Source organism: Anolis carolinensis, chromosome 2, assembly GCF_035594765.1.
Source record: "Anolis carolinensis isolate JA03-04 chromosome 2, rAnoCar3.1.pri, whole genome shotgun sequence".
Lineage (NCBI taxonomy): Eukaryota > Metazoa > Chordata > Lepidosauria > Squamata > Dactyloidae > Anolis > Anolis carolinensis.
In genome coordinates, this window is record NC_085842.1 from 262,154,983 (window position 1) to 262,224,154 (window position 69,172).

Here is a 69,172-nt window from a genome sequence, read left to right on the forward strand (position 1 = left end):
ATCAAAGGTATGGAGACCATGCCCTATGAGGAGTGTCTTAAAGAACTGGGTATGTTTAGCCTACAGATGAGAAGGTTGAGAGGAGATATGATAGCCATGTATAAATATGTGAAAGGGTGTCATCGGGAGTCATAAGGAAGAGGGAGGAGGCTTGTTTTCTTCTGAACTGGAAACTAGAACTTGGAGCAATAGGTTCAAATTACAGGAAAGAAGATTCCACTTGAACATTAGGAAGACCTTCCCAACTGTAAGAGCTGTTTAACAGTGGATCTCAGTGCTTCAGACTGTGGTGGAGGCTCCTTCTTTGGAGGCTTTTAAACAGAGGCTGGATGGGCATCTGTCAGGGGTACTTTGATTGTGCTTTCCCTGCATGGCATTGAATTGGACTGGATGGCCCATGTTGTCTCTTCCAACTGCATGATTCTATGATTCTCACCCCACCTCTGAAGAGTTTTGCCCCCCCCCCCAAATTTTACCCATTTTTGAGTTCTTCTTAGGTGGTGGGGCAGTACACTTTCACTTCTTGTTCAATTTCTGTTTTGGTCCAATTACAGGTTCACTTTTGGTTTTTTGTTGGGTTTTCATCTTTCTAACGTTTTTCTGAGGACCTTAAAACATGACAAAATTGCCTTCCATACCTTGGAGACCTTTCACATAAAAATATGAGTGTGCAAGATCACCCCCTCCTCCCCAAAAAAAGCATGATATTCCAACATTTCACAGATGAAACTAGGACAAAGTGTAGTCAAGATGACAAAAGTTATGAATGAAAATGAACACGCAAACTAGGAGAGGTTCACTAGGAAGGGGCAAGACTCTGTTTCCTCTTCTTCTCTCTGCTCTACTGAGTTAACTGAGTGCAATTTAATTTTGCACTTTGAACTCAGCTTCCAGCAAATGAAGAAAGCTAAAGCGGAACGTGATAGCAGGAGAAAGAAATTGACATTTTAAAATTAGACAAAAAAGAGGGACGGCAGAGGATTAATCAGGATTGTCCTTGTGAAATTGGGACAGTTGGAAGATAAGTATAAACAGTCCCCAAGTTACTCACAAGACATGTTCTGTAGGTTTGTTTTTAAGTTGAATTTGTATATAAGTCAGACCAGGTACATTTTTTAAAGTATAACTCCAGCCACACATACATACACGCTTTGGATAGCATATGGAGGTGTTTGTTTTGCTGTCTGTGCCCTTATTCAGAAGATTCTCCCTCACTTTCTGTTCCTTGACAATTGGGTTTTGAAAATTTAGCTTGCTGTGGAAACAAGGATTGGTGAGAAAGTTTCACTTTTCCCACATGATAACTCTTTCAAGAGTGAATTTCCCTTCCGAGGGTAAATTTATCTCACTTCCTGTTGTCTCACCCCCATTCTTAACTACTGTATTTGCAAGTTTATAACTCTGAGACTTCCTGTATATGCGGTCTTCCCCCTCCGCTGCAGAATATAGGTATGGTTGGCTTTCATCAGAAATGTTCCACTTTCCATGAGACACTTGCATTAAGAAAAAGGATTTTATGTACCACAACTGGCTGAAACGCTCCACTGCAACCTCCCCTATTAGTTGTTGTTTGTGGTTTTTTTTTTTGAAGGAATGCACACAATGCCTTCTGCTACTATAGCAGAAATGTATATTGCTCTGTTTACCTGTCACAAAATGACTGTGCTACAAGCTAGGCAGCCAGCAGCCAAAGGCCATGTATACAATTGCAGAAGTTCTAACCAAAGCAATGGCAAGGAAAAATGATGTGGGGAAAATAACTCCCAGGATGTGGATATCTCATGGAATACTGAGGTCACAAAGTTTCAGTCCACTACTAAGAGGAAATCAAGCTGGCCCTCATGTGAGGTGCATAGGGAGCTTTTAGCAATTGCTAGTTCTTATATACGCTGAAATGGGTGTCCATGAAAAGAGAGAGATCATGAAGGTGAAGAAATTAGCAAATTATTGTGTTGTCAAAGGCTTTCATGGGAGGAATCACAGGGTTGTTGTGTGTTTTCCGGGCTGTATGGGCCATGTTCCAGAAGCATTCTCTCCTGACGTTTCATCCACATCTATGGCAGGCATCCTCAGAGGATGTCTGCCATAGATGTGGGTGAAACATCAGGAGAGAATGCTTCTGGAACATGGCCTATACAGCCCAGAGAACACACAACAACCCTAGCAAATTATTGATTGCAACATTTATTGGATCCATTCTTAAGGAAAACAATGCCATAAGTCAAAATGCTAAAATATAATATTTTGACATTCTACATACAGATACTATTTATAAAGATAGTAATTAATTATGTGGGATCAGTTTGGGGAAGATCAAAGTTGCAATCCTTAACACTCTGTTAAGTTAACACTCTGTTAAAAATTATTTTAACTGACAACAGAAATAATACAATAAAATGTAGGCCCATGACTCTAACATTGTCACTATTCTTCTGTATGATACCTCACAACCTCTGAGGATGCCTGCCATAGATGTGGGCGAAACGTCGGGGAAAAATACTTCTGGAACATGGCTATTTGGCCCAGAAAACATACAGCAACCCTTCTGTATGATTTTTAACAACTTTGCATGATGAAGAAAGCTTCAAAAGCTCACATGGTGTATTGTGTGCTATTTAATTAACCCAAAAAGGTTTCACAGTTTTGTGGGTTTTGGATTTTGTTTTAATTTGTTGCATGGCCAACCCACATATCTCTGAATAGGTTTCCTAGGGTGCACCCACACTGTAAACCTAATGCCGTTTGGCACCCCTGTAACTGCCATGGCTCAATGTCATGGATGGAGCCCCTAGTGGTGCAGTGGGTTAAGCCCTTGTGCTGGCAGGACAGATAATTTGAAGATTGGGTTGCTGAAGGTTGCCGGTTCGAATCCAACAGAGGGGGAGTGCGGATGAGCTCCCTCTATCAGCTCCGAGGACATGAGTGAAGACTCCTACAAGGATGGTAAGAACATCAAAATATCTGGGTGTCTTCTGGGCAACGTGCTTGCAGGCAGCCAATTCTCTCACACCAGATGTTTCTCAAGTCGCTCCTGACGCAGAAAAAATGTTATGGAATTATGGGAGTTGTTGTTTTACAATGCCTTTGCCTTTCTCTGCCAAAGAGTGCTAGTGCCCCACCAAACTACAAATCCAAGGTTTCCATAGCATTGAACCATGGCAGTTAAAGGGGTGTCAAAATGGATTAATTCTACAGTGTAGGTGCACCTTCAGTGCTAACGTTTGACTGTTGCAGAGAGTAATGGCAGTACATAACTCACTGTATTAATCCTTGTCTTATCCCAACTCTTTTGCATCAATTATCATTAAAAAAGCCTACCCTATGATAAAGTTTTCATTGTCCACAAAATCAAATGACAACATTTCCTTGAACCAAGTAAGTAATTAGTCAATCACTTTATTATACCTTTCCTTTTTCCCTCCAAGAAGAAGACTTCAGGCAACTCACAGATTAAAGGAAACACAAGGAAACAGATGTAATTAAAATATACACACAATTAAGGTTAAATTGTATTAAACTGTATTAATCAAGAGCTTGATATTTAGGTGCATACAAGATTTCTGTGGATGATAACATGGGGAAATGGGCACGGCAAGCAGGTTACTGAAGGATTCCTAATTACTGTACTGCAGTTAGCCGCAAGAGCCTTACCATGGGAAAAATATATAGAGTGAATTAAAGTCTTTAATAACATGTCAGCTGTAGTTGCATATTTATGGCACAATTAATTCCACAAAGGAATGCATGATGTGTGCTAGGCAAACGATAGGCTTTGAATATTTCATTGAACATTTACTATTAAATCTACTCCTCATGTGACTGATAATTTGTATATATGAAAATTTTAAAAGCCTTCCTTCTCTTTTAGGTTTCTGTGATGAGTTAAAGGGAAATGAGGCTTAGAGCAATGGATGAGTGATATTATATGCTACCAGCAAATTTGATTTTTACATGATAGAGGCATAAAGGGACTGCTGTAATTCCAATTCTACCGCTAAATGGATAACCTAGTGTTATTAATTTGTTCAGAGTGTGCACTAAAAAAAGAATTAAGTCAATTAAGTAGAAAGATTTTAATGCTGTGTTGCAGACATAATGGTGCTGTGGAAGAAAAGAGACACAACTGAAATTGGATGGGGATTGATTCATTGTTCCCCAAAAAGAAGAAACAAGCAAAATCTTTAGAGATGTGAGTGCTGGAGTCTGTTTCCAACTGTTCCGTCCCCCAGGACGATGGTTTGCCTTACCTATTGGTCGTTTGTTTGTTTTCCCTCCTTTACATTTTGTTTGAGCCTCTGGCTGCAAAAGCCTAGGAAAAGTGGCTTGGAATCTGCAAGAGCTGGCTGCAGTTTTCTTTGCAGTGATTGGTCAAAGAATGCAACATCTTAGGACCGCCCTTTTTACCAGGGTCTAGTCTCCATTTTGGAGCTTCATTCTGGCTATAGTCTTCCAACGTGCTGGAGCTGTGCAAGGCTAACTGGGACAAATCATCCTCAAAACCAGGCCAATCTAAGCCTATCCAAATTAGATAAGTATTGAATTATATTGATCTGGAATAGGAAATCTAGTTGGAGGAGCAGGGTTATTCTGTCGCTTCTAGAACTAATCTTTGCTGTAAAGATAGGGAAGGAAAGAGTTTCTCCTTCTAATATAGGCAGCGTGATTAGGGTATAGTGGTTTTATAATCACCTTTGCTTTCTGGAACCAGGGATAATTCTGTACCTAAAACCTATAGAAATTTGTTTCATTTTCTGCAACTTTAAGATCTGTGCCAGGTTTACAACCTTGTATGAATAAACATCCTTTTTTGAAGTTATCCAGACTCAGTCGTTCAATATCTATAGGACAGCTTATAGGGATTTGCAGTTCGCCCGGATAAAGGACAGCACGTTTCAGTTTTATAGTTTTTTATTGTCCGGCGGACGGCACAGTTTTGAGGTAGATCAGCGGTTTTTCCGCTTGAGCTAGCTTGCACGGCTTATAGTTTTTTATAGTTTAGGAAGTTTAGTATAGGCCGCGGCTTTTCCGCCTGAGCTCAGTCTGCATACCTAAAGACTCTACCAGCGTCTGAGGCAGTGGAGCCCGCTCTCAGACCTGAAGGAGTCAAATAGTGGGGCTCTATTTCCTTGCTATTTGGCTCGCGTGTGCGCACGTGGCCCAGTGGCTTTCTGGGTTTGCACAGGCTGTGCAGTTCCCAGCAACGTCCAGGGCTCCCTCGGCGGTAGACGTCGAGCCGCGGAGCACCAGCGACAGTTCTTTGGCTGGCTCTGAGGCGTGAAGCCCACCAGAACCAGGCTAGAACCTGGACAGGCCTGGCAACGCTGCTGCGAGTTCGGCCGGAGCACTCGGCCGGCTTCGACCTGCCTCATCGTCCTGCGGTGGTGACCTGCCTCATGGTCCGGCGGTGGTGACCTGCCTCATCGTCCTGCGGTGGTGACCTGCCTCATCGCCTGGCGGTGGTGACCTGCCTCATCGTCCTGCGGTGGTGACCTGCCTCATCGTCCTGCGGTGGTGACCTGCCTCATCGTCCTGCGGTGGTGACCTGCCTCATCGTCCTGCGGTGGTGACCTGCCTCATCGTCCTGCGGTGGTGACCTGCTTCATCGTCCTGCGGTGGTGACCTGTTTCATCGTCCTGCGGTGGTGACCTCCCTTCACAGCGGGGAGGAGGCGTCTCTTCTCTCCTCCTTTCCAAAGCCAGCCTCGGTGCTCCTTCGGCGGCAGGCCTCGAGCTGCAGAGCACGAGGTGCTTGAAAATTTGGCGAAGTCGCCATTTTGGCAGTTTACGTCACTCGGGCAAGGGAGGTATCAAGTGGCAAGTTGCTGTCAGTTGGCATTTTGCAGCTTGCCCACTAAAATCTGGCGCCAAAGGTCACAATCTTTGTAAAGTATAGTTACTTAGTGATATATATTGCTATGGTTAAGTGTTGTGCATTGTATTATATATTGCATTTGCTTTTATTGTAAATTTACTTGCTGGTATGTTGTATTTGCTTTTGTTGTAAATTTACTTGCTATTAAGAATACATAATGTCTATGCAATTTCAAGATGATACAGATGGTATACCTCCTTCTGAGGCTGAAAGTAGGAATGAAAGGCCCCAAAGGATAAAGCACCCTTCAGCCAAGATGCTAGCCCATCTAATAGATGAAAAGGAGCTCCTCCATGTGAGGTTAGGTTCGGCATGGGAGCGAATTGTAACATTAATGGACAGAATTGAGAGCTTGGGTATTACAAGGGTGCCATCCATATTACAGACAGACCTTGAAGAGACCTTCGGTATTTGGAGGGGTTTGGTGTCTAAGATAGTCCAGGTCCTCGAGCGCATTAACGCCAAGGATTCAGAGTTAGAAATAGTGAGTGTCTTAGCTGACACTAATGAGAAAGAAAATAAGGTGAGGGCAATTCTAGATGCCTTGGAATTTAGTTCTCCATCTGTTAATCTAAGGTCTGAGCCAAAAGGAAATCAGTCTTCCTTATGCAGCCATGAGACCAATCTTTTAAAATCACCTGCTGTGGCACTTAGTCTTAAGTCCAACCGCTCTAGCCAGGTATCTAAACTAAGGGAGTGTGCATCATCTAAACATAGCCACTCTAGCAAGTCTTCTGCTGCTGGGAGTGCCATCTCTTCCCTAGCTGCCTTGCACATTAAGGAGGCTGCACGTCTGGAGCTAAAGAGCAAGGTAGCAGGGGCGGAAGCTGATGCTAAGGCAGCTGATCTCACCCTTCCCTTTAAAGAAAAAGAGCAACGACTGCAAATAGAACAGGCCCGTAGACAAAGCGAAATGCAAATGGAACAGGCCCAAAGGCAAGGTGAAATAGAAATGCTTAGAATAAGGATGGATGCTACTGCCAAAAAGGTAAGGGCTGAGACTTTGGCCAAGGCCCTAATTGAGCCACTCACAGAAGAAAATGTAAGTCAGTTGCCGAAGCAGGACCCTTCTTCCAAGGTGCTTGTGCATCTTAATAGCTTAAACAGCCAGTTTTCGGATGAGGAACAGGAAGACTTCTCTCCTTACCCAGAGCAGGGCCCCAAAGTCACTTTTGAGTTTCCTGCAGAGCAGAGCGTCATAGCGGGGAGCTCACCCTTGCCCGAGCTACCTGTGCCTCCTGCTAAATCCCTAGGTCAGTCAATCAGGGCCTCAAGGCCAAGTGCTAGTTGGCCCTTACAGACAGCTGCACAGGGAGCCACCGATTCGTCAGTGGTCGATGTCATCCCTCCAAGAGGCCAAAGGTTGACGCAAGGTGCACTGTGGGAGTCCACTCCACAACAGCAAACTCCTCAATTGTTCCCTTCGACGCCAGAGTCCCAGCTTGTCTCCATCATCAGAAGCCCCAGAAGAGATCTTAAGGACAAGGGTGTCGAAAAGTTTTCGGACAAGCCTGAGGAATTTCTTCTCTGGAAGGCCACCTTCCAGAGAGCAATCAGAGACTTAAAGTTATTGCCTGAGGAAGAACTGACTCTTCTGGCTGCATGGTTGGGCCCAGCCTCATCCTCACAAGTTAAGAAGATCTACGCAGCCCACGTAGCCGATCCCGACAAAGCCCTGGAAAAGGCCTGGGCCAGGTTGCAGCAGAGGTATGGGGCCAGCACAGAGATTGAAGCATCTCTTATGGACAAGCTCCAAAGGTTCCCAGCTTTAAAACTCAAAGACTTCAAACTCTTGTGGGACCTCAGCGATCTCCTTGCGGAATTAGAGTCGGCCAAGGAGAATCCAGAACTGCCCGGTTTGAAGTGCCTCGATCAGCACCTGTCCCAGAGGCAGATCTTGACCAAGCTGCCCTTCACTTTGCAAGAACGCTGGGGACAGGAGGTCTTCAACTACAAGGAGGCCCACTCCCAGGCATACCCTCCATTTTCTCATTTGGTCCAGTTCATCACCAGGGCAGCCAGAGAAAGGAATGATCCGCAGACGGGCCTCCCCACCTTATACCAAGGGACCCATCCAGGGAAGGCATCTGAAGTGGACAAGAAACCACCTAGAGAGGCCAATAGACCTGTCAGCGTAAAGGCAGTCGAAACTCAACACAAGACTGATGAACCCAGGTCGGAGGTAAAAGAGTTGCTTTGCCCTATCCACCAAAAGCCTCACAGCTTGGCCAACTGCAGGGAGTTTAGTAGAAAGTCATACAAAGAGAGGCAACAGCTAGTTCAAAAGCAGGGAATCTGCTTTAGATGCTGTGGAGCAACTCCACACTTTGCGTCCAACTGCAAAGAAAACGTCAAGTGTGAGAAATGCAACAGCCTCAAGCATTGCACCGCAATGCACAACTCCAGTGTCATCTCCCACCCCAAAGGGAACGTTTCACCAAAAGAAAAGTCAGCAGTCGAAGACACCGACAAGCCAGTCGTACCAGAGATGCAGGTGGAGGTTTCAGCAGTCGCCTGTACAGAGCTGTGTTCTGACTCGCACCAGTACAGAGTTTGTCATCCTATCTGCCTAGCGGATGTATATCCAGCCAAGAGCCCTTGGCTTAGAAAGAGACTCTATGTGGCCCTGGATTCACAGAGCGACGCCTCCCTGGCTACTCCAGAGTTCTTCCGCATGTTTGACCTTAAAACCAAGATGGTTGACTACACTATGACTACGTGTGCAGGAAAAAAGAAGTTGCAGGGTCGCATAGCATCTGGCTTTGTTGTCTCCTCTTGCGACCAGAAGAGGCAGTTCAAGTTGCCAGACCTGATTGAGTGTTCCTCCATCCCTCGGAACAAAAAACAAATTGTAACTAGAGAAGTTGTGGAGGCTCATCCACATTTGCGACGATTAAAGAATGCCATACCTGCTTTCCGTCCAGATGTGGACATTGCCCTTCTGCTTGGTGCGGACTGTCCGAACTTGTTCTATGTGAACGACCAAGTTAAGGGACCTCCAGGGGCGCCCATTGCTCAGCTGCTACCACTAGGCTGGACAGTTACAGGCCCAGTGTGCATAAACAAGATGCACCCACCATCGTCGTTGGACTCCAATCAAGCACAGGTGCTTAAAGGTGGACGTCCTACACTTGTGCGCAGTTGCCTAAGTCACATCTCAGTCTACTGCCAAGCAATAACTCCAGAGTATTCCTCCATCTTCAAAGTCTCTGAGAGAGACGAAGCCACAGCGCTCTCGAAAGATGAGCAAAGGTTTTCGGACATTATGAATGCTCAAGTCTCACGAAGTGCAGAGGTGAAAGCCTGCAAATCAACCACAGAAATCAAGATGGGCCAAAGATCTTGCCTGGAACCACACCGTTTTGAACGTTTTTCGGAGTGGCACAGTCTTCTTAGAGCAGTTGCTAGGCTTATACATCGTTTAGCTTGCAAAGATAGTGAGCCTTTACACGTCCAGGATATGATAAAGGCTAAGAGCGTCATATTCAAGTCAGTACAGAGATCTGCTTTCAAGCAGGAAATAGCTAGGCTAGAGCAAGGGCTCAACATCCCTAATCAAAGTCTTCTAAATGAGTTAAACCCATTTCTAGACAAGGAGGGTATTTTGAGAGTTGGAGGAAGGTTAGCCAAAGCTAAACTCAAGGCGTGCATAAAAAACCCCATCATCATACCCCCTAATAGTCACACTGCATTGCTGCTCGTTCGGCATCACCATGAAAGGATCCATCATCAGGGTAGAACTCTAACTGAGGCAGCCCTTAGAAATGAAGGTCTGTGGGTAGTTAATGCCAAAAGGTTGGTCAACAGTTGTATTTTCAAATGTGTCAAATGTCGGCGACTCAGACGAAACTGTCAAAGTCAGTTGATGGCAGAACTACCTCAGGATAGGACTTTGACAGACCGACCCTTTTCCCATGTGGGAATCGATGTGTTTGGTCCTTGGGAGGTTGTCACTAGGAAAACCAGGGGTGGTGTTGTAAATAACAAGAGGTGGGCAGTTTTGTTTACTTGTTTAGTAATACGAGCTGTCCATATAGAAGTCATAGAAGGGATGGACACTTCATCATTTTTAAACGCATTGAAAAGGTTCATAGCCCTCAGAGGGCCAATTAAGTCAATTCGGTCGGACTGTGGCACCAATTTTGTAGGTGCGACCAAAGAACTCAATTGTGTGTCTAGGTTTGGGAGAGACCCAAAGGTTCAGAACTTTACGAATACTGAACAAATTATGTGGACTTTCAATGTTCCTCACGCCTCCCATATGGGTGGTGTTTGGGAGAGGATGATTGGTATTAGTCGCAAAATCCTTAATGCCATGTTTTTGAGTCATAGGTCATTGACGCATGATGTTTTGGTGACACTTATGGCGGAAGTTACCGCAATTATCAACAACCGGCCGCTGGTTCCCCTTACCAGTGACCCTGAGAACTTACAACCACTGACTCCTGCACTTATTTTGACACAAAAGGTGCCAGGATGGAAGGACGTCATGTTGCCAGTTCCGGACGGAACTCACCGTGCCCTGTGGAAACAGGTGCAGTCCTTGGCCAACCACTTTTGGAAAAGGTGGAAAGCTGAGTACTTAAGCCAGCTTCAAGCTAGAAGAATCTGGCAAAGCCCACAGGACAACATTGAGGTTAACAACGTTGTGTTGTTAAAGGACAAAGACTTGCCCCGCCATGCGTGGCCCATGGGCATTGTATTAAAGACCTTTCCTTGCCCGGACGGTAAGGTCAGGAAAGTTCAATTAAAGACTTGCAACAGAGGCAAAGTGTCCATTTTGGACAGACCAATTAGTGACCTCGTGTTGCTTATTGGAGATGTTTAAAGTTCTAGTGTTTGTATTGTTGTGTATACAAAGGTGTTTGTATGTTTTTGATTGGTAAATTCCCACATCCTGGGAATTTAGCGGGGAGTGTTCCGTCCCCCAGGACGATGGTTTGCCTTACCTATTGGTCGTTTGTTTGTTTTCCCTCCTTTACATTTTGTTTGAGCCTCTGGCTGCAAAAGCCTAGGAAAAGTGGCTTGGAATCTGCAAGAGCTGGCTGCAGTTTTCTTTGCAGTGATTGGTCAAAGAATGCAACATCTTAGGACCGCCCTTTTTACCAGGGTCTAGTCTCCATTTTGGAGCTTCATTCTGGCTATAGTCTTCCAACGTGCTGGAGCTGTGCAAGGCTAACTGGGACAAATCATCCTCAAAACCAGGCCAATCTAAGCCTATCCAAATTAGATAAGTATTGAATTATATTGATCTGGAATAGGAAATCTAGTTGGAGGAGCAGGGTTATTCTGTCGCTTCTAGAACTAATCTTTGCTGTAAAGATAGGGAAGGAAAGAGTTTCTCCTTCTAATATAGGCAGCGTGATTAGGGTATAGTGGTTTTATAATCACCTTTGCTTTCTGGAACCAGGGATAATTCTGTACCTAAAACCTATAGAAATTTGTTTCATTTTCTGCAACTTTAAGATCTGTGCCAGGTTTACAACCTTGTATGAATAAACATCCTTTTTTGAAGTTATCCAGACTCAGTCGTTCAATATCTATAGGACAGCTTATAGGGATTTGCAGTTCGCCCGGATAAAGGACAGCACGTTTCAGTTTTATAGTTTTTTATTGTCCGGCGGACGGCACACCAACCCTCTATTAAATGTTTCTTACTGTTCATAATACTGTTTTGCTGTATGGAAGTGATGCGGTTTGGATCATGATGGTCACTGAATTCAAAAACTCCTGTCTTTGCAGTGTAAAAAATTTGACCGTTTTCATTTAAAAATGGGTTTAAAATGTAATGGTACAATGCTTTAATTGGCAAGATTTCTTCAGAAAGAGTTTGCCATATTCATATTGTTGCTTGTTTATTTGTTCAGTCGCTTCTGACTCTTTGTGACCTCATGATCCAGCCCACGCCAGACCTCCCTCTCGGCCTTTGCCACCCCCAGCTCCTTCAAGGTCAAGCCAGTCACTTCAAGGATACCAACCATCCATCTTGCCCTTAGTCAGCCCCTCTTGCTTTTTCCTTCCATTTTCCCCAACATTATTATCTTTTTCAAGCTTTCATGTCTTCTCATTATGTGGCCAAAGTACTTCATCTTTGCCTCTAATATCCTTCCTTCCAGTGAGCAGCCGGTCTCTATTTCCTGGAGTATGGACCAGTTTGATCTTGTGGTCCAAGGCACTCGCAGAATTTTCCTCCAACACCACAGTTGGAGGGGGGGAAAGCGTCTATCTTCACTCAGCCTTCCTTATAGTCCAGCTCTTGCATCCACAGGTTACTACGAGGAATGCCATTGCTTTAACTATGTGGACCTTCGTTGCCAGTGCAATGTCTCTACTCTTCACTATTTTATCGAGATTGGTTATTGCTCTCCTCCCAAGAAGTAAACGTCTTCTGAAGAAAGGAGATGATTGAACTGTTCCGTCCCCCAGGACGATGGTTTGCCTTACCTATTGGTCGTTTGTTTATTTTCCCTCCTTTACATTTTGTTTGAGCCTCTGGCTGCAAAAGCCTAGGAAAAGTGGCTTGGAATCTGCAAGAGCTGGCTGCAGTTTTCTTTGCAGTGATTGGTCAAAGAGTGCAACATCTTAGGACCGCCCTTTTTACCAGGGTCTAGTCTCCATTTTGGAGCTTCATTCTGGCTATAGTCTTCCAACGTGCTGGAGCTGTGCAAGGCTAACTGGGACAAATCATCCTCAAAACCAGGCCAATCTAAGCCTATCCAAATTAGATAAGTATTGAATTATATTGATCTGAAATAGGAAATCTAGTTAGAGGAGCAGAGTTATTCCATCGCTTCTAGAACTAATCTTTGCTGTAAAGATAGGGAAGGAAAGAGTTTCTCCTTCTAATATAGGCAGCGTGATTAGGGTATAGTGGTTTTATAATCACTTTTGCCTTCTGGAACCAGGGATAATTCTGTGACTAAAACCTATAGAAATTTGTTTCATTTTCTGCAACTTTAAGATCTGTGCCAGGTTTACAACCTTGTATGAATAAACATCCTTTTTTTGAAGTTATCCAGACTCAGTCGTTCAATATCTATAGGACAGCTTATAGGGATTTGCAGTTCGCCCGGATAAAGGACAGCACGTTTCAGTTTTATAGTTTTTTATTGTCCGGCGGACGGCACAGAACTCTCTCTTTTGATTTTTCCTTACTGCAAACACCATCACCAAGAAGAAAGGAAGTACACCGTATTTTTTGTTTTTTAGGGTTTTTTTGTTTTTTGTTTTTTCTTCTCTTTTTTTCCTCCCCCCTTTTCCCTTCCCCCACCCTAAATACCCCTTAACACACTCCCCCACCCCATTACCCCCTCTCCCCTATAATTCCCCCCCCCCTTTTTTAAATCAATCTATAAGTGAAATACATTAATAAAAAATATTTTTTTAAAAAGAAGTAAACGTCTTCTGATTTCCTGGCTGCAATCTGCATCTGCAGTAATCTTCGTGCCTAGAAATATAAAGTCTGTCACTGCCTGTACATTTTCTCCCTCTATTTGTCAGTTATCAATTAGTCTGGTTGCCTTAACCTTGGTTTTTTTTTATGTTTAACTGCAACCCAGCTTTTGCACTTTCTTCTTTCACCTTGGTTATAACACTCCTCAGATACTCCTCACTTTCATATAATTGGGGTAAGTTGAATGTACAGGATAACTAGATTGCCAATTTTAAAATACAGTTTATCAACTTGTTTTAACAGATTGTCTTTTATTATAAACATTCAAGGCAGTGTATAATCAATGTAATAACAAGTAGTTCAACAAGCTTTGCTTAGCAAGAGCTTGGATTCTGAGATGTCTTTCCATCAAAAATGGAACTAAACCCCACAGATCAATAGTTAACCCTTTCCCTTTCTTATTTACAGTTTTGTATCTACAAGTACGCTGCGCTGACACATCAGAACAGAGGGCATAACGAACAGTATGGAGGAATAAATAGGTGTAACCTTTGCCTCTCTCCTTTCCTTTCATCCATGGAAATATGATCTGAAACTGTCTTAGCTGTAGAATTAATGCAATTTACACCACTTGAACTGCCATGACTCAATGCTTTGGAATCATGGGAGTTGTAGTTTTGCAAGGTCTTCTCTGCCAAGGGGGAGCTGGTGCCTTATTAAAGCATAGAGACATGGCACTTTAATTGTTGTCAAATTGCATTGATTATACAATATAGGGGCATGCAAGTTTTCAAGGCAACAAATTTCCTTTTCATATTTTCATTATTTTAGGTTTCTGGCCCTGGCCATTCAAACTGGAATACTATAGTAATTGTAGTCCAGTTTTAGTCATTAAAACAGGCTACAATTCTGAGCCACTTAACTCCAAATACTGAATAAAAAAGTCAATACTAATCTACATTAAGTGTTTCCCTGCTGGTAACCTATCGCAATTAACATCCGGAAATAAGCCCATTAAAATCTTAGGCATTTGTTTTCTTTATATTGTCCTTTTAGAAACATTTCAAATATGGGGCTTGTTCTAAGCAAGGCATTTGTTGTGGAATTTCTATAGCTCTTTCCACCCACATTTTGTGTGTGTGTTCCAAATAATATGGTCACCAATCTGAAATCTTTCTGCATTTTCAAATGCTGCTTATACTCTTTCCTACTATATAAGATTTGGCTTTCTTGAGACATTTAACACAGTTCTTTCATCCTCTCTACAAAGTGCACTTTTGTCAGGGACAGTAACCTACTAGGCAGGTGAACTTATCACAGCTCAGCACATGCCCAATATAACCCAATATAACACACAGTTTGGAAAGCTTTGATCTACAGATGCCATGTGGCCATCATGACTGAATTGGGCCTGTTGACCAGGTTTTCAGATGTATCATTTATTATCTGGTGCCAGCACACCTGAACCCATAGGCCATTTTTCATGAGCTCTGATGATGCTAGTTGTGACTAGTGGAAGTTGATGTCTAAAACATCTAGAGGACTATGTTGGGAAGCACTGTGCTAAATGAAAGGATTTAATCCTTAGAAATATTACACAAAACATAGGTATTATCAACCCTGCTTCTCCTTAATTTTTGAATATACCATTTAGACCACCAATGGAAAATGCATACTCAGGTGATCAATACAATTCTCCCTTTTTATCTTTGCAGCCCTTGACTATAGCCACAGCGAAAGAAAGAGCAGGCTGATTAGTAGCCAGCTGCAACAAATCACTATGACCAAGAGGCCATGAGTTCGAGGCCAGCCCGTGTAGGAGTGAGCACCCGACCATTAAAATAAAAAATAGCCCTGCTCGTTGTTGACTTAAGCAACCTGAAAGATAGTTGCATCTATCAAGTAGGAAATTTAGGCACCACTTATGTGAGGAGGCTAATTTAACTAATTTATGACACCATAAAAATCATCCAGCAGTGTTTGGAATGAGGAAGTCGGCGTCACAGTGGATGATGAAGCAGCTGCTCCCCTTGTGGCCAGAATCGAGCAAACTGGCTGGAAGCTGGAGAAGGTTAAACTGCCTCTGTGTCTGTGTCTCTATGTTCATATGACATTGAATGTTTGCCTTGTATGTGTACATTGTGACCCGCCCTGAGTCCCCTTTGGAGTGAGAAGGGTGGAATATGAATACTGTAAAAAAAAAAAACAAACATCAAGAACACCACTTTTGCCAGAAAATGTCCTCCAGATAGTCAGGTTTACATGAATCTCAGTTCTCATAGAATCATAGAATAATACAGTTGGAAAAGACCACATGGGCCATCTAGTCCAACCCCCTGCCATGCAGGAAGAGCACAATCAAAATATCCCTGACACATAGGGCTTGGACTCCTGCCACATAGCCCAAGGGGAAATGTCTGCATTAGGAAAAAGAGCCATGCTGCTATTTTCTTCTTCTCCTTCTCCTTCTCCTTCTTCTTTGTTTATACTCTCTCCCCATGGGACTCAAGGCAGCTAACAATCCTACACTAGACAAGTTTTAAAAGTACAATACAAAAGTTGCTAGTTCATATTCTTGTGGTTCCAATGTTCTTCCTCCTAATTGTTTTATTTATCCTCTGGCTTCATATAAAAGATATCATGAACTCCCAACCAAACACTGGGGAAAACTATGTAAAAAGGAGCAATGCAATCCAAGGTAAAGTCTTTGAATAGGGGGAGAGTGGAGTAATGGCTTTACTAGATTAGATTCCAGAAGCGCTTGGGCTAGCCACTTTATAATCTCCTTTTAATAATATAATGCAAAGTTTGTAAGAAGTAAGTTTTTGAATTGCACAAACCTCCCCCCCCCCCCCCCCCCGCGCGCGCTTTCCACATTCTCTTTTACAATCATACATTTTCTTTCCGGCTGTGCATTTTTATAAAATTCTGCGATCTTCTTTCCCCTCACTCCATTTACATGGAGCTGCAATTAGGAATACCCCTGAGGGGATAATTTAAGTTCTCCCCCTTCCCATACAGTAATGTATGTTACAAGGGATGGGGGAGAAGCAAGCAAAATTAATTGCCACCAATGGAAGCAACATGTCTGCTGTGAATTAACTGAGAGCCTTATCACCCAATCTGTACTAATTACACAGTGGAACAGAAAAATTAAAATAATCTTGTCATTCTACTTCTCTGCAAAGATGTCTTTTTTTGGTGGGCAATGAAATAGCACCATTCTTGGCTAAGTAGCACTAGCGATATTATCTATTATTTATATATTTAAAATATTCATTATCTTAAACCATTAGGCAGTTGTCCCAATATCACTTAAGTGCACACGGCCAATATTTTTCAAGGGCTTGGATAACAAACCAACAGTGAGGGACAATGCATGGGGATATATGTTAATCCTGGTTCTACAAAGTAACGAATAATTATATTGATTTCAATGAAACACTGTGACAGGGAGGGACTTCAGAACTGTGGTCCTAAATTTCATGGGGAAAGTAGAGTTTGAGGTAAGTTTGAGGGTTTTTTTTTAATGGATTACAAATTGAACCCACCATGATGCCTTGATAGTGATGCTGTTTGCTTCCTGTTGTTGTTATTATATTTATATCCCACTTTCCTCCCTTAAAAAAGACTCAAAGTGGCTAACAACGAATGTACAATTAAAACCTGTAACATATAAACACTAAAACAGAATAAACATGGAACTATTGAACATAAATTATTAAAACCATCAACAATCTATTACAATACACAAACACTACACAGCCTCCTCTTCTTCTGCACTGATTGTGTTTTCTACATAGCGGAGGATTGGACTGGATGGCCGTTGTGGTGTCTTCCAACTCTACGAGACTATGACTATGGCTTGATCTACACTGCTATATACTATTTACTTGAATATCACACTCACTTTTTTTGGCTAAATCACCTTCCCAAAATTAGGTTGCACAGCTGAGTCATGTAATATGGTAATTTTAGTGCTGAACCAAAGCAATAGGCAAAGCTGCTTCAGGAACACCTGGAGCTCCTATTTGAGGGACCTCATCTGTCATTTAATTGTCATAGCTTTTGCTGATGTGTGTTACATTAATCAGGAAATACTTTTTTTGGTTTTGGGGTTTGAAATTTGATTCGCTGGTGCATTAGATTCGAGTAAATATTGATAATCCAGTTTCTGAATCCTGATTATCTTCTTTGAACTGGATTATATGAGTCTACACTGCCACATAATCCTGTTGTGACTGCGCCTTCGGGGATTATGGTTGATGGTGATGGGATTCGAAGAGGAAGAAAAAATCCTCGTGATGAGGGTTCACTGGAGGAGTTGCGCAGGAAGCGACTTAGAGAGCTATATGGGGGATCTTCTGAGGAAGATTCAGATGGGGAGTTTGGGGAAATGGATGCTGAGGAACAGGTGGTGGCTGGGGGAAGCAGGCACTGAATGGGCACAGCCACCGGAGATGTCTGGGGATTTGGGGCCTATGGATACTACTGAACCTGGGGTTTCTGCAGGAGCTGATCCCACTTGGGATGCTTGGAGAAGGGAGGATGGTTCTTTAAGTGTTCATGGGGCTAAGTGTGGGCAGGATGATTGGGACTCTGATGAATTGCTAGGTACTCCGGATCCACAAGCTCTAGCTGTGTGGAGTTCGGACTCTGAGTAGATTTGGGACACCTGGTGTTTGGGTGTGAGTGTTTGGTCACCCAGGAGGAAGGGGAATAAAATGGGAATGTTTGGCCACTGCACTTTGCGTGTGGCAAGGTGTTGCTGAGGCGCCATTGGGATCTCTGTGTTTCCGTGAAGACTGGACTTGGACTGTGATTCGGATGTAAGTTATCTGGGACTGCTCTGCAGCAGAGGGATGGAACTGTGTTGGTTTCCCTGGACTGCATTCTGATTACTATTTCTAGCTGCTGATACCATCTGGCTTGGCTCTCGCTGTGTCTTATCGCGGACCTGGTTTGGATGACTGCACCCTCTTCGGACTTTGGATTGAATTTGACCTGGCTTCTGTCTACGCCCTCTGACTGACGACTACTCCCGGCTTCTGACTACTGGTTTGCCTTTCAGAATTTGCTGCTGCCTCTTGACCTGACCTTGGATTCTCCTGACAACGGCTATTCATCATCCCTTTGAAGCTTTCGGCTTTATCTGCACCGTGGAAGCAGTTTACTGCTCTTCTAGTTTGTTTGTTTTCAAGCCAGTTTGCTGTTTTTCTTTTGGGAACTGTCCCTTTAAATCCACAGAGCCGGCTGTCTGTTTTCAGAAACGGTTTGAAGCCAAAAGAGGCTTTTGCACTTTCAGTTATACTCTGCAGCTTCTGGAAGGTTTCAAGCCTTTGTTTATTTTGCATATTTTCTTGAGGTCAACTCTATTTGTTCTCCAAAGCTGAATTGAAGCGTCTTTTAGTTTTTATTGAATGCCAGCATGGGAAAATAGCGTGGCTTGTTTTTGAGTTATTTTTGTCCAAACTACTCTTGAAACACTGATAAGTGAAGTGTTTCAAGGATACTTTCTGTGTTTATGTTATTTTTGGTTTATCTTCGGAATAAACTCTGTTTTGTTTGTTAACTGGCATCTGACTCTTGACAACCCAGTTCAAAGCAGATAATCTTGATTCAGAAACTGAATCATATGGCAGTGTAGATGGGGCCTATGATTCTGTTAGTGTTGTGAAAGCATTTAAATGAGGTGATGAAAATGATGGTGTGGCTAAATTCAGAAAAATGGGGGGGGGGGCTTAGAAATCAAGAAGGAACAATTTATTCGTATTTACCCGAGTCTAATGCACCATATAATCTAATGCTCACCTCAATTTTTAAAACCCTGAAACCAAACAAGTGTTTGCTGGCGAATTTAATGCACAGCAGCACTTTTTGAAATATTCCCATTACAGTTGCTGCCTGCTTAGAATTCCTTCTTTAAAAACAATTGTTTTAGAACACCAAAGCTTCCATCAATGGAAAATAAACCTTGGGGTGCATCTATGCTGAAAAATAAATCCAATTTAACTGCCTCGGTTCAATGCTATGGGGTCATTTGGGCTCTAGTTTGACAAGGCTTTGAGTCTTCTCTGCAAAAAAAGTGCCGATGCCTCATCAAACTACTAATCCCAGGATTACATAGCATTGAGCTATGACAATGAAATTACAGATGACATCCCTCAAATAGAAGCTCCAGCTGCTCCTGAAGCAGCTTCCCCTATTGCTTTGGTTCAGTCCTAAGATGATCTTATTACTCACATCTAATGCTCACCCTGATTTTGCCAAGGTAATTTAGCCAAAAAAGGTGAGTGTTAGATTCAAGTAAATACAGTAGTATACATCTATGCTAGGGTTAGTCTAGTTGAGCAATATAACATTATCTGGCCAACTCTGAACATGATGCATGAGTAGAAACATGGATGGTTAAGAGATTGTACCAGTGAACCATTAGGGGCAATAGACAAAATAGAGACAAGAGGGAATTATTGAGACAATAGGCAAAACCAATTTGCCTGCTGGAGACAAAAGGCAAAACAGATTCTCTGAAGAGAGAAGCCGACGTGAGCTATTAGAAAATGTACAGAGAGATTGTTGCTCTCGTTCAGTTCAGCCGTTGCCTGCCAGTGTTGCCAACGGTGATATGACAAAAGAGTGGAGTTGTTGGGGAGAAACAAGCAATTTTTCATTTGCCAAGCTTTAACACACGCTCTTCCCCTCCCTCCGATCTTCCTAGTAATAGCAGCAGTTTATCGGCAATCAGCTGCTACAAGGACAAGCACCCTGGATGTCTTTGTCCCATGCCATCACAACACACACGAATCAACAAGTTCAATTATTCCAACATGAAAAGCTTCAGCTCTTCCACGTTTGCCTTGAAGCCATAGGAGCTTTCAGAGAAAGACGGAGGCAACCCGTTTCAATGAGAGATACAGAAGTGAAAAAAGTGGTGTTGGTGAATGATATTTTACAGCTTGCATTTATTGTGTTGGTTGAGTTACACATTTTGCTATTCATAGAATCTTAAACATTTATAATGTTCATATGCACATGCTGAGAAAGATTAATCAGATCTCACCTGGAAGACTGTGTCCAATTCTGGGCACCACAATTTCAGAGATATTGACAAGCTGGAAGGTGTCCAGAGGACGGTAACTAAAATGATCAGAGGTCTGGAGACCAGGCCCTATGAGCTGGGTATGTTTAGCCTGGAGAAGAGGAGGCCAGGAGGAGACATGATAGTTATTTATAAATATGTGAAAGCATGTCACAAGGAAGAGAGAGCAGGCTTGTTTTCTGCTGTCCTAGAAACTAGGACTTAGAGCAATGGGTCCGAATTACAGGAAATTTGGAAAAACCTACAGTATGAGCTGTTCAGCAGTGGAACTCTCTGCCTCTGAGTGTGGTAGAGGGTCCTTCCTTGGAGGATTTTTTTAAAAAAAGGCTGGATGACCATCTGTAAGGGATGTTTTGATTGTGCTTTTCCTGCAAGGGAGGGGGTTTGACTAGATGGCCCATGTGGTCTCTTCTAACTCTATGATTCTATGAATAGAGATTGCACATCAAATGATAATCTGCAGTTTTGATGATTCGAATCAGCATCATAACAGTATTTAAGCTGTTTTGTGCAATATACTGAATGTCAGTTTTGGCCCACACTGATTGCACAGCCCCCCCAAAAAAGGTTCTTGGGTATCTTGGTTTTTAGGCCTGATCCTGGGATTATTTGGGGGGGGGGGGGGTGCTGATTCAGAAAATTGCATCAGCTCTAGTTTCTCTGATATGGTTATCATGATTTAATATCTGCCCCATCCCTGTTGATGGGAGAAAGAACTCTTGTCTGTTTGAGGCAAGTGTGAATGTTGCAATTAATCACCTTGATTAGCACTGAATAGCCTTGCAGCTCTAATGCGTGGCAATCAGGAGAGAATGCTTCTGGAACATGGCCATACAGCCGAGAAAACTCACAGCAACCCAGTGATTCTGGCCATGAAAACATTCAACAACACAGTGTCTCTCTTGTTTCTCTGCCTCTATTCTTAACTAGCTTCGTGTATGTAACTATATGCACAGCGGGTTGCTATGAGTTTTCCAGCCTGTGTGGCCATGTTCCAGAAGCATTCTCTCCTGACGTTTCACCCACATCTATGGCAGGCATCTTCAGAGGTTGTGAGGTCTGTTGGAAACTATATCTGTGGAAGGTCCAGAGTGGAAGAAAAAACTCTTTTCTGTTGGAGGCAGGTGTGAATGTTGCAATTGGCCACCTTGGTTAGCACTGAATGGCCTTTCAGCTTCAAAGCCTGGCTACTTCCTGCCTGGGGGATCCTTTGTTAGGAGGTGTTAGCTGGTCCTGATTGCTTCATGTCTGGGATTCCCGTTTTCAGAGTGTTGTTCTTTATTTACTGTCCTGAAACTCTAAAATCTCTAAAATCTAAAAACTCTAAAATCAGGACAACAAATAAAGAACATCACTCTGAAAACAGGGGAGCTTTTTCTCCCACCCTGGACATTCCACAGATATATAAACCACACTTGATTAGTTTCCTCACAACCTCTGAGGATGCTTGCCATAGATGTGGGCGAAACGTCAGGAGACAATGCTTCTGAAACATAGCCATACAGCCTGGAAAACTCACAGCAACCCAGTGATTCCGGCCATAAAAGCCTTCGACAACACAATGCTAAAGACATTGTAAAACTGCAGATCCCAGGATTCCATACTATTCCATACTTCAAGGCCTGGCTGTTTCCTGCCTGGGGGAAATCCTTTGTTGGGAGGTGTAAACTGGCCCTGATTGTTTCTTGACAACAAGAAACAAGACAGGGGAATTCCAGAGAGGGAACAATCAGGCCTTGAAGCTGCCAGGCTTTCCAATGCTAATCAAGGTGATTAATTGCAACATTCACACTTGCCTCGAACAGACAAGAGTTCTTTCTCCCACCCTGGACATTTGTTGTTGTTGTTGTTTATTCGTTCAGTCGCTTCCGACCCTTCGTGACCCCTTGCCTAGGCCATGAAAGCCTTCGACAACAGTGTGTCTCTTGCGTCTCTTCTTGTATGCATGTAACTATGGAATCATTTCCTCCTTCTATCCGACAGGTGGCGCTGCCACATGCCCAGTCCATACCTCCAGCCGCAACGTGGGAACGAAGAAAGGATTGAATAACCGGAAGTGACGGCACCACTTAAATGCGCCGCTCTTTCCCCACCGGTGTCGGTCTTTGTGCTCTGCTATCTTCCGGGGAGTCTGACGCCGATGGGTTGCTAGGCGGCGGCTGGAGTTGAATGTGAGGCGCGAAAGGAGCCCGGAGCAGCGGGAAGGTGGAGCAGGGCCTCCTCCTCGGGCGGGGAGAGAGACTGGGCAGGCGGCCTCCCTTCGGCCACCGGAGAGTCCAGCGGCCTTCTGTGCGAGCAGGCCCTGCGGGGAAGATGGGCGCCAAGGCCGACCCGCTGCTGGTTGTGGTTTCTGTCCTGGAAGGTAAAGCGGAGAGAATGTCCAGCTCTCTTCTCCACCCCCACCCCCTTTCTCTCCGTTGATGAAGAATCCTTTTAATCCATGGTAGTTGAAGTGGTGTCAAACGACACTAATGTTGCAGTGTAGACCAGGCATGGGCAAACTTGGCCCCTCCGGGTGTTTTGGACTTCAACTCCCACCATTCCTTTCCCCCCGCAGCCGCTTAAGCGGAAAAGGAACAGCCTGAGGCTGTTAGGAATGCTGAGAGTTGAAGTCCAAACACCCGGAGGGCACCAAGTTTGCCCATGCCTGTTGTAAATGTTTTCCTAGAAACTGGAATCCTGGGAATCTGTTCGCCAATGTTTTTAATTTTTGCAGTCTAGGATTTTCCCAGTTCTCTAGGCTATTCTGCTGACCTTATCAGATCTAAGCAATGTTTTTCATCTGGAAAGGGATGTTATCATTGCCCCCTCAAATGAAACTCCAGTTGATTTCAGTGGGGCATGCTTCTGTACGAGCAGACCTACAGGTGCATCTAAAAACGAATGAATGAAAACATAATAATAATAAACATTATTTATATCCCACCCCCTCTCCCTGAAGGGATTCGGGGTGGCCTCCAACAAAACAAATGAATACAATAAATGATACAACACAGACAATAATCACGTACCTGTTAATTAAAAAAACCAAAATAGCACAATATGTTGTCGAAGGCTTTCATGGCCAGTTATCACTGCATTGCTATGAGTTTTTCGGGCTGTATGGCCATGTTCCAGAAGCATTCTCTCCTGACGTTTTGCCCACAACCTCTGAGGCTGCCTGCCATAGTTGTGGGCAAAACGTCAGGAGAGAATGCTTCTGGAACATGGTCATACAGCCCGGAAAATGCAAAACAACCCAGTGATTCTGGCCATTAATGCCTTTGGAAACACACTGTGCAAGTGGGGTTTATATATTTGTGGAATGTTCAGGGTGGGAGAAAGAACTCTTGTCTGTTGGAGGCTGGTGTGAATGTTTCAATTGGTCACCTTGATTAGCATTGAATAGAATAGCCTTTCAGTTTCAAGGTCTGGCTGTTTACTGCCTGGGGGAATCCTTTGTTGGGAGGTTTTAGCTGGCCCTGATTGATTCATGTCTGGAATTCAGAACAGAGAAATGCTAATCACTGAAAGGCTGTTCAGTGCTAATCAAGGTGGCCAATTGAAACATTCACACCTGCCTCAAACCAACAAGAGTTGTTTCTCCCACCCTGAACATTCCAAAGATATATAAACCCCACTTCCATAGTTTCCAACGGACCTCACAACCTCTGAGGTTGCCTGCCACAGATACAGGTAAAACGTCCAGAGAAACTGCTTCTGGAACAGGACCATACAGGCCAGAAAACTCATAGTGACCCAGTGATTCCGGCCATGAAAGCCTTCAACAACACATTGTTATTGCTATTTCCGTATTCCACTTCATCTTATCCATTTGTGGAAAGTATATCAGATATCCTCCTATCCATATGCCTGTGCGCATAGGAAGGTCTTCAGTCATTTTTTTTGACAGTATTGAGGGAACCATTTTAATCTTCTGTCCCTAGGGAGGAAGTTCCAGAGACCGGGAAGGGGTGGGGGGGAGGGGAGCCGTGCTTGAGATGAGGATGGGACCGAGAGCAGGGCCCCATCTGCCGACCACAGCGTCTCTGTAAACGGAGATGCGATTGACCAGATAATCTGGACCCGAATCTACACTGTAGAATTAACACAGTTTGACACCCCTTTAACTGCCAAGGCTCAATGCTATGGGATCACGGGACTGTAGTTTTACAATGTCTTTAGCCTTCGTTGCCAAAGAGTGGCAGTGTTTCACCAAACTACAGCTCCCATGAACCCATAGCACTGGTCCATGTCATTTAAATTGTTATCTAACTAGTTCTACATTATAGATGTACTGTCTCTGCATATTGCCTACAATTCAGTGATTCCTGAACTTTAGTCTTCTGGTTCTTTGGACTCCCAAAAGCCTCAGCTGCCATGGCCAATTACAAGGATTATTGGAGCTGGAGTCCAAAATGCATGGAAAACTAGAGTTAGGAAGACGCCAGTTACTTTTTTCACAGGCCTGAAAAACAGAGTTATAAAACCTTTTTTAAAATGCTGATCTTTTAGGGCTTTGGCATTTAAAATCCAAAATAACTCCAGATTTGCTTCATTAGGAACAGGCCATCCCTGTTTTCTATTTATAATATATGGCATTTCTCTAGGGAATAAGGAGTAAACAGTACAAAAAGACTGCATTTTTCTAATAGATTTCAAAAGACTTATTTACTGATAAGAAACACAAAAACCTGTTTGAAAGCACTAAATAAAATTGTGCTAAAATATCAGCACTGGCACTTAAAATAGCTGAATTGATTATGGATGTCGGCTTTGTGAAAGAACTACATGTGTTTTTATTGTGTTTGTAGAATCCAGCACCTCAAAATACATTATAAATAGCTACATTATTTAAAAGGTTGTTTTCATTGCAAGCCTGTGAATCCTTTGCCATGGTAACAGCTTGCTGGGAATAATAGAAATAAGCAATGTGATTTTTTTTTTCATTGAGGTATCTTTGGGAGTGTTGACATGCTTTTCAGTGAGAATTATTGCTCTCTCGAGCAGCCGAAGGGAGAGAGAGAGCCCAAGAGAAGAGGGGGGGGAGGAGGACTCTTCTCTCCCTTGGCAGGAAGGGAGCTCTAGAGAAGAGCTTTTCTCTCCCTCAGCAGGGAGTTTGAGAGAAGAGGGCGAGGGAAGAGAGATTTTCTCTCCCTCTTCCTCCGGCTGCCCCAGGAAGATGCGAAGGAGGAGCAGGCGGAGGGGGAGACAGACGCCGTGTCAGAGGCAGCCATGCGCATGGCGGCTCCAGGCCCTTTTCCACACTGAGCCTGCCTCGCTGCCCACCCCTAGGAATAGCTGGTGGGAGCCTTTGAGCTCCTCAAAGGTAAACAAGGAAGGGGGGGGGGGGGGAGAAATTTTCCATTAAAGCTTCCTTCTGAGCCTGCCGCCCTCCAGGCACCTTCCTGCGGCCTCAGTTTCAAAGTTTCTCAAATGGCGCCTCTCAAGTTTGGCCTTCCCCTCTCCACCCTCCTCCGTGCATGGGGTGCAAAAGTCCCTTCCCTCCTTGCCACGCCCCCCTGGAGTGCGTCAGATAATACGGTGTGTCAGATAAACTGAAGTCGGATAACCAGAACTCTACTGTACTTAAGATGTACAATTCAGCATAAGAGAGTAAGTGAAAGATGTAACTATGTATGGAAAACTGTATGTTCTATTCGTTTCAGGTCATTGGAGCATTTGAGGAGTAGGGTTACTAACCCACAAAGAAATGGCATTACAGCTGTTAACACTGTAATTGAGATGTTTTGGTAATCTAATACTGAATTGGTATAGCAGAAGTTTCTTTTCCCAGCACAGAACAGCACAAGAGAAAGTGATTTTAGCATTTTTACTGGTGGATACAGTAATCCATACAGATAGTTCTTAGTTTAGGAGACTTGAAATTTGATACACTCAAAAATAGAATCCAGAGATAGAACTAAGCATCAGGAATCCATGTTTTCATTGTCTAGGACATCTTGGACTTGCTGAAAGGCTCCAAGCTTCATGCGTAGTCCTTATACGCATGTAAGTGTGATTTATTGTTATAATTGTATTATTTTACTTTGTTTAATAATGTGTATTATGTTGTTATGTAATGTTTGTGTTTGCTTTTATGACTGTAAACCGCCCTGCGTCCCATCCGGGAGATAGGGCGGTATATAAATAAAGTATTATTATTATTATTACTATTATTATTATTATTATATCAGTGGGTGGTTTTCACAGATCTTTCCCCTAGAATGTTATGATATTCATTAAAAGGTAGCTTTAGAGAATTTTGCTTGCTTGGCAGTCTAGTTCTGAACTTAATGGGGAAATGTAGTTATGGTTGAAGCCTTAAAGTACACAGCATTTGCCTATGCTAATGTATCCAGCAGAAAAGATCTGTATTGTATTCACATTCCTGGTTGCATTTTGATCTTTTCTTTCTAGTTGATATTTCCACAAACATCAAAATAAACATCTTTTGTTTTCTCATAAATAATTTTTGAATAAGGTGAAGGTAAGTCCAGTCGTGTATGACTCTGGGGGTTGGTGCTCATCTCCATTTCTAAGCCGAAGAGCCGGCGTTGTCCGTATACGCCTCCAAGGTCATGTGGCCAGCATGACTGCACGGAGCGCCGTTACCTTCCTGCAGAAGCAGTACCTATTGATCTACTCACATTTGCATGTTTTCAAACTGCTAGGTTGGCAGAAGCTGGGGCTAACAGCAGGCACTCATTCTGCTCCCCGGGTTCGAACCTGTGACCTTTTGGTCTGTAAGTTCAGCAGCTCAGCGCTTTAACACGTTTTAACTTGATGCTGTCTAGGTATTTGCAAAAACTTGCAAGCTTTCTTGTTATGCTTTATTACTAAATTGTTATTTCATATGAGAACTTCTGAGTGCATGTATTTTTCTTCTTTTCTAGGACGTTATTTTCCCAAACGTCCCAAACATATGGTGGTGGTGGAGGCAAAATTTGATGGTGAACTTTTAGCTACGGATCCCGTAGAACATACTGATCAACCTGAATTTGCAACAGAATTAGCTTGGGAACTTGACAGGAAAGCACTTCACCAACACAGGTTAGTTTCTCATTGGTTTTGTTGCACCCCAAGGCAGCGCGAGCACTTGAAAACCAGGCAGGAGCCAATATAACACACAAGCTGTTTATTGAAGCAGAGTAAATATATAGGTCTATGCACATTTAAGGTGGAAAATCAAAGTAAGAAATAGTCCATAATATATAGTCTATTGCAATTCAGAAAGAGTTCATCAATGCCCAATTTGCAATCCACAAGTGAAGCTCGATAGCTTCCCGTAGATATCAAAATTTGTCCATGAAACAATAGTGGAAAACAAGCACTGCAAATCCGCTTGAAAAGTCCTGTAGCAAAGTCAAGGTAAATAACGTGAAGTCAATCTCGATTCAGGAACAAGGAAGTCACGGTAAGAAGGCAAGGTCTACTCGGGAGTCGCGGCTCTCCTGGAACTGGAAACTTGGCACGGATTCAGAAGACAAGGCAAGGAGCTGGAAACTGGAACCTCTTCCGAGGAAAGGCAAAGTTGACACTGCAATGAAAATACAGTGCAGAGTACTTTTAACAGAATCCCAAGTCTGTAAGAATTAGGGAGTACACTCCTCTTGATGTTCCTCCAGCAACAGCAAGGGTGTCCCTCTGGGCAGCTAAACCTGGCAATTCTAACTGGATGGCCCCCCATGAGGGTCTTCCTCCAGGGGCAAACCAAGAATGGGCAATTTGGAAGTCCCTAAACAGACTGAGAAGTGGAGTGGGCAGATCAAAAGACAATCTGGCAAGATGGCACTACCTGGAGGAATCCTCCACCTTGTGTGACTGTGGAGCAGAACAAACAACTCCGCATATGTATGCTTGCCCACAATGCCCTGCCTCATGTACAGAGGAGGAGTTGTTTAAAGCTACGGACAATGCGGTTGCTGTTGCCAGCTTTTGGTCCAAAACTATTTAGTTGCTTGTGATTTCCTTTTTCCCCCCCCCCATCATTTTGAAATGTATTTGTCGTACAATGCTTTTGACACGAAAAAAAAAAAGGAGTACAGGGCCCACAAAAGTTCTCATGGGAAAACTAATCATTATCTAGTTTGAGAGCGAGTCTTTGACTTCTTCTCAGTCCTTGTTTTTTACTTCTATCATGGGTAACAAACTCTCAGATTAAAACTTCCATTCTCCCCCCAAGTCTGTACCATCTGGTGTGGTTAACGCTGGAGAGAATTCGGAATGTTTGCCAATTAGCGTATCCGGCACCTGCAAGACCATGGGGCCTGAATTCTGAGCAGGAATGTCTTCGAATTCTGTCTCCTCATCTGTTTTTGACTCCCAACTCTTGATGAAACCTGGGCCATGATGGCTGAGCCACAACAGTTTTCTAAATTATGTGATTTTATTTGCTTCCTTTGTGTTTGTTGGGTTTTGCTTATATAATTTCCCCAAGGTTCTGCTAAAAAATTTTAAATCACCTTTTATGCTTCCATTTGATACAGCTTTGGAAACAAAGGTACAGATTGCTTTCTTAAGTAGAAATTTATGTTGCCCCATATTTTGACATGCCCAAAAATGAATTCTTCGCCAGCTTTCTCTGTATAGCAGTGGTTCTCAACCTGTGGGTCCCCAGATGTTTTGGCTTTCAACTCCCAAAAATCCTAACAGCTGGTAAACTGGCAGTAATTTCTAGGAGTTGTAGGCCAAAACACCTGGGGATCCACAGGTTGAGAACCACTGCTGTATAGGGTTTATAAAAGACACATGAAAGCACAACAACATGGTAGCATCAGACATTCTGCCAAGAACATATATTTTAAGATGGCATACTAGCCCTTCATGGAACTAGTAACTTTCAGAAGAAGCTTTCTACACATAGAAAAAGCTATCTTTTCCAGAGAACTCTTCACATGAGGGCACAATTGAAATGCTCCTTCACATGAGGGGAACAGTGAGAAGCAGGGCAGGGTAAATGTTCTTTCTCCTACTCATGTGTTAATCTCATCATGCCTGGATTGAGGTGATATTCCATTGTCATCAAGCACCTTGAGCCCATTTACTAGATTAGAAACTTTCATGCATATGTTTATTGTTAATTGATAAAGTTTCATAATTCATGCAAGGGAATTGGTGCTACTTGTTTGTTTTGTTTTGGGTGCTACTCGTTTTAATAATATAAAACTGTCGTATTTAAAATCCACTCCATGTCCAAAGCTTACTTTGCTTTTTAAAATTTTTATATACAAGGTGGTATGCACAGTATTAATCCTTGTTCTTCCTGGATTGTACTTTTATTTTCTTGCAGATTACAACGAACGCCTATTAAACTGCAGTGTTTTGCTGTGGATTCTTCAACTGCAGCCAAAGACAGTATAGGTTATGTTATACTTGATTTAAGAACTGCTCAAGAGAAGAAGCAGGTATTGTTAAAGGTATCATATTGAAAATATGATATCATATTAAACATATGATTGAAAATATGATCCCTATTAAATGTCCCACATTAAATTTCTTTGATTCAGATAATATATTGAATATATATTTCTAGACTTAATTTTTCACTGTAGTGATCAACTGCTATTTGGGTGATACTGTTTGACTAATAAAATTCGGACTGGCAACTTGTGGCTCTGTAGATCAGGACTTCTTAAATTTTTTCCACTCATGACCCCTTTTCACCTAAGAAATTTTTACACGACCCCAAGTACGTAAGTAGATAAAATAGGTATAAAATTAAACATTTACTGATAATAAATCAGCATTTGCAAGGCTTGCTAAACTGTCTGAGATTTTTTTTTTATATATATATATATATATATATATATATATATATATATATATATTATATATATATATATATATATATATATATTAGTGGAGTGCACCTGAAGCATTTTCTACAGAGTCCATTGTGAACACTGCATGTTGATGCTTAACAGTCTTGTGTGAATGGGTGACATTCAGAAACCTTTTACTGTTGCCACATTTGTTGTGACTCCAATACTGAGCTAGGGGGACATCATTTGGGGTTGGCACCCACAGCTTTAAGAAGCAGTGCTCTAGATAATGTTGGTCTGTAATTCCCAACATTTATCACGTTGGGCTGTTTTGATAGGAGTTAGAGTCTAGCAATATTTGGATATTCATGTAGTCCCAGTGCTTTACTAAATATTGAGCCCCTTTTGTATCAACATGGCATATCAGAGAGAAGGCCAGGCCAAAACATTATTAGCCTGTTTTCTGTGTGGACTGTTTTTTGCTACTGTTAAAGGAATTGATGATTTTCTTATTGTTTTCTTAATAGGGTAAATGTAATATAGCAATTATTAAGAATACATACAATATGTGTTTTATTTTATGGACCCAAAGGAAAACCTTAAAGTCTACTATTATAAGTCATTAATAGCCAATGAGAAGCAAGTTGCACTAAGAAATTATTTTTAATTGTTTATTTTAGTGATGATGTAATATGACCAATAAGAATTATTTATCTTAATTTAAATCCAAGATCTATGAAAATGTTTGATAACTATTGGATGTTAACCATTTAATGTGTATATTTCCCCAACTTTTTGTTTGAAATGGAATCCTGCAGCCGCCAAAATGGTACCCTCTACTCAGCAATAAATATACAAAATTTAAATCTGAACTACAATTAAGTCTAATGTTAGAAACTGATACCAAAGCACCTGTGGATGGTTTTAAAGCTAAGGAAGCACCCCCTAGAGATGTAACAGGTTAGTAAAATAATTAAATGTTTAACAAATACTATTGTGTTCTTGACAGTTTCAGAGATAGTTGTTTATATAAAATCTGAAGAGCCTATAGCACTGATGCTGAACCTTTAGAGACTGAGTGCCCAAGCTAGGGAGTGGGAAAAGCTCAGGGTTTGCCACCACTGGCCTAATGTATTCTGAAAATTATTGGTGAACTATGGCAGAATTATTTTTATTATTGGCAGGTTTTCAAATTTTTTTGTCTGCTAAAAAAAATCCAAACTTATCAGTTCAGAAATTGAATGCGGAGGTTAAGCATCTGTCTAGAAACACACTTCCTAATTATAGGAAGGACTACAATACAGACATGGTAGAGCACACTTCCTAATTTAGCCAGGCCCTATTGTGGTCCTGACTAAAGTTGCAAGCACTTGCCAGTTAATCCTAGGTCCTATAAGTCTGAGATCTGTTCTCTCTGGCCCTGAAATAATTGATTTCTCACTTTCATAATAAATTTGGTCATTTTAGGATGTCATGTTTTCTCATTTTTAAGTCAAATAGGTTTTTTTTATAAAGGTGTTAATTCTATACAGGGTGGTAAACTGCTTTGTTTATGTAGTTATTACAATGCTTCCTGAAGATCAATAAAGTTTCATATAGTGACATTAGGTACTTAAATTGAGAGCATGCCAGGATTTTCATTCCCTGCTTCCCACATCTTGTAATGCTAAATATTGGAATGATTTACAAGGACTGGATACATTGGAGTCTGTTCATTATGTGTGAAAATGTTTTGAACTTCAAGTGCAGTTGTTTTTAAAAACAGATATTGCTTATAAGATTTGGAACATCTAGATTTTGTATTCATGCCTATTCAGCCTTTCTATTCTGTCCCTTTCCTTTCCCTTTTCTTATTTCCCCTGTTTATGTGTAATAATATTCCTTGCTTTAAAAATAAAATAATGTTCAGTCCTTGCTACTGAAATAAAGCCTAGGAAAAATTATCACATACAAGTAGTGTGATAGTTAAGCTTATGTTTTCATCTTTCACCTTTATTTTCCAATTGATTTTCTATCTTGAAGTTTATTTACATTCTTTGGTCAAGATTAGTAAAGTTCAGCCTCAGTGGAGTGTTGCAAATGGTGAGTTTTACCTTCAACTCTATGTTTCATTCTCCTACCATTCCTTACTAGTTATGTTTGGCTAATAGGTCAAAATAACAGAATAATGTTTAGCTATACAATTTCTTCAGATAATTTTTAATATATAATATAATAGCTCCATTGTTAAAAGAGCTATTGGATCATTTACATACTTGGTGTTAGCACATACTACATTTTTAATTATTTTATATTTTTAAAGTACCTCTGAAACTTCCGGGATTGGATCCCAAAAATCTTATAGCAGTGCTGAATGAGGAAGAAGGATATCATCAAATTGGACCAGCAGAATATTGCAGAGACTGCTTCATTTTGTCTGTTACTATTGCATTTGCCACACGGTTAGAACAGGTAACAATACTGATTGACCTTCTCAATATAGCTGCTTGTTTTCACCTCTAGATCTGAATTCTGGTAGTGCTAGACATGGGAATTCCTGAAAATGACGAATATGTTAATGTTAGTCATTATGTTTGTCTGTGTGTAGGTATAGGTGTAGGGTCTTTTATATAGTAGCCTTCCAATTTGGAATTCCCTCTCTCTAGAAGCCCAGCTAGTAATAACATCAAAATTACTGAGTTTTAGTAAAGCCTCTTGACCAAACTGATATCCTGGCTGTATGTGTTTTATGATACAAGATTGTTTTAAATTGTCTGTTTTTAAACTGAGAAACAGTTGAGAAACAGTTGTAATTATTTATTTTATAAAGTTGATTTTATTGTAAGCTTCCCTGAGATCTTTGAATAAAGACAGCATATAAATATTTTAATAAATAGTTACATATGTACATCATGATACTGTTACCCATTATATTGAAGTTCTGTTTTTCTAATGTCTGGCTGTTGTTGGTCTTAAAAATAGAACATGTTGAATGCGATTTCCTGCTTCTTGGCAGGGGGTTGGACTGGATGGCCCATGAGGTCTCTTCCAACTCTACTATTCTATGATTCTATGTCAAAAATTCTCTTCAAACGGCTTTTAAAATGAGCCTTTTTGAAATGTCAAGTGCATGTCACTTTATGCACAAAACACCACAAAGTGTTATTGTTAAAAAGAAAACAAAAACATCTATCTGTACCCTTATTACTACAAAAATATAAGCAGATAAGATTATTGTTTTACTTTCAAGCTTTGGATAGATATTGCAGATTTTAGATACGTAGAAAATGTGATACAGTTGGTTGTGCTTAACCTTTCTGGTTCTGTGTTATTTATTTAATGGCTCCTATTAAAACTGTAAATAGGTCTCAAAAATTATAGTTGTGCTCTCTTAATTGGAGTAACCTTGTTAGATGAGCAAGGTATCTGTGTTCTGATTATGTTGACATTCCCAGACCCCATTGTTATCTATATCATGTGCAAAATATCTAAACAATATTCCATATTACATGTTTCTTTGTGTGAGAAATGCTGCTGAATATATTTGAGGAGCTTTAGTTTGTTCTCTCTCTCTCTCTCTCTGTTTATAATAGCTAATTCCAACTACAATGAAACTTCCAGAACGGCAACCTGAATTTTTCTTCTACTACTCACTATTGGGCAATGATGTTACCAATGAACCGTTTACTGACTTGATAAATCCAAACTTTGAGCCAGAGAGAGCATCTGTTAAAATACGCAGCAGCATCGAGGTTTTAAGAGCGTATTTTTTGTCTCATTCAAAGTTGCAGGTGAGCAACAATGAGTCATCTGTCGTTATTCATTTCTAGTTGTTTTTTTCAGTTTGGAGCCATTTATTAAGAAAAGAAAATAATGAAGTCAATAAAAGGATGTTTTGCTGGCAGATATGCTACTATTAGCCAAACTAGGATAGAGCAGTACACCTCTCTTGCATACCAAAATCTGTACTAGAAAAGTTTGGGATCCAGCTTTTGGGCAGCATAATGGGTTGCAGTGGTGGGCAAACACCTAGGCCCCTTTTTGATGTGCTGGTTTTGTGGAAATCTTATAGTTGTATATGCTGTCTGAGGTCTGTAACTCAGTTATTTTAAAGATATTTTTTAAATAGATCCATCTTTGCTGTGGGGATCAGTCTCTCGGAAGCACTGAAGTACTTCTAACTGGCTTGCTGAAGAAAGGAAATGTGGAAATCCATCAACACCCAGTAGCTATTGAAGGCGCATTCGTTCTTTTCCCACCCAATAGAGCTCGGCAGAAACTTCCCCCAGTGCCTTTGGATATGGCACCCACTGTCGGGGTGTCAGTATCTCTGCAGAAAGATAGCAGAGTTTCACAGGTAGAACTCATTCCTGCTGTAGTTTCAGCTTACCTTTTACTGTAGAAGTACATTAGAAGTTTTGTAAATATAAAAATGTTCTTTTAATATTCATTAAAGACTGCATTTTGTTTAGCCTGCGATCCAAGTGGGCGCAAAGGCCGATTCTGAAACTGTGAAAAAGGCATTGTCTCCAACACAAGATCAAGAAAAGAGACCCGAACATAATTTGCATAATACACCAGCCCAGATTCGTCATTCTCCTCCTGTAAAAGAGGATGCAACTGAAAGTGAAGTAGAAAGTCTTCAATATGACAAGAACCCAAAGCCACAGAAGAAAGGTAGGAGTTCAATAGATATTCATTTCCATTGTAAAGTTTTAACTGTTCTCTACTACTAAGATATTCTTGAAATAATATCAAAGGCATATACACATTCATACCCACTAGATAGTGTGATATAAAACTTAGGAGAACATCATGCATACATTCTCTTAACAGAGCAGAAACTAAAGTAATGTCTAAAAGTTTGTTTGTTTTGTTTCCAGTGTTGAATACTCAAATACCAGCTTCCCAGAATCAACACGCCAATACTTCTGAATCTACCTCAGCACCAAAAATTGCTGTTCCAGCAGCCGCCCATCATTTCTGCTTCTCGCTAGACCTTAGAACTATTCATAATCTAGATGCTGGGTTTCCAGTCAATTGCATGTTAAGGTACAGTATGTTTTAGATCAGTGGTTCTCAACCTGTGGGTCCCCAGATGTTTTGGCCTTCAACTCCCAGAAATCCTAACAGCTGGTAAACTGGCTGGGATTTCAGGGAGTTGTAGGCCAAAACACCTGGGGACCCACAGGTTGAGAACCACTGATTTAGATGATCCTTCAAATAGTCTTCACTTGGTGATAAAAAAATACAGTTCACCTGTTTCTAATGACATACTCTTCGGATGGCACCTTGTTCTTCTGGTGCAGCATGTTTATGTAATAATACTCAAAGGTAATTGCTGTCTCTTAAACATTTTGAGATTCAGTTTATATCTCTTATATCCTCTTATATATTTCTGGTGGTTGATATTGTGATCGGTGGGTTCGATGGATTTCTGAACTTTTTCAGAGAAAAAACAGCAAAACGGCTAATGAGATTGCCAGAGTGGAGATTTGCTTAGTTGTTAAAGGGAGTTTCTGGCTTCTCATTGGGAACTAGGCTCGAGAATGTGCATAATGTATTTGGGAAAGATAATCTTTCACTGTGTGCACATCTTGTAAATGCCATTAAGGTCTACAAATTTAGAAAATAACTATGAAAATTTAAGGATAACCTGCTTCTAAGTAGAGAACAAGAGCATACTCAACTGTCCCTCCATATTTGTAGTGTTGGAGTTATGCGGATTTGATTATTCACAGATTTGAATAGAAATTGTCTCTAGAAATCTCTAGGTTCTCCAGTGTGACTCTGATCAACTTCCTCCAATCATGCCAAAGGATCTCTAGAGATAACACTTCTCTAGGAATGTTTAGCTTTTCCAGTGTGATTCTGTCCAGTATGGGTTGACCATAGAGCATGCTGGAAGACCTAGAAATTTTAAGGGTCTTGCCTCAGGTAAAAAATACAATTTTCTTTATTGGCAGTTTATTATGTTAATGTGGGTCCTGTACTCCCAGCCCCAGCAAATATGGAAGGCTGACTGTTCAAATCAAGTTTATACTTTTTGAAGTCAGGAATATACTGACAATTTCATGGATGCTGTATATCATTGCAACGTTTCGATGAACAAGGGGATGTCTTTGAGTTAACTGGACCATCTGGAATTCATTTTTTTATTTGACTCTGTCTGAAATGAGGGCTGTTTGGACAACAACTCTGCATTTAGAGAGCTAATGTCCTTGAATATTGACAATTCAGTTTTGTTAGCAATTCGTGCCAATATTTGTAATAAATATTGAATTAGATGATGTTTACATCATTTCTTCATTCTTATATATCATTAATTGTTAGGTAGGAGTATATTTACTTAAAATTTGAAGATTTAATCCATATACATTAAATTTGGTTTATTTATTTTTCCTCCTCAATAGGTACTCATATCCATTTTTTGGGAGTGCAGCTCCCATTATGACAAATCCCCCCGTGGAAGTAAGAAAAAACACTGAAGTGTTTCTTCCTCAGTCCTATTGTGCATTTGATTTTGCAACGATGCCCCAACAGCTTCAGGATACCTTTTTCAGGTAGCATATGTACTGGGATATCACTTAAAATAGTATCTGTATATGTATCTATTTATGTCCATGGTAAGATTGCTGGCAGTATTGAAACAGCAGGAGAAAAACAGTGAAAGTTGACCACTGAATTAGCATCTCAGTGGGTGTTCATAACTGCTCAAGGAACATTTTTTGATGAAGGAGTAACCTATAAACAGTCTAAACGAATAAACTAATTGATTGAATGTTGTCAGATAGAGGGGGTTTGCTTCTAATGTGTAAAAATGGGTTTATATATGTTTTATTTATATTTAAACAAATCCTTTAGAAGATGATGTGTCAATTAAAACAAAAATGCAGATTCCTTACTGATGTTTATATTTTCGTGTTTAAGGTTACCATTACTGGTGGAGCTGTGGCACAAAGATAAAACAACAAAAGACTTGCTTCTAGGAGTTGCAAGACTCCAGCTTTCAAGTGTTTTGACCACAGAAAAAACTCGTTTTCTAGGGGCAAATGGGGAGCAGTGCTGGCGTCAGACTTTCACTGAAACAATCCCTATAACAGCAGCACAAGGGTATGATTTGTTTTGAAAAATTGCTCATCCTTTGTTAAAATCAGTTCTACTTAACACTGGAATAGTCTACTGAAATATATTTTTGCATTAATAACAATTTGATACTTATTTTTTTAGATCACAATTTTACATTTCACACTTTCACCTCCAAGAAACCATATTTGAAAGTGGATACTTTCTAATTTGGACTCTGTATTTCAAAAAGGGCTGTGGGCAGAATAGTTTAGGAGATCCTTTTGTGGTAGAGATATTTAAAAAGATATACTCAGTTAAAGTGTTTTGAACTTTTATGAGTGTATATAAATGTGCCAAATACAATTTTATGTCTTTTGAGCATTATCTGCGGATTGGTAGAGATTCAGTTTTTTCACAGAATTGGGAAATGCACTTATGTAATTTTCTAGTGGTAGAAACATGTGTATTCATTTCAAAGTAAGATTTCTCCTATCCGATAGTAATATTGTAGCATGTTAAAACTTTGTATCCCAAGACCATTGTAATTGTTTTAGCTCTGGTTGCCACTAGATGGTGCTACCCAAAGCCTAATAGGCATGAGCACTTCATGTCCAATGTGTTTTACTAATAGAATGAAGAGGTAGTAGTCATTTGTATTTAGTTCATTTATTTCGAAAGTTGGAGATTTTGTACCCATCTAATTAATACATGGTGTGTTATTTTATGGTATGCTGTTTAAACTAGACTTTATAACAAGCTGGAGAAGAGAAAGCTTAAGAGTCTTAAAAACTGGAAAGAGTCAGAGACATTTATTTTATAAGCAGTAATTGATCTGAATGTGTCTAACCAATCTCTGCACTTGACAAATTGTGTATGGATTTGAGGTTACAGTACTCTTGAGTTGCAAATATTGGCTGAATCTTTACTCACATTGACGATCTACAGAAAAATAAACATTGAGTCAAAACGTGCCTTCTCCTCTTGCTAAACCCTTCCTTCATAGGCTAAAAAAAGAACTATTCCATGTAATTGGCTTTTTGAATGAGTTTATTATGATAATGCACAGCTTAAGCAAACTTGGAAGTTTCCAAAGTGAAGCAGCAATTGAATCTTAGCTAGTACTACATTAATTGTTTTGAAAGAGGGTCCTGAAGGGAAGAAAACCATGCTGTGGGGAAAAGGAAGAGGTTCAAAGCAACATTCAGGAGGAAGGGACTGAATTCGCACAACATCTGAAGGAGCAAACCCAGCTGATAACAATAAGTAAGAATAACAGTTCCTGTAATATTCAGGAATACAGACTACAGAGACCCAAGTAGGAATAGATATGATCCCTTAAAGAAAGGGTGATATATTTTGTTAGTGATCTCGATAACAGACTCTTCCCCTCCCCCCCTTTAATATATGCTAAGTGCATCTAGCACAAAGTTCTTTGTTGATTAGGCTGTGAAAAATGTCTCCTCAAAATTATCAGGGCTCTTCTTCAGAACAGTAAGTTTTTTTAGTGAATATTTTTAGTACCATGTTATCAGATGGAATTATGGCTAAGTTTTGGTAACTTCAAGGGTGTCTGTATCTGTTTTGAATCTTCCCCTACCTTGGACTCCCCAAAAATGCTTCACTCATTTTTCTGCATAGTCGAATCTGAAATAGATATATTTCAGCTTACTTATATCTAGTAGAGAAAGCCTGAACCATATAAGTGAAAATGCAGTTGTGAATGATGGTTACTTCATAGTTGTAGGTGAAGTTTTGTAGTAAAAAGATATCCTTATAGTTCCAGGATACTGTATATATTCTCTTTTGAAGGGTTAGTTTTCTATTAAATTTCCTTGTTCCATTGCAAATTAATGGAAGTGGGTAGCAATATTGCAGTCTTGAATGAAAAGGGAATGATATTGTTTTGGATATTGCTTATAGGCCAAGCAACAAGATTGCAGATCTTTCATACACAGTGACTCTAGAAGATTATGGACTTGTGAAAATGCATGAGGTTCTGGTTTCTGAGTCTTCTCATGTAAGTGGAAATACGTTTGTTTCTGTTTAGAGCCAAGCAGTGTAATGGATAATTATCTGAAATAATTTCTGTACTTAGTGTTTAGGTAAAGATGAACCACCACTAGTTCCTCCACCTCAGCCACGCAGTGCTACCGAAGCACAGCCAGAGCCACGAGAAACTCTGGAATACAAAGCAGCACTTGAACTGGAGATGTGGAAGGAGCTACAAGAAGACCTTTTTGAGAATCAGGTTCTTTTACACTTTTTATAACTTCTAATCAAATTGTGGATCTGTTCCGTAGAAAGGTTAACATTTACTTTTATTCATAAAAAGTGAATGCATACTAGCATTTGATGTGTATTCAGTATTAAAACAATCAAAATCAATAATTCAGTAAAATTATGAACATTATAATGTATTAAATAACATTAAAGCATCACATAAAACTCACAAATGAAACACCTGGATAAATAGGAGAGTCTTCAGCATACAAGTGGGTCCCCTGGGGGAGAAGAGCAGTATAAATTAATTAATTAAATAAATAATAGAAAACATGATTTCAACTAGCTCAATAAGGCAAAGCATTCAACTGTTGAGGTGTGGCCATTAAGAAGGTCCTTTCTCTTGTTCCCATCCGTCATACTTCTGCCACAGCAAGGATGTACAAGACAGAGGCATGCTATTACATGAAAAAAAATAGTTGAAACTCAAGTTATTTGGGGCTTTAGAATATATATCCAAGACTTTGATTTTTCCCCAGGAAAAAGTCTATAAGAACTGCATTCCTTGATTGCATCAAATGCAGGTAAGTGAGCATCCAATGTTGCTGCATTCTGGATAAGTTGTAATTTCCAAAGATTCATCTAGAGCTCATTTCAGAAAGGCAATTTAGTTCTATGTAAGTCTTACATTACTGTGGTTGTGATTGATCTCACCAGGAACAAGATGTGATGGCATTGTGGAGATATCCCTGTGCTAAACAGACACATCCTTCTCCTCCAAACACATACATCCACACAAATTTGAATGGGTCTAAATATGTGGTAGATTTTAAAGATATGTTGTAAATAAATGGATGAGTAGGGAAAGGGATCTTGTTTTGTTTTGGAATGCAATTCTTTTGATGTAAGTGAGCAAATATACAACATCTTTGGTGCTCACCATGTCTTATTAAACAGGTATTATTAAATGTTAAATGTATAAGATGGTGCCTATTTTAGATGGAATATTTAATAAACTACTAATTCCAGCATAGTCTGAAGCCATGTTCATTCATATATTGGCAGCAAGCTGGAAAAAATCTCTGATCTGTTTTTTTCTTTAAAAAATATTATTGTATTTGCATAATATCTTCTGCATTGCCAATTCTTGAGCTCAAAAGTGAGAGGGTGACTCTTCTTGTCTGTTGGGCTATACCTCAATTGTTATAATGTAGACAAAAGCAAAAAAAAAACAACAGATTTTCTCAACATGTTTTAAGCTGCACATTAGCTATTGCAGCATTCACCTCGTGGAAGTGCAACTCCAAAATCTATCTGACATAATTGGTTTATGACATAATAAATTCTAAAAAGAAGAAAGTCTGTTTTTATGGAATCTGTTCATCATATCTGAGAATTAATTTTTGCTTGCGATTTCTGTAGTTGATTTAATTGCTGGGTATCTTTTTATTGGTTTCTGTATAAGTCTCTTAAAATTGTTCTTTGTAGCTGAAGAAGAAGGAATTGGCTCATATGCAGACTCTTGCAGAGGAGTGGAGAAAAAGGGATCGAGAAAGGGAAGCATTGGTAAAGAAAAAAGTAAGATTTTTTTCCTTTTAGATTTCTCATATATGAATAAACTATTATAGTTATTGGCAATGATGAGGGGACATATTTATATATTTACCAAAAAGGAGCCCAGAAGTGTAGTGCAGCTGGACAAAAAGAAAACCAACTCAAAACAAAGATAGCAAAGATGCTCTGCAATAGATAATAGCTTTTATTCTTATATCCCGCCCCATCTCCCCGAAGGGACTCAGGGCAGCTTACATGGGGATCAAGCCCTAAAAACACAATGATACATAGCATAAAATTACATAAACTTGATTTTCTGACATCAACTTAGGAGTAGAACTTTGTTTGAGACAGTAATCAAGACTATGTGTTGTCGAAGGATTTCATGGCCTGAATCACTGGGTTGCTGTGAGTTTTCTGGACTGCAGGGCCATGATTCAGAAGCATTCCCGCCTGAGACTTCGCCCGCATCTATGGCAGGCATCCTCAGGGGTTGTGAGGTCTGTTGGAAACCAGGCAAGTGGGGCCCATCCATCCGTGGAATATCAGGGTGGGAGAAAAACTCAAAGATCAAAGAGATCCTGCAGCAATACTCCAGAATTAAGGGTACCTGATTAAGAGTTGTTGAGATTTCCTTCTAAAGGTAGAAGAAAGGCATGTAATATTCTGGGCACATCTACCATAGCATATATGTGCACCAGAAGTAGATCCCAGAGTTGTGCAGCAGCTCCATGGGCTTGAGTTCCCCTATTGCACCGTTTTCTCTTGTTTCATGGGATTTCAGACTCAATTGAGATTCCTTTCATTACAGGAATACGCTGAACTTAAAGGAGAAATAAGTTGTTCTGCTTGTATTCTAGGTTGCAGAATATACAGTTTTGGAAGAAAAGCTTCAAAAAACTTTGACTGATTTAGAGAAGCGTGAAAAACAACTTGCCAGTGCTGAGACTGAGGTAAATGTATAAGAAAAGAATGTCATGAGTACTTGGGGAAAACCAAACCTTTTAGTCAGAAATATTCTAATTCTGTCCTGTTTAGGTTTTGTGCTTAGACTGTAATTATTGCCAGCTGTTGAATGTATTTGGTATATATTTTGGGCTTGAGAGAGATGTTCATTGGCAGGCTGTGAAAGCCTTCAATATATGACATTTTTAAAAGACAACATAATTCTATATCCATTTAATATTTTTGAAAAAAATGCTATTTTAAATTTTTATATCAAAACTATTAGAGAAAGCACTGTATATACCAAGAAATAAGAACATTTTTTTCTTATAACTCGCTAAGGATGTTCAGGAGTAGAGTTTATAAAATCTATGTAGAGTATGGTAATTTTTAGTTGTGCTGTAATTGGGATTACAGTGGATAGTTTCACAGTCTCTTCTAGATCTTAGATTTTGTGATTTTATAATTGTTTCCAAAAGGCACAGAAAACACTGAAAAATGAGTTATTGGTGGCAGCATATTGTTGGCTAGGAGTAGAATACTATACAGATCAAAACTATCAAAATGTATCAAATCATTTCAGTACAGAGCTTGGAAAGTTGCATTTTATAGCAAAAGACTGCATGTCCTCAGCAGGTTTGTTTCTATTTATGTAAAATTTGTTTATTTATTTATTTATTTCAATTATTTATACCCCGCCCTTCTCACCCGAGGGGACTCAGGGCTGCTTACAAGTGGCAATTGATGCCGTAACACCATTATATAATGAACTAAAACGTTAAAACAGTTAAAACAGTCATAAAATACAATATACAAAATTTAAAACAATGCAAAGTCCACCAGACCTTATACAAGAGCCTTAATTCAGACCGCATCGAAGCCAACACATACTTATTTTTCAAACGTCTGCGTACATAGCCAGGTCTTCAGTTTTTTTCTGAACCCCAGAAGGGATGGAGCCTGCCGAATGTCACTGGGGAGGGAGTTCCACAGCCGGGGAGCCACCACCGAGAAGGCCCTGTCTCTCGTCCCCACCAGCAGGGCCTCTCCAGATGATCTTAAGGTTCTCATGGGCTCATAGGGGAAGATACGTTCGGACAGGTAAATTGGACCAGAACCGTTTAGGGCTTTGTAGGCCAAGACCAGAACAGGTTCCACAATTACAAAAGGATGGCTTTCGCCACCTTAAGAGGGGAGGAATAACAATGAGTATGTGTATAAGATGAGGGGGGGGTTTGTTTCAGGGGCACTTGTATTGAAACTAATGTTTTTAAAACATTTATAGCTCCAGAGATTAAAGAAAGAGCTGCTAGCAGAGCATGAGCGAAATCGCCAGGAGCTTCAAGATACAATTAGACGCATCAAAGAAGAGGGCGCACATCAGGTTGAATTGGAGAGAGCAAAGATCAGGCAGTTGGAAGAAGACAAAGTCCGCCTCCACCAACAAGTGAGTGACATTTCCTTTTCAGGTGATTTAAATATTTATTGCTAGACAACAAGGTGTAATGGTTTGAGCATTGTACAAGGAGTTGACCATGGAAACCCATCCGGTGATTTGGGATAAGTCACATACTCTCAGCCTCAGAGAGAGGCAAAGGCAATTCCCCCAACAAATCTTGCTAAGAATACTGCTTGACAGGGTTGCTGTTAAAGTCTGGAAGGTACATAACAATAATAGCAAAGTTTATTAAAGTTACCTTGAACCATACTAATAAGCTATCTCAGTATTGTGCTCCCTAAAAGCAGCACTGTTTTCCACCCTAAAAACAAAAAGATAAATACACACACACACAGAGGGAGAATTTAATATTTGAAGGAAAGATAAGCAAGAGTTCCTTACATTTGTAGGAACCATCTCTGTATTGGAGGCCTTTGCATTCATGGAAGAATTCTTCCTGACAAGATCAATTCTTCCTTATACTTGAACATTTGGATTTCTATTTTCCACATCTACACTTCTGTTTCTCATTCACTTCTCTGTGGTGCTGTGAAGAAAGAAGCTGTTTAAATAAATGCATTAATATTTATTTCTAGACTTATACATTATTTGATCATAGAAAACATTTACATGCTGATTTTCATTTACTGATCTCAAGGGAGAAAATAATACGGTAATTAAAGAAATGAACTTTGTGGACATACTCAATTTTTGTTAATTTTTGGTGGTAATATATGCAAGACCCAAGGAAGAGAATAATAATAATAATAATAATAATAATAAAACTTTATTTATACCCCGCCACCATCTCCCCAATGGGGACTCGGGGCGGCTAACATGGGGCCATGCCCAGAGCAATACAACATAATAAAATATAGAAACAACATATCATAACACCATTTAAAATACAATAAATAATAATAAACAGAACATCAAGAAATCAAAAAAACAATAAAGCAAGGGCAGGCCGCTTGAACACAGAGATAAAACCCGGAGTGAGAGGGACAGAGGAGTACTCCACTATGGGCAGGGACATTTGGAAGGGGTAATCTAGAGGATAGATGTTCGGAGGGGAGTAATACGGAGATATATGACAGAAATTACTCACCGAAAGCACAACGGAAGAGCCATGTTTTCAATTCTCTCCTAAAAGCTAACAGAGTGGGAGCTTGCCTTATTTCAGTAGGTAGTGAGTTCCACAGACGGGGGGCCACAGCAGAGAAGGCCCTCTCCCTTGTACTTACAAGGCGAGCCTGGGATATAGGCAATGGTGATAACAGGGCCTCCCCGGATGATCACAAAGAACGGGCAGGTTTATGGAAGGAGATACGGTCACGGAGGTAGGTGGGTCCCAAACCGTTCAGAGAAAGAATAAAGCTAGCAGCATGCAAGGCCTGATGAAACAAAAATATTAATACCCATCTAAAACGGTGACAGGTTACCCATGCAATAAAGGTGGCCAATACTGCTTAGTTTCTTTACATTGCAAGATAATGTTGCTTATTTAGAACTAGCCATAATACTGTCTCCGAGCCAAGCACTCTGGAATTGAGTTTATTATGGCAGGAGGCCCTCTGCAAATATGTGCTTCCATACACCATAAAAAAATGTTAAAGTTGTCAGCTGCAATTCTGAAAGATGCCTTTTTTGGTTTGTACATTGTTTTATGAAATAAACACAGTAATATCAGATGTGCATAGCTGAGATCGATTGCTCTTTCTGACTGCAACTCTAGCCAGCATCCACTATAATCTGCAGATGATAATATTCAGAACATGTATCTTGTTTCTCTCTCATTATGTATTCCCATAACAGGAACATGAAGGTGTTCACGTCTTAACTACCTATTCTATGGCTAAGAGCCAGAAAAAGCTGTATTGTGTTTTCTATTAGTTGACATAATGTTCCTTCCAGCTATTTTCACTCTTGTGGTCCAGATAAAACGCTACTGAAATACTCTTACTTATTTTTTTTTATTATTATTATTAAAAACTAGATATATGAAGGGGAAAACAAACTTAAGGCTATGGAGAAAGAGTTTCAGCAGTACAAGCAACAGCAAGTCAGCAAACCAGAAATCCGTCTGCAATCAGAAATAAGTATTCTAACATTAGAAAAGGTATGTCTATGATGCAAATGATTCAAATTAATTGTGCATTCAAAAAAGGCCCTCATTTGAAAAGTTGTAATAACATTTTACAGTAAATTGAAAAGTAAAGATCATACTTAAGTAAAATATACACTCTATACTTAACCCCCCAGACATGGAAAAGGAAAACATGAGTGGCAATAGTGACTGCCTTCTGGAAGTAGCCTTGTTAGAGATGGAGGTTCTCAATTGTGAAATGTTGATTGAGAATCCTCTCCATGTTACACTTCATTCGTGGTAGTGTTTTCTTCGTTTTTTGATGTGTGCTGAGATTTTTAGTAGAGTACACTTAGAGATGAGATTTGGATTAAGAATAAATTACAGTGAACTTTCTTAGGTTCCTACTTTTACAGTTATTCCTATGTTTAGGAGAAATCATGCTTAGTATGGGACAGTGATGAGTGCAAGCAAAATGTTCTTAATTCATGGTGGTCACTTGCCATTTTAGTATAAGTTAGCTCTAGTAGAACTTGACTTCCTTTAGACATTAGTCTTTTGATAGTTTGGAGTTTTAAAGAATTGCTGACAGAAAATGTCTAACATCACTGAATGTATTTGTTTTCATAATTTTAAACAGGCTATGTCTTAGACTCAAAACGAATAACAAACATGTAGATGACTAAAGCAAGCTTTTTTTCCCTTGGGGTTCTCATGGCAAACAGTTCTTGTCCATTTTGGAGTGTGTGATATGGCAAAAGATGAAGGCAGAGCTGCTGTAAAGCTGTGCTAATTTCAGGCATGCTGTCAGATTCCCAGACAATTGCATAGGCTTCAATTTTATATTTATTTTCCCCCTGGAACTGATTCCTATAAGCACAGAACACTTCCAGTTAAGTTGGAATGCTGATCATTTTGAATAGTCAGATATTATCCACGAATACAGTTGTCTATGAGGCTCCCTACTTTTTTATTGCATTTCTTGTGATATCACTGTAGACACATGGGAAGGCTGTTAGGAATTTTGCTGTGTTGAAGTATTTTGGCCACATCATGAGAAGACAGGAAAGCTTGGAAAAGATCATGATGCTGGGGAAAATGGAAGGGAAAAGGAAGAGAGGCCGACCAAGTGCGAGATGGATGGACGGTATCCTTGAAGTGACTGGCTTGACCTTGAAGAAACTGGGGGTGGCGACAGCCGACAGGGAGCTCTGGCGTGGACTGGTCCATGAGGTCACGAAGAGTCGGAAACGACTATGCGACTGAGCAGCAGCAGTGAGGGCTAATTGCACCCTATCACTGATTCCAGACTGTATTTCCACTTGGCACTTGTTTTGAGGGAGAAAAATCCTGAAAGGATGACTGGACTAAAGATTCCCAAAGAGCAAAATGACTGGTAGTTCTGCCCCAGAGCCTTGTCCATTATTAGGTGCAAAATCAAACAAAAGATCCCACCTCCCTATATTTTGGGAAATGCAGAGACTTGTGGGAAGCACCAAAAGACATTATTGCATGCAGCCCTTTACCAATTTTTATTGGTAAATAGCCTGTTGTGAAGCGGTAATTCACCTAATTCCTGGACTATTATAATGGAATAGAATATTATACTACTAATAATACAATATAATAATATTAATTATATCTTATATATTAAATGTAATATTACTAATAATATTACCATATAATGAGGAGCCCCCGATGGCGTAGTGGACTAAAGCCTCATGACTTGAAGGTTGGGTTGCTGACCTGAAAGCTGCCAGGTTCGAATCCAACCCGGGGAGAGCACGGATGAGCTCCCTCTATCAGCTCCAGCTCCATGCGGAGACATGAGAGAAGCATCCCACAAGGATGGTAAAAACATCAAAACATCCGGGCGTCTCCTCGGCAACGTCCTTGCAGACGGCCAATTCTCTCACTCCAGAAGCGACTCAAGTTGCTCCTGACACAGAAAAAACAAAACCATATAATGATATAGTGCAATATAGTAATTTAATGCTTTTATTGTGCTATGCTAATAATATACAATATTGTATGTTCATTTGATTTGTAAGCCGCTCTGAGTCCCCTTCAGGGTGAGAAGAGCAGGATATAAATATAGTAAATAAATAAATAATCTAGTTCATGCATGGGTTGTTGTCCCCTGATTCAGATTTAATGGAGAAGAAAGCACTGTGCTTTACCAGCATACCTATGTGCCTACGAACTATATTCAGTCTTCATATAATATTTAACTAGCACTGAACGCATGTGAGGCACCCCACAGCAATGTGACAGAGGTACAAGCGTATCATCCATCAGGACTCTACTGTGAAAGATCTGTGTATAAACAGGAATGTAAAAATGTCCCCCACCTCCAAACAACAGAATACTAGAGACAGTGGTATGAACAACTGATGAGAGATTTGTTCATTTTCCAGTAAAGATAACACTATGTAACAAAATTTTTAAAATGTTCTGTTCCTGGTTAGAATGTGTTATTTCTTGTTTAATTGTATGGTACTGACTTTGAAAGTAGTTATTATACTCCAGAAACTTCATTTTTATGGCTGCCACAAACTGTGTTGAATTAGTTGAGACTCTTTTCAGATATCCACTGAAAAACTATAGTAACATGTGTGGCAGGTTGATAAACATTTCCCATGCTTTTATGATAGAACCAATTAAAAAATGACCCTAACCCATTATAGCCCAGGGGAAAAATTGTGTTATATAGTGTAATCTATCAGAGTTATCAGTGTTGATTCTGTTCCATACCCAACTGGAATCCAGATGGGAATGACCAATTAAGGATGATGTGAGCTGCAACCCAACAGTAACACCTGTTCCTTGAGAATTTTTAACCTGAAATGCCAGATCTACTTTCATTTCTTCTCATGGTCTCATGAAATCCGAAGGGCTCAGTAGCCTATGATTTTGTCTTCTATAGTTGAAATAGAAGTGCTGATAGTAGAGTTTTAAAGGCTTACTGGCAATGCCAGTCAGTGGGGCTACCATTTTCTGAGAGGCAAATTGGCTATTAACAGAGACAAGCGGAAGACTTGAAAACTATATTCTAGCCAAATAAAAAGGCATGTATTAGCTACAATTTTAAGGGTAAGACACACATAATAAATTAAACTCAGATGTGACTAGTTAATTGGTTATATAAATGAATGTTATTTTGATTCCTTTGTAGATGTTTAAAAACTGTTTACATCAACTGCCTTAAAGTAGAGACTTCACTCAGTGTTAGACAATAAAAATAAGGGTATTGCTTAAACAAGAATATACTTGTGTGCTACAATATTTACATCAAACTTCATAACAGTTTTAGTTGGAATATGTTATGCTAAACAAATTTTTGCAACCCAGTCTCTGTATATGTAATTGTGTAGAGATTATTCCCACTGTTACTGTGTCTGTTGATAGAATTTTGTTCTTTATTTAGGGAGATCTTGAAAGGAAACTGGAGTCAGCCACAAAGGCAAAATTACACTACAAGCAACAGTGGGGACGAGCTCTGAAGGAACTCGCAAGGCTGAAACAGGTGTGTAATAGAGATGAGATATGTATAAACAACAGAGTTGAGATGGCATTGTCTCTCTTGAGAAAAATAAGAAATATCATAATGGATAAATCCAATGAGAAGTTTAGCCTAGGAGCTTTATAGTGATCCATTCAAAGAAATCATGCCATTGTGGAAAGGCAACATTCCTTCCTAAATCAACCTTCAAATTTATAAACAGCTTTGAACTAGGCTTAAGAGTGTAGGAACATAAGAATTATAATAGTGGACCAAATCAAAGCTCTCTACAGTGACCAGCTGTTCAGTTGTGGAAAGCTTGCTAATAAATGGCTAGAATGGCACCCTTCCTCTTTTGTTCCTAACAACAACAATAAGTTGCTCCAGGGAGAGAGGTGCGGGTTACAAATAAATTTATTATTATTAGTATTAGTATTAGTATTAATGATAATAATGCATTTTAATTTCTTACCTGCCTTTCTTCATGGCTTGGCATGGAACACAACACAGAACACATCCCAAGCAACTAATGTGCACATAGGTACATTGTGTCTGATATCGGAAATGATACTAGTATCCCATTTAGTAACCAAAAATCTTTGGACTGTTGTGCTGAATTGACATATTCTTATTTGTATAATACAGCCATTATGTTTACCGGTAATGTTGTGTAAATCCAGTTTCTAAAGTGGATTACCTGTATATACTTAGAAGTTTTAAGTGAAGAAATGCAACATCCCAGAAGACTTATCAAATAGAAGTGAATATATATATACGTGTGTGTGTGTATGTACGAGGGTTGTCCAGAAAGTAGATTACGTTTTCATCTGTACGCGCAAGGGTCGGGGCTAGCACGGCCATCTTGCTGTCGGGGCGTTACGCCACTCAGCATCTAGCCGTGTTAGTGAGTGGTTCGCGTTGTATCCCGTTGTGTTGCAGTGGCAGTTTGAAATGTCTGCCTTAATTGAAAATCCCGCAAACTGTGAGGTGCGTGCAGTAATAAGGTTTTTGTCTGCAAAAAATGAAACCAGTAGAAATCTATCGGCAGCTTTCTGAAGTGTATGGGGACAACATTATCACTGAAGGTGGAGTGCGTCAATGGTGCATTCGATTAAAAAATGGCCAATCAAATGTTCACAATGCAGCATAGTTACTGCCAAACTTGTTGAAGAAGTCAATGCAAAAGTCCGAGAGAACTGAAGATTCACAATAACAGAACTCTCGCTTAGTTTTCCACAAATTTCTCAAAGTTTGTTGCACAAAATCATCACTGATAATCTCGGTTACCACAAGTTTTGTGCAAGATGGGTACCAAAAATCTTGTCAGAAACCCACAAAAATCAACGTATGGCTGCAGCGTTAACATTCTTGGACTCTTACCACAACGATGGTGACTCGCTACTCAATCGCTTCGTAACGGGTGATGAAACATGGATTAACCATGTGAACTGTGAGACAAAATTGCAGTCAATCCAGTGAGGGGCACACAAATTCCCCCCAAAAACCAAAAAAATGCTTGCAAACGATGTCGGCAAGGAAGGTTATGGCGACCGTTTTTTGGGACAAGAAAAGTGTGCTTCTTGTAGACTTCTTGGAACGAGGCACGACGATAAACCCAGAAAGGTATTGCCAAACTTTACAAAAGCTTAGAAGAGCAATCCAAAACAAGCGTAGGGGAAAGTTGAGCACAAAGATTTTGCTGTTTCATGACAACGCCCGGCCCCACACAGCAAATTGCACACGTGAAGTTCTGGAATCTTTTAAGTGGGAGTTGTTTCCTCATCCGTCGTATAGTCCGGCCCTTGCACCGAGTAACTACCACTTGTTTCCAACAATGAAAAAGTGGCTGGCAATGCAGTGTTTTGACAACGACTCACAGCTGCAGGAAGAAGTGACCAACTAGTTGAAGACACAAGTGGCAGAATTTTATGAGGAAGGAATTGCCAAGCTCATTCATCACTATGATAAGTGCCTAAATTTGAATGGCAACTATGTTGAAAAGTAGTATTCAAGTGTGGCTTTCAACTGCATATAATAAATATTTTTTCCTATACTTTGTTCATTTTTAATTCCAAAACGTAATCTACTTTCTGGATAGCTCTCGTATGTGGGGTTACCAAGTCACCTTGTCTGTCTCCTGAGGAATCTGTATAAGAATCAAGTAGCTACAGTAAGAACGGACCACAGAAAAAACATACTGGTTCAAGATTGGGAAAGGAGTACGGCAGGGCTGTATACTCTCACCTTACCTATTCAACTTGTATGCAGAACACATCATGCAACATGCAGGGTTTGATTAATTTAAATTTAAGTTGAAATTGCTGGAAGAAACATTTAACAACCTCAGATATACAGATGATACCACTTTGATGGCTGAAAGCGAGGAGGAGCTGAGGAGCCTTTTGACTAAGGTGAAAGAAGAAAGTCCAAAAGCTGGGTTGCAGTTAAACATAAAAAACCCCAAGATTATGGCAAACAGACTTATTGATAACTGGCAAATAGATGGAGAAAATGTGGAGGCTTTATATTTCTAGGCGCGAAGATTACTGCAGACGCAGACTGCATCCAGGAAATCAGAAGACATTTAGTTCTTGGGAGGAGAGCAATGAATCTCCATAAAGTAGTGAAGAGTAGAGAAATCACACTGGCATCAAAGGGCTGCATAGTTAAAGCAATGGTATTCCCCATAGTAACCTATGGATGCAAGAACTGGACCATAAGGAAGGCGGAGCAAAGGAAGATAGATGCATTTGAACTGTGGCATTGGAGGAAAATTCTGAGAGTGCCTTGGACCACAAGAAGATCAAACCAGTCCAGGAAATAATGCCTGAGTGCTCACTGGAGGAAAGGACATTAGAGGCAAAGATGAAGTACTTGGGCCACATAATGAGAAGACAGGAAAGCTTGGAGAAGAGAATGTTGCTGGGGAAAATGGAAGGAAAAAGGAAGAGGGGTCATCCAAGGGCAAGATGGATCCTTGAAGTGACTGGCTTGACCTTGAAGGAGCTGGGTGTGGTGACAGCTGACAGGGAGCTTTGGTGTGGGCTGTTCCATAAGGTCACGAAGAGTTGGAAGCGACTGAACAAAAAAAAAACCAAAACAAATATACACTGAATATATAAGAATAGCAGTTAGACATTTCAGACATTTAGACAAAGTCAAAGCTGCCTTTCTGCAAATGTCTTCATAGAAAACTTGTAGAAGGTACTAACAAAGTGACTTATGGAAGGTGCCTGCAAAAAATATATCATAGTTAGAAAGGAAAATGATAGAATTGACTAACCAGCCAAATTATCTTGTGTCCAGATAGGATGTGATGATGGGTTTTTTTACACAGATATAATTTCTGTATACATTCCTGTAGATGGTAATTTGTATCACTGTTTTTACAGAATGCAAGGTATATTACAAATATTATTGTATGCATCCTTATTTAATAGACTTGAGAATATGCATCAAGGATTTCTATATTAGAAGTGTGAAATACTGGATTTGAGCATTAGATTTAATTATTGTCTGGTATCCTAAATCAAAATCCAGTTAATCCATAAAGCCATCAAGCAAACTATCTCAGTGACTTTCACAACATCATCTTTAGCAGTTTTGCTGTATTAGTTTTATGTAGGTGCAACTTTTTTTCATATATGGAGCCAATAGCTGGTGACCTTTCATCCATATTTAACTAATATGATGTTCTGTGATCAAGCAACTACAGTAAAACAGTTTGTATAGACGGCTGGTTTGGATAATGAACTAATGTTACTTCTACATTTTCACATGTTGTAAGAAAAAATTGAACAAACATAATAAAGTCTTAGGTGTGGAGACTCCGGTTTCAAATTACCAGATCAAAACTAATATTTTTTTCACGCACTCTAGAAATTCTTCATCTTCTCTTATTTGTCCGTTCTAATGAAAATGGTTTAAAGATTTCCCTATTTTGTTTTGAATGTGAAATCACAAATTTAGAGGCCTTAAGGAACATTAAGTCTGCTTAAGTTTTGATGATTTGTGGTCTTTTTTTTGTTTAAGTTGGATTAATACCATGTTGATTTCACATTGATTCTGGTGAATAGCTATGGGCTAGTACTTTGTGCCAGAAACTTGTCACATCAGAGCTCTCTAGAGAACTATACAAAACATTTCTGTTGTGAGAATTAGGCTCAAAAAGCTGTATCTTGGACTGTTAATAAATGTTAATGACAAAACCCAGCTGGCAAGTCTTCAGAAAGGCAATCAAATACTTTGTTGCTGTTGCCAAAGAAGTGTTTAAACAGATTTCCATTAATCCAAAATGAAAAGTGTAGTCAAACTGTGAATTATAGACTCATGTCAAGCATGCAAGTATTTAGCATAATGTCCTTTTATTCCTTTCTGTTTAATTGCTAGTCCTCTTTGTCCCATATTCTTAGGGCAAGTAACAGTTGCTTTCAATGCACATGTTAACCAAAAAATAATATATATATACATCCAAAAATCCCAGTAATTTAAATCATCTATTCAAAATATAGCACACAATCAATGTTGCTCTGTTTTTTTTTCAAAAAGTGCAATTACAGAGTAAAAAATTGGGTCAATTTAATTTGTGATGGAAAATGCATAGCACATGAGTGTTCAATAGTTGCAGCTGTGTTGATCATGTTGATCTTATGATACCAGAGGTAGGAATGTTAGCCAGATATTCATGAAAGTAAGAAAAAAATGAGTGCATGCATATGTCCTATAGCCATCGATATTATGGAGAATTGCTAGTATAACTAATTGAAGTAAAGGGAAGAAGGAGCCTTACAGGAAGTGATCTTTCAGTGGTATTGCTTTCTTTTGTGATCTGGAATCTGTCATTTTTCAGCACATCTTACTATGACCTTCATAGCAGATAGTTATGGTCTAGTAATTACATGCATTGCAGAAGTAACAGAGGTCCTTATTCAAGTTCTTCTAGTTTGCAATGGACCAATAAGAAGGGGAAACTTTGAAATAGTTAGTAGCTGACAAATGAAAGGGGTTAATAGAATGCAGGTAATACAAAACTGGAGCAATTTAAGAAGGGGTTTGCTAGAGGCCGTAGCTACAAGTAGGAGCATGACAGTGATGGCCTTTTGTTCTCAAAGTTGCATTCCATAGGGAAGTAATGCTTACAAATACCCTTTTCCAATTTTCTTTTTAAAACTTACAATGAGCAAATTGTTGGAAACTCTTTCAATCCGAATCTCTTTCTTCTTACTGCATTTGAGAACTTATCTATTTAATTGTTAAACATTTTATTCTTAAAATGATATATACAGGGTGTTTCAAAATGGCAGATCTCATTTCAAAGCAGTGTATTTCTTGTGGCAACATGTTACAATTACACAAAAAGTTGCAAACCGTTTAATGAGTTGTCAAGTTTTACCGAGTTTTTACTAACCATTTTGAGCCAGAAACAAATCTAAAAATATAATCCCACAAATGGAGACTATCTCATTAGACCTTATTTTGTGGGTTGCAAATAGCTGAGGCTGGGGGCTATTTATGTGCTGGGAATGGTAATATTTTGAAACTCTGTGCACTTTCAAGTGGTAAGGGTTTCATTCATGGACGGTTCGTGGTTGCAGATATAGTGATTTCAAATCAGGTCCATTCTATTTAGAACACCCTGAATTATTTCAAAACTCTTAGTTTTCTTATTCCGATCTCCCAGCCATTTCTACCATTCATTCAATTCCAGACTGACTGTTTTAAGGGGACTTTTCCTCTGACAGAACTATTTCTGCAAGTGGAACCAGGAAGGATGTGATCCCCCTCCCTCCAAACACACACACACATACACAGTTCCCTCTCCTCTAGTCTCCTATCAGGTTCCAGAATACAGGGAAATTCTCCAGCAGTTTTCCAGGCAGGGCAGATAGCTGTGCATGATTGGTGAAGAAATTCCTTTTGCCAAGTCAGCTTCTACCATGATGGTAGATTTAGATCTGGTGTCATTCCTGTTCAATTGTAGAAAAAAAGAAAAAGTTGTAAGTAAATGAATTGCTGAAGCATGTTTTTGATTCACTTGAAAATATTTTTAAATGCATTTTCTAATGTCACTGCAAATAAAAGTTGACTTATGGTTGCACATGCTGAAATGAAGCTGTTTCATGGTATTGCTGGATGTAGGAATCATGTATATATGTCTCCTTGTGGAGAGAAAAAGCGGGTTATAAAATATAATAAAAATAATAACATGTTCTTTCATTTGGGAAAGTTTTATTACAGAATTTATGAACACAAAATAAAGTACAGATTTAGATGCCCCAATTTATGTTTCAGCTTAAGTTTTGGACAACAAGATTACTTATGCTAGTTAGAGTAAGACATCCTAAACTGGAGACTCACAGCATATAACCGTTGTAGTTACCATTGGAAAGAATGCTGCAATTCAGCTTTTAGTGATTACAAAGAGATCTGTCTGGCTTTTGAATGTTTCTGTAAAAACTCAAAAGTATGTGCATTTACGATAAGTGGTTATTAAAGAGTTTAAGTCTTACCATTTTTGTACTCTGTGGATTTGTTCACAGCAAAACCAGTACATTTCTTTTAAACAAACCAGACTTTATTGGCTGACACTGGCTCTATCTTGTCCAGCCTCCTGCTTATCCTCTCAAAGTAATTAATGTGATTAATTTACAAGTAATTTAGCCAAGGAGAGGATGTAAATCTTTGTTTTAAAAAACAGTTAGAGGTCCAAGTCTTGGTTAAAAACTGTGTCTTGAAACCATCCAGACCCTCCTACTGGCTTGTCAGCTCTGGGTTATTTTCAGAAAACTGGAGTTGAGCTCCTTAGATTCAGTTGTACATTTTTCCCACAGAGTTGCTTGGTATGTACAAGTGGGAGAGTGAATAGTGGCCGCTATTTAGCCATTGTTTAGTCTAGTGCATGCCTGTTTACATCTTCTCTTGGATTTATAAGCTGCTATGACAAAACAAAAGTTGTTCTTACTTGATTGAAGAGCCTCATAGTTCTAGCACCTGGCAGCATGCAAGGATCATTTTGCGAATTGATTTTTATAATAATAATAATTTACTATTCTTTGATTTTTTTTACTGTTCTTGTTTTATGAGTTCCAAATAAGAGTTGAGACATCGTTGGTTTGTTTATTCGTGTAGCATAAAAGATATCCCTTGCCAGTATCTTGTACAAAAATATAAGCTTTATGCAATGGCATTAGAAAGATGAAAAAGATTGAAAAAACAAACAAACAATCTTGCTTCTTGCTACATAAACAAAGTTTTCCAATTAGTGTACCTTGTTGCTGGAGTGCATGAATATGAACATTAAAAAAATAGATGTAAGCCTGAACACATAGGAATTTCAAGTGCACCTATTACTGTCTAGCTTTGCTACAACTGAGCCATCATGGTTGAGAAAAGTCAAGTGTCTTGTAACAGGAAACATTGACTTTAGAGATGAGAAAATTTCCTTTTGTTGTTCAATAGGTTCATAGGTAATGTTATTAGAATAGAATTATTTGCTGTCAGGTAACATTCTTCTGCTATGAGCTGCATAGCTGGCATGAGAAGTTAGCAATTTGTTTTGTTGTATCATTACACCCAACTTATATTTCTCCTCACTGGTCAGAATGGTGATAATGAAAGCAGATTCTGTTTCAAGCATCTTGGAATAAAAACAAAAGGCAGTGAATTGCAACTAGCTTGTTAGTAGAACAAAATACTTAGTGAAGGGCATTTCATGGCTCTCCATAGAAACTAGATGATCTCACTGATTGGAGTGGATAGCCTTGGTTCCTTTCATTCTGTGGTTTTATGAACCAGCAGTGACTCCCTTGAAGTGCTATTAAGTTATAACAAGCTTGTAGAAAAGTAGAGCAGTAGATAAATATTTCTTATCAATATGTGGTTAACATAATCAAGGTAATTGCATTAATGGGAGTCATTAACATTGCTTTCAAAGCATCCTTAGATCTAGCTGAGTGTGTGTACACTTGTGAATATGTATGGAAGTAAACCATTGTAAACTACCATCTGTGGTGCTCTAGCTAAAATGCCAGTAACCCTTAAACCGATTAAATTGTTCTTGATTAATGTAATTGGTTAAAGACTTAGGAAACGTAAGTAACCGAGACTCTCTACCATTGTGGGATAAGAGGATCAATTAAAAAACGTTTTATATGTTGCAGAGATGCCCTTCAAATTGTATGCTCTTTCACTTCTGCCCTAACAGGATTTCTGCCTCAAATAATCAGGCCAGTTGGTAGGTTCTGAACAAAAGGTGCCATAGGTAGATCCAGTATATTTGGAAGTGTGCACATTAAGCTGGCAGGTGTCGTTTTCAGCATCTGACTTCAGACAACATGGTTTCTTAACAATTTTACTGAATAATTTATGATTAAAACAATCACTGGATACTGGATTCCATGCTGCACTCTGTGACACTGAAGTATCTGAAAGAGTCTCATTACCAAGCAAAGATATGTTTTGAAACAAAAACCTGACTTACAGTTAGTTTTTGTTATAAACTTTCAATCAACTCATCATACAGCATTCCTATCAAACATGTAAGAGACATCTTCCAGTAAAATTTGAAAACCAGCCAATAACTTCTATCATAAGTATGCAGCATTTGCCTTATGTCATGTATCACCAGACGGTTTAGTCATCTTTCATAAAACAATGTTTTAGGCCTACTAAAGATCTATATCATAGGTGATTTAACATGTGTTTTCATCATTGTAATTTGGAATAGATGCAAAATCTCACATTCAGAAAATAAATTTCTCATTTCTTGATTGCACAGAAAGCTTTGTTTGATATTCTAAAAGTTTAGAATTGATGCAAGACTCACCCGTGCTTTCCTTCTAATACAAAAAGTCTACTGTATTCCAGGAAAGATGATGTCATTGATATCTGCATAATGTTTTTATACAGTTTTACTTTATTTTTGTGTGTGTTGATTATAAATTGACTTCAAAGGAATATCTGCACCATGGCTGTCTGTTTTTCTGCAGAATTTTTACTCCACTGTAACATCTGTTGAGGGACTCTGGGGACTCTAGAGTCCATTATTAAATTGGGAAAGCTGTGAAGGAAAGTTTGTGTACATTACTGTGAGATTTAATGGAGTTTCTTGTCTTCTCCTTAGCGTGAGCAAGAGAGTGCTATTGCTCGTCTTAAAAAGCAGCAGCAAGAGCTTGAGCACATGAGGCTCCGGTACTTGGCAGCCGAGGAGAAAGAACTGGGGAAAGCACAACGGCAGGAGCTAGAGGATATCAGAAATGAACTGAACAGGTATTGTATCATTTGTTGGATTTTTACTTCTTCTGCTGAATAGGTGAAAGTTCGGCAAAGTCAAATTTAATTGGCTGTCACTCCAGTAAAGGAACACAGCTTTCTGTCCCTTAGGTAATATTTGCCCATTTATAAAATGTAACACTCTTGTATTATAGGAAATCTATGCCAAAGGCCACCAGACCCAGTTTTTTTTTATCTTGACTGCAGCTATATTACAGGAAGCCTTTTTTACCTTTTGTTCCAAGGCTTGGGAGACAGAAAACGATATTTAGAATCTAAGCAAACCTGTTTGCTACATAGAAAGACACATTAATAGCTCCTTTTTTCACATTTCTAGTGAATATAACACTTTATGTTTAAATGGCTCAATATTTCCAGTGTCTTTTGGGCTTATTTTTTCCATATGTGTTGAAATAGTTTAATTCTTCTTGGAAATCATTTAAGTCTCATAGACACTTAATCAAATACATTGTCTTCCAGCAATAGATATGCAATAAACTAAGTGCTAAAGCCTATAATACTGAATAATAGTGTCTTGTTCCCTTTCAGTTATGCTTTTGAGTCTGTTAATTTCAGTGAAATTTTCATTCTTTTTAGGTTGAAACAAGAAGAAAAACAGTCCCAAAATTCTCAAGATGTTTTGGGGGTACAACTACAAAATTCTCACATTCGGCAAGCAGATGAGAGCTTAGACGACTACCTGGCTCGACTAATAGAGGAGAGAGATACTTTATTAAGAACTGGTGTGTATAATCATGAAGACCACATTGTGAGTGAGCTTGATCGCCAAATCAGTGAAGTCCTTGCCAAAAGAAGCAGAAGCAAGTAGCAGAACGCTCTGAACTACGCTTTTGTCAAATAATTACATTTTGTTGGATTCTAGAGGACTTGTACAAACAGACTGCTTTTGTCTCTCCAAGATTTACTACACCATAAATGCAATTTTTTTTCTTGAAGAGAAGCACAGACTCAATTTTTAAAGATTATTTTAAAAGTTTGTAAATACTATTTATTTTTTGTAGAAGGTTGGCTACTCTACATCCTATCACCGTCCTATTGATGGAGCTTATTTTATTTATAGAAGTCTTCTAAATTTAAGTTTTACATTTTATTCAGGTTTTGATTTCTTGTTTTCTTATTATTTCCACCCTGCTTGTTTTATACATTTGTATCAAAATAGCATATCAATAAAATTGCTCTAAAACAGTTATTGTCCTTTTTTGAAAAAAATTGAACCTCCATTGTACTTCATTGTCACTGAAAATATTCACCCAATTACAGATTGATTTAAACTACTATTATTGCTATTCAGATGGCTAAATTATTTTACCAGAAATTGTTTGATGAGACTCTTCCTTGGTTTCTTCTGAAACAAAATCTTTTTAAAATGAAATTGGGTTAGATTCATGTTTGTTCATTCTTAGAGCTAATTCAAGTCAATGAGAACCAGCATGGTGCAATGGTTTGAGTATTGGACTGTGATTCGAGAAAAGGAGTTCAACCCTCACTCAGCCATGGAAACTCATGGGGCGACCTTGATCAAGTCACGCTCAACCTCAGAGGAAGGCAAAGTTAAACCGTCTCTGAATAGATCTTGCCAAGAATACCCCATGATAAGTTGGAAACGACTTGAAGGCAAACAGCAACAACAGCTGAAATCAGTTGGTGTTACATCTTTGTCAATGAGTCTGCTTGAAATGTCCACATCTGGATCAGACTAAGCAGAACAAGTCCTTTCCTTTTGTTCCTTTTAATGGGCCAAGTACAGGGATAGATGGAATAATAATCACAGCAATGTTTAGCAGAATATGCACAGCTTTTTAAGCATACACTCACGTCACTGAATTGTCTAAACAAACCCCACAATTAAAGAACAATAGATCTGGTTAACAGATACTATAATCCCATAACCACTTGATACATAACATTTTTTTCCATGTCATTATTATTTCCATGCTGAAATCAAATGTTAACCCTACTTGTTACTCATGACTAAATCATATCCCATTGATTTCAGTGGGTCTGTTCTAGATGGGATTGATCCCATCTAGTAGAAATCCTGCTGCGATTTGGGTATTTTAATGCCTAAATATTCCTACCTAGAGATTCTGTACCAGGTATGGGCAAGCTTTGGCCCTCCAGGTGTTTTGGACCAACTCCCACAATTCCTAACAGCCGGTATTGTGGGAGTTGTAGTCCAAAACACGTGGAGGGCCAAAATTTGCCAATACTTGTTCTATACCTATAGATCTGGATATTGTCGTACACAAATATAATAAGTCATCCTTGATTAGTCTTGTAAATTTCTACAGAATCACTATTTGTTCCTGTTTGTTTCATTTGTAAAGCTCCATTTTAGTTTTAGAGCACCTCTTCCGAAAATGGGCACCTTTCCGAATGAGCTTTTCTGTCCAAGGTCCAAAAAAAAAATAATTTCAGCCCATTGGCAGCAAAACACCAGTGCGTAACAGGGCCTACAATTGAGCATCAAGTAAGAGGCACTCGGCTGTAGGCCCTGCCAGGGACTACATACGAGCACGCTGAGTGCTGAAGAAGAGGCGCTAGGTGCTTGGCTATAGGTCCTGGCAGGGCATACATCCGAGTGCGCTGAGTAAGAGGCATGCAGCACTCAGCTGTAGGCCCTGCCAGGACCTACAACCGAGCATACTGAGTAAGAGGCGCTCAGCACTCAGATGTAGGCTCTGCCAGGGGCTGTAGACCCTGCCAGGACCTACAGCCAGGAGCGCCAAAAATCAGCCAACAAAATGGCTACCGTTCTCACTTTCATTTCACTGATATTTCTGTACCAAAGGGGGATGTACCTTTTCCTGCATTCTGAATGAATAAAACGGTACGAAAACACGAACTAAACGATGGGATGGTAACAGGGCCCATGACTATTTTTGATAGGCTTTTGAATTTTAAAAGGTACCTAAAGGATGATGTAAAGAAACATACTTTACATCTATCAAATAAACTTTCTCCTATCTTCAAATCTGAAACAGGATTAAATCAAGATAGAATAATATAAAATATTATATGAGATCTCTTCTGTATTGTAAATAGGAATGTGTATCTCCATCTATTAATAGGAACAATATTTAATATTACCTGTGGATTATTGGTCACAAATAGTACCTTGATGTATACAATTTCACCTGGATTCAGACTTCTGTGGCTGTGATCAATGTCGATGACTTCCTTTACTGCATCTATGTTCATGCTATAAGAAATTGATTGATAGTAGGTTTGCTGCTTCTAGAAGTAGACAAATAATCTGATCCCTACAGAATGATTTTCATGGTATAAAAAAGGCTAAATCCCTATATTAAAGTTAATCCCAGCTGGAATGGACATCAGTGGAATTTACATAAATGTGAACATGTTGCACATATACAGTGGGTCTACTCTAGCTGACTCTAACTGGATTTAGCACAGAATCTTTAAAAATGCTGAGACTGTTAAGTTTTGCCTTGTGTTGATTGCCTTGTGATGAAAGTAACTAAGGTCAATAAGACTTGAGGAAGTAAATCAGAAGTCATGACTTTAAACACAATATTCATTCCTATGGCCCATTTAAATACAGTATGTGAGGAAAGTTATTTTTTGCAGAAGAATGGTACTTGTTGAAAACAATTACATCTTATACAGTCAATATCGCTCAGTCTTCCACATAGTATTATTACGTTTTAGTTTAGTATTGTGAAACAAAGCCAAATTAAGAAAATATTCTGTTTGAACATTTTCTACACATAATAACTGTTAACTTCCTTGTTTATTTATTTATTTATTTATTTATTTTTCAAACTTATATGCCGCCACTCCCCTAGGGCTCGGAGCGGCCTTGTTAAAGGTAAAGGTTTCCCCTGATGTTAAGTCCAGTCGTGACCGACTCTGGGGGTTGGTGCTCATCTCCATTTCTAAGCCGAAGAGCCGCCGTTGTCCATAGACACCTCCAAGGTCATGTGGCCGGCATGACTGCATGGAGCGCCGTTACCTTCCTGCCGGAGCAGTACCTATTGATCTACTCACATTTGCATGTTTTCGAACTGCTAGGTTGGCAGGAGCTGGGGCTAACAGCGGGTGCTCATTCCACTCCCGGGATTTGAACCTGGGACCTTTCGGTCCGCAAGTTCAGCAGCTCAGCGCTTTAACACACTGTGCCACCAGGGGCCCCCAACTTCCTTGTTAGAGACTACATATTTTTTGTACTATTTGTGGCCTTTTCCCTAATACAAACTTATTTTAAAATTACGAAGAAGGCCACAAATAATGCTTAATTTTTTATTGGTATAGTTAATGTAAATAACATAATGAACATTCACTGAGATTTTTTTTATTTAAATAAATCTCAAATGGGGAAGCATTGCTCTTTATATAGCTTATTTTTATTTGACCATTTATAGTATGAAACAATTCACATGTAAAATACACTATTGCTGTTAATACACATTTGCCATCCTCAGAATGATGAAATCGTATTAAAAGACATATTAAGACATTGTGTTTACTTGTATATGATGAAAGGAAATGCTCAATCATATTATTTTTATATATGTTTTAATATAGTAATATGTTTCCATAGAGCAAAAATGTGTGCTTATGTTAAAAGTAGTATTTTAAACACTAGAGGGGGCCTTAACATTAAATAAAAGCTGTTTTTAAAGTCCAAAGTAATTTGTAAGCTTTGGTGAACATTAACCAAATGGAGTTAGTTAAAGGTTTAGATTATCCCTTTTGTGTTTAAAATCAAATTATACCCTGCTTTGCATATATGCACACAACCATCATTACAATTAAAATACAAAGATCTTAAGTTACAGATGGTCTTATACAGGATATGCTATGTTAAATCTGGAAAAAACTATTTTTGTATCTGCCAAACAGATCTAGGATCCAAAGATACACTTGCAGTTCTAAACAAGGATTTCCTAGAGATGATCCAGTGCAGTCCATTCTAATAATGCCAATCAGTGTAACAGAAGAAGGTGGGAAGTCTCCCTCTTGATTTTTGACCAAATAAGCAAGGCATACTGTCAAAATTGAGCAGAAGCTTTGAATATTAAAATTCAAGATGTCTATGAAGACAAATATTGAGACAAATGTATAAGTCGAAGCAATAGAGTTGAAGCAACCCTTATTCTAAAGAACTTGACTTAGAAATTGTTCCTCAATAAAACTTTTTGGTCTTCCTAATTGTGTTTGTAACGATTTTGGGAAGATGCAAGTCAGAATATTGTTCTGCCTTAGGTTTAAATTTTGCTTTAGTAACATCTCTGTTTTTCTTCTGAAACCTTTTCTGACATCATCTTAGAGATATATTATCTTTAATGCTTTGACAGAAAAAAAAAGATGAAGACGTAAAGAAAAGAACATGGGTTGGAATTTGGATTCATGAGCTAGGAAGAAGTTGGGGGTTCTATAAAGAAAAAAAATATTATTTTGGTAGGTTTGAAATTTGTGATGTTGTGTTTTGCTTTGGTTTTCCATTTAGGTTTTAAGCCTTATGGGCAGTTTCTGTTTATATGTTGCAAACTCTTCCCATTCCCAATATTTTCCCTGCAGAGAAATTGCAGACAGACTGTGGTTTCTCACTGACTCATGCTTTCCCCTTCCATTTTTCTTCTGTCCTTCACTGGAAACCAGTTTAGACATTTCCTTGGTTTAGACACCCTACAGCGAGGCAAACGCGGAGAAGATTGGAAGGACTATATCCAACCAAGCTTTGCTTTTGATCTCTTCAGAGGTAAAACTTTGGAGAAGAAAAGCACAATCTAGACAGACATGTTCCTATTCAAATAATTGGGGCACGATTCTGAACTTAAGAGTCAGGACATAGTTTAGCTCACTCTGTTTTTACATATCCTCAGCATCAAACAAGACAAATAAATCTTTAAATACTTCATAAATTTGAACAAGTAGGATTGTTGAGAATGTTGGTATAACAGTTTGTATCTAATACGCAAGTGAACACAACTGGCAGAACAGATTTCTAATACAGACATTTTGGGAATGTATAAGGAAGAGTAAGGAAATGGAGGGTCTTATTTTGCAAAAGTCATTAGAACGCATTGATGGCACCCAATATATACAATAGTGGGGTTGGTGTACTAAAAAAAATAGAATTCGTATAATAAGACCATATCTAGCAATATCTGGCTATAGTATTTGTTTTTACACTTGCCATTTATGGCAACTTTACCGTTCCAGACACCAAGAGACACCCTACAAAATAAATAAACCTATGCTACTCAAAAATGTCTGCAAAAGGTTCATTAGAGTTGAAATGTACATTGTTAAATGAAAGCTAGCTGTATATATATATTTCATCTGTAGACACATTCTAAGTCACTTTGATATTCTCTTTAGGCATGCTATTTTTAGAATGTCTATTTCAATATTAGTATTTGACAAATACCAGAGAATCCAATGTTATTGTACAATGACCAAGACAAAGCCCCAGTTTAAAGAGGTAAATATTACTTCAGGTCATCAGAATAGACAATCAACACTTTATTTAATTTTGCTACCGCAGTTCCTAAATAATCATAGCCTGTCTTTGGTGTTGAATGGGAAGCCCATTTCTACCATTGTGTTAAAGGAAAGAAAACTAGTGAATGACAGCAGCCATATACTTCGATCTCATTTCATTTGCTTCTCCAGAGGACTGTATTAGTGTTTTCATTAGAAATGTTTTTACAGATGTTGGCTCTCCAGATATGAACTCTCTGTAGTAGAGAGGTGGTCAGAAATTTGGCATCCAGAACAAAAAGAGAAATCAATTCTGAAAGACTAATTTATAGAAAAATAATTTACTGTCTTTATGATGTATAAATGTATAGTAATTCTACAGAGGCTTGAGGATAGAGTAATTGAATTCCAACTAATATAGAAGTGTTTGCTATTAGTCTTTTAAAAAGAAATCTGTCATTCATCATGATAAAGTACTAAAAAAAGCACCCATAAATAACATTTTTGGAAAAGTTGTACCCGCTAATGTATATATAAATATTTTCTTTTTCATTTGAAGTACCTATATTAATGTGGCCTCGTTTCTAATAGCAAACAGTGTTTTGGCCTATGTCTCATCTATGTGGTGATTTGATGTGTGTCTAGTATTTGAGCCCAGCACATTTTGTTTGTGTGTGTGTGTAAAACCTCCATTGTGGTGAGTTTTCAACTATTATTCATCCAGCATACAAAATGGAGAAAAGTACTCAAATCTGTTTTTCTTCCGAGTTATTTAAAATAGTGATATCACTCTAGAATAATGTGTACTGTCCCCCATTTTTTTTAAAAAAACCTAGACATGTAAGAAGAGCCTTGTGTATTTAACAGCACCATGTAATAGTGGTTTCATTTCATTTCTGTCTTCCACTCTAATATTTTCATATGATGCTAAGGAATGACATCACTAATTCAAATTGCATTTCCATACTCTATTGAGAACCAGTGTAGTATAATAGTTTGGGCATTGTATTATAATTCTGGAAACCAGGGTTTGATTCCCCGTTTGGCCATGGAAACCTGTTGGATGATCTTGAGCAGGCCACACATTCTGAGCCCCAGAATCCCATGATGGGTTCCATTTGGGGTTGCCATAAGTTGGAAACAACTTGAAGGCACACAACAAACACAAAATGTTCGATTCCAGAAAAGACGACATTTTCCCTCTGGCCATGCATGTCCACCAAGTTTTTCACAAACTCCTCCATCTTTCAGAAACTGATTCCGAGCGCTGGCACAGGAACTACATCAATATAGCTGGGAGTATGCTTTCAACTGAGTAGACATACATCAAAATGCATTGTTGGCTTCTACAAAGCAGAGATGGTATGTTCAACTTTAAATTACAAAATCATTCAGAGTTGATGGAAGACTGTAAGGTCAGTAGAGTAGCCTTTAATGCCATGGAGGAGTGAGGAAAATTCATACTGTATTGTATACAAGATTAAAAATATTGGTAAAATAAGAGGTTGAAAGCATACTCCCAGTGAATAGATAACTGGATGGATAAATGGATAATTGATAGACCAACAGATATTAGTGTACTAGAGCAAAAGGTGGGCTTAAGGGTAAGGATTTCAAACTGGTTCTTTGATCTTCAGAAATACTTTAATGATTTGGTTGTCATGAAATTGTATGTCAAGTTGGGCTGAGTAATATCCCATGTTTTCTTTTCTGTTTTCATGTCAGTGCTTCTTATAGAGACTCTATCATGTAACATTTGTTAATGTCTGTCTTTGTAGTATTTATCGAATATAAGTTGGGTGTAATGCTGGTTGGAATGCATGTTTGGCCAAGCTGTGAATGCTTTTGTGCAGCATCATAGTATCTGGGCATAAGAATACAAGACAAGATCAAAGACCTATCTAATCCAACAACCTGCTCACAGCCAGTTCATCCATGGGAAGCCTGTGGAAGGACCAATCATTAAACATTACTGAGTTGTCTCTGGTTTCAATAGTTAATACTGAACTTTCTGCTTTGCTTATGCTGGTATTGTAGCTTTTAGCACTGAGAATTGCAGATCGGGTTTTTCTATTTGGGTGGGGAATATTTTCCTTGACTAAACTATCAAGTGGTTGCCCCACCCCAAAAGTGTTTTTCTACCCTACATGCTTAAAATTATTTTACATTAACATTGCATACTTCTCAAAATTACTGTTCAGCTTGATAAATATAAATGATATCTAATTGTGTACTCAAAGGGAAGAGATCAGAATACTATGTCTGTTTACTTGAAATCCATAATGGGGGGATGACCCCTCCCTCCCCAGTTTTTGTTCATCTGGTTAAAGTAGAGGCTGCATATTCATCATAATCTCTTCAGTGCACAATCTGTTAATTTTAGTAAAATCTGTACATAGAAGCTCCTGGTCCACATCTTCTCTGATTGTAAGGCCATACATTATATTGATGTATCTAGAAGTTAGAATAAACAATAAATGGAGAAAATAAGCCCAGTGAAAAGGGATCTTCTTACATGGACTGGTCCATGAGGTCACAAAGAGTCAGATACAACTATGCGACTGAGCAGCAGCACAGTGCATTACCAAAAATGTTAATCAGCATCCTATTCTTATCTCAGAAGCCTATGTTCTCCTGCCTCTCAACTAATTCTTGGCCCAAAAAAGGCCTTTTTAGTTGATAGGAGAAGTAATTATAAAAGTGTCTTGATTATGGCCTGGGTTAGTTGCTGCTTAGGAAGAAATGTTACTCATGGTTGTTGTGAGTTATCCGGGCTGTATGGCCATGTTCCAGAAGCATTTTCTCATGACGTTTCACCCACATCTGTGGCAGGCTGATGTGAGGCTGTGGGTAATTTTATCACATGTGGTGGACATAAAAGTAGCAAAAAGTAGTGGAGTGAATTATATAAATGGGTTTATTGCAACAAAGAAAAATATTGGCAGTCTTATTATATGTTGTTTAGGTATCTTTTTGTATGTATTGTTTATTTCTTGTGTTTTTGGGTAGTTGTCTATAATTTTGTTATAAATTTACAATAGAATTTCATTTTAAATTAAGAAATATATTTATACAAGAAGAATTATACTGGTGTATAGTATAGTGATATCTCGGAACCAAGATATCACTAATTCATTAGTGATGCATTAATTCATGCATTAATTCACTTTTCTGCCTTGCTCATGTCTATCACTGATATTATTTGTTGTAGTTCTAAAACCAACATATAAAATTGCATTTGCACTAATCCCATTTTATTGATTGAAAGACTGTGTTAGCTAAAAATATTATTGGGTGCCTTAATGTTGCTTCTGACTTACTGTGACCCTACGGTGACCTTGCATGTGATTTTCCTGGCAAGATTAATTCAGAGTGGACTTGCTTTCCTCTGAAGCTGGGAGAATGTGGCATGTAATGGCATTCACTTCGAACTCTAAGGTACATCTGCAAAACATGGTTCATCTACAAATCTCACTCTCGACTTCTGGAAAGATTCCATTAGTATTCCCTTTGAAAAATCTTGCAAGTCTGACTTGGCCACAGTGGACCATGCTCTTGTGAAATCCGAAATAGATTACTGCAACATGCTCTACATGGGGCTGCCTTTGAAGACTGTTCAGAAGCTTCAAATAGTCCAATGAACAGCAGCCAAGTTGCTCACCAAAGTGGTGTACAGGGAGCAAACAGCTCCCCTGTTGAACTAGCTCCACTGGCTTCCAGTTTGCTACCGAGCACAATTCAAAGTGCAGGCTTTAGTCTATAAACCCCTAAATGGTTCCAGCCCAGATTACTTGTCCGAACGTATCTTCCCCTATAAACCACCTCAGAGATTAAGATTGTCTGGGGAGGCCCTGCTCTTGGTCCTGCCTCCTTCACAGGGGCGATTGACAGGGACAAGAGACAGGACCTTCTCGGTGGTGGCCTCTCAGCTGTCACATTAGACCTGCCCCCTCCTTCCTAGTCTTCTGAAGGAAAGTAAAAAACTGGCTCTGGGATCAGCAACACTGAAGTGATGATTCCCCATCATCAACTTCACTGGACTGGCCACATTGTCCAAACGCCCAATCACTGTCTCCCAAAGCAGCTACTTTATTCTCAGTTTAAGAATGGAAAATAAAATATGGCTAGACAGCAAAAAAGATTTAAAGATAGACTTAAAGCTAGCCTTAAAATGCAGAACAAACAGAGAACTGGGAAGCCCTGTTCCTCGGGTGCTCTAACTGGAGGTCAGCTTTTACCAACAGTGCTATGGATTTTGAAGAGGCACGCAAGGAGGGCAAAGGGGAGAAACGTGTCAAGAGGAAGGCATGTCAGGCAAATCCTTGTCGGGACTGCCTTCCATTTGAAAATCTATGTCCTCACTGTGAAAGACCATGTGGATCCAGAACAGGTCTTCACAGTCACTTACGGACCCAATAGCAAGATGCTACCCTTCAAAGACAATCATACTAACCACGGGTGATCACCTATAGTGGCATGTACCAAAATATAACAACAACAACAACAGCAACAGCAACAACAACAACAACAACA

General features: G+C 39.4%; 1 protein-coding gene across 2 annotated transcripts; it reads left to right on the top strand.

Annotated features, from left to right (window-relative positions):
* Positions 1-22,442: 22,442 nt before the first annotated feature.
* Positions 22,443-59,374, top strand: cep120 (centrosomal protein 120). 2 transcript variants are annotated; one of them, XM_062972143.1, is made up of 20 exons: positions 22,443-22,725; positions 27,239-27,395; positions 29,635-29,761; positions 30,925-31,066; positions 32,409-32,557; positions 33,679-33,876; positions 34,215-34,442; positions 34,558-34,762; positions 34,969-35,137; positions 36,499-36,648; positions 37,016-37,198; positions 39,074-39,170; positions 39,249-39,401; positions 40,862-40,951; positions 41,788-41,880; positions 43,158-43,319; positions 45,307-45,429; positions 48,824-48,922; positions 58,020-58,165; positions 58,766-59,374. In XM_062972143.1, exons 1-20 carry the CDS (start codon positions 22,677-22,679, stop codon positions 58,995-58,997), a joined length of 2,952 nt encoding a protein of 983 aa, XP_062828213.1. In that variant the 5' UTR covers positions 22,443-22,676; the 3' UTR covers positions 58,998-59,374. The 2 variants fall into 2 exon arrangements, with proteins under 2 accessions (XP_062828213.1, XP_062828214.1); XM_062972144.1 differs by having other exon boundaries at positions 29,635-29,749.
* Positions 59,375-69,172: the final 9,798 nt, after the last annotated feature.

Bases quoted from the DNA above. Each gene is read 5' to 3' on its own strand.
- cep120 (XM_062972143.1), top strand. From the start codon at position 22,677: ATGGGCGCCAAGGCCGACCCGCTGCTGGTTGTGGTTTCTGTCCTGGAA. The intron at 33,877-34,214 runs GTGAGCAACAAT...TTTTTTAAATAG, and splicing joins TGTCTCATTCAAAGTTGCAG to ATCCATCTTTGCTGTGGGGA. The intron at 58,166-58,765 runs GTATTGTATCAT...CATTCTTTTTAG, and splicing joins ATCAGAAATGAACTGAACAG to GTTGAAACAAGAAGAAAAAC.